Source organism: Chanodichthys erythropterus, chromosome 23 (assembly GCF_024489055.1).
Source record: "Chanodichthys erythropterus isolate Z2021 chromosome 23, ASM2448905v1, whole genome shotgun sequence".
In the NCBI taxonomy this organism is placed as follows: domain Eukaryota; kingdom Metazoa; phylum Chordata; class Actinopteri; order Cypriniformes; family Xenocyprididae; genus Chanodichthys; species Chanodichthys erythropterus.
In genome coordinates, this window is record NC_090243.1 from 18,266,612 (window position 1) to 18,324,881 (window position 58,270).

Consider the following 58,270-nt stretch of genomic DNA (forward strand, 5'->3'; position numbering starts at 1 on the left):
TCCCAATCACTGCTATTATTTGACTGACAGACGGCAGCGGTTGCAGTTAAAAATCATAATTTGCGTTCGACTGAAGAAAAAAAGTCACCTACATCTTGGATGCACTGGGGGTAAGCAGATAAACATCAAATTTTCATTTTTGGGTGAACTATCCCTTTAAACATCCAATAAACTTTGACTGATTTTGGTTTTGTGCCATTGACCTACTGCTTTAAACTTACATCTGGTGTCGGATTTACAGAAATCTTCTTATTTATGAATCCAACACCAACAAAGTAATTAGGATGTTTCTAAAAATGTTCTTAAGAAGTATGTAATTATTTTCTTAAGAATATATCAATGGCTTTGATGTTAGTGATGTCCGGTTCCTGAACAAATTGTACTGGTTATTTTTAGTGAACATGATGAACCGGTTACCAAATTGAACTGAAATGTTTAAAACATTTTGCGACTTGTGTCACACTGATCCACAAGTTAATGGATCAAAACTCAAGTCAACAATATACTATGATAGATGTACATGTGAACTGAGGACTTGAATGAGGTGGAAGTTTCTTAAATAACAAATTTAATAAAACATAAATCACACATTACACATGGCTTTATTTAAGTGTTTAGGGCATGTATATCACTCACAGGGATGATAGCGTGCATTAATGACATCATTACGTGATGACATAAAAAAACTGGTGAATCTTTTTTTTTAACTACTTCATTGAAACAAATTGTTCAAAAGATCAGGTATGTGGAAAAGAATCTGACTTCCCAACAGTATCTCAAAGGCCGCCTTTTTAAAGACAAGTTGGAGGTTATCTTAACTTAAAGGGGTTATTGATGATTATTTTTAAGAACATTCTTTTCAAGAATTCAGGGAAAAAAATTATTAAAACATTTTTAAATGATGTTCTTGGGAATACAAAATATTCTTAACATAAGAAAAAAATTAAACAATAGCAATTAAGAAGAATTTCATTTCGAAACTGGCTTGGTTGTGGACATGATATAATGTGCAATAAGGTTTCCACAACTTTTCTACAACCTTATTTCTAAAGAACGTTATTATCTTCAAACACAGGCTACAATGTTGTGGTCATCCTGACCAGGTCACCAGCGAGCATTGCTCAATAAGCGACTGTTGTTTTGTTCATGAGGTCTCAACAGTTCATGCTTTGTTTAGCTCAGGCTCTGTTTGTATGTCTGCTGCACAACAGACATTATGCAACCATTTCTCAGACACTCACACACACTCCTACACCTCACATACTCCATGTCCACTTGTATTCATGCATTCTTGCTGTCCCTTTCTTGACTGTAAAAACTATTCAAAAAGAAAAAAATGCTACAGTAAAAACATGTTAATTGTTACCTGATTGATGAAAATAATGAAAAACAATATTGGCTTTACCAATAAAATATGTTTTAATTTAAAATATTGTAGGAATAAAATATTTTTTGGTAAAAAGTATGAATTGTCTTATTTATGGCAAAAGTCTAAATTGTTTAGCCACAGATGAAACATCACATTTTACAATATATTATTTCTATATTTACAGTTCTTTTTTTATCGATTATGTACATGTGACTGTTTTATATCACATTACCAAAATACCAGTAATGCCATTGTTGTCATATCTAAATGAATTTCTGGCAACCACAGCTGCCAGAGCTTCAGTAGAGCAGCTGTACTGAGCAGCAACAGCTGTGATCATTCATTCTTCTAATTCCTCTCTCTCTCATTCACGTACTCTGTGAACCCATCCAGTGGTCAGTCAGGGCAAAACAGCTGTTATGTGTCACTCTAAGTTATGGGTCAGCAGCCCCCAGAATAGCATGAAGACAGACTCCTGCAAGACTTCTTGAGCTGTTCTATTAAGGATATAGATCATATCTGGAGCACTTTACTGAAATCCTCAAGCTTGGTTAGTATTTCATCTTCGGAGTGTGAAACTTGCATGTAGTGAGCTTGTGAACTAACACCACATGTTGTGGCTTACTTGTGATTACTTTGTTCTTAGCATGAGAATGTACAGTGATATTTGCCAAGTCTATTGCTCATACCGTTAGTGATTTGAACAAGCTCCTAACCATAAGCATTGAACTTCAGTGTATGCGTCATCCTGCAGTGTTTGTGCTTCAGACATGAATGAATCCTCAAATCATGAGTCTTGTAGGGGAGGTAAGGCAAGGTGTTTAGTTTAAGATTTCCACCTGGTGCATGATAAAACAAAATTAATTGAAGACTTGGAGGGTGGACTCTTTTGACTTATAGCAAAAGCACACACTAACAACCACTCAAAACACCCCAGCAACCGCATAGCAACACTCTCACAACCAGTCAAAACCCCTCAGCAACCGCATAACAACACACTCACAACCACTTAAAACACCCCTGCAACCACATAGCAACACACTCACAACCAGTCAAGGCCCTTAGCACCCGCATAGCAACACACTCACAACCACTCAAAACACCCAGCAACCACATAGCAACACACTCACAACCAGTCAAAACACCCCAGCAACCACATAGCAACACACTCACAACCACTCAGAACAACCCAGCAAATGCTTATCAACACACGCACAACAACCAGTCAAAACACCTCAGCAACCACATAGCAACACACTCGCAACCAGTCAAAACCCCTCAGCAACCGCATAGCAACACACTCACAACCACTCAAAACACCCAGCAACCACATAGCAACACACTCACAACCAGTCAAAACACCCCAGCAACCACATAGCAACACACTCACAAGCACTCAGAACAACCCAGCAAATGCTTAACACACGCACAACAACCAGTCAAAACACCCCAGCAACCACATACCAACACACTCACAACCACTCAAAACACCCAGCAATCACATAGCAACACTCTCACAACCAGTCAAAACCCCTCAGCAACCTCATAGCAACACTCTCACAACCAGTCAAAACACCCAGCAACCACATAGCAACACTCTCACAACCAGTCAAAACCCCTCAGCAACTGCATAGCAACACACTCACAACCACTCAAAACACCCCAGAAATCACATAGCAACACACTCACAACCAGTCAAGACACCCAGCAACCACATAGCAACAAAACCACAACCACTCAGAACAACCCAGCAAATGCTTATCAACACACGCACAACAACCACTCAAAACACCTCAGCAACCACATAGCAACACACTCGCAACCAGTCAAAACACCCCAGCAACCACATAGCAACACACTCACAAGCACTCAGAACAACCTAGCAAATGCTTAACACATGCACAACAACCAGTCAAAACACCCCAGCAACCACATAGCAACACACTCACAACCAGTCAAAACACCCCAGCAACCACATAGCAACACACTTACAACCAGTCAGAACAACCCAGCAAATGCTTATCAACACCTCAGCAACCACATAGCAACACACTCGCAACCAGTCAAAACACCCCAGTAAACACATAGCAACACAGTCACAACCAGTCAAGACACCCCAGCAACCACATAGCAACACACTCACAAGCACTCAGAACAACCCAGCAAATGCTTAACACATGCACAACAACCAGTCAAAACACCCCAGCAACCACATAGCAACACACTCACAACCAGTCAAAACACCCCAGCAACCACATAGCAACACACTCACAACCAGTCAGAACAACCCAGCAAATGCTTATCAACACACGCACAACAACCACTCAAAACACCCCAGCAACCACATACCAACACATTCACATAGCAACACTCTCACAACCAGTCAAAACACCCAGCAATCACATAGCAACACTCTCGCAACCAGTCAAAACCCCTCAGCAACTGCATAGCAACACACTCACAACCACTCAAAACACCCAGCAACCACATAGCAACACACTCACAACCAGTCAAAACACCCCAGCAATCACATAGCAACACACTCACAACCACTCAAAACACCCAGCAACCACATAGCAACACACTCACAACCAGTCAAAACACCCCAGCAATCACATAGCAACACACTCACAACCAGTCAAAACACCCAGCAACCACATAGCAACACACTCACAAGCACTCAGAACAACCCAGCAAATGCTTAACACACGCACAACAACCAGTCAAAACACCCCAGCAACCACATACCAACACACTCACAACCACTCAAAACACCCAGCAATCACATAGCAACACTCTCACAACCAGTCAAAACACCCAGCAACCACATAGCAACACTCTCACAACCAGTCAAAACCCCTCAGCAACTGCATAGCAACACACTCACAACCACTCAAAACACCCCAGAAATCACATAGCAACACACTCACAACCAGTCAAGACACCCCAGCAACCACATAGCAACAAAACCACAACCACTCAGAACAACCCAGCAAATGCTTATCAACACACGCACAACAACCACTCAAAACAACTCAGCAACCACATAGCAACACACTCGCAACCAGTCAAAACACCGCAGTAAACACATAGCAACACACTCACAACCAGTCAAGACACCCCAGCAACCACATAGCAACACACTCACAAGCACTCAGAACAACCCAGCAAATGCTTAACACATGCACAACAACCAGTCAAAACACCCCAGCAACCACATAGCAACACACTCACAACCAGTCAAAACACCCCAGCAACCACATAGCAACACACTCACAACCAGTCAGAACAACCCAGCAAATGCTTATCAACACACGCACAACAACCACTCAAAACACCCCAGCAACCACATACCAACACACTCACAACCACTCAAAACACCCAGCATTCACATAGCAACACTCTCACAACCAGTCAAAACCCCTCAGCAACTGCATAGCAACACACTCACAACCAGTCAAAACACCCCAGCAACCACATAGCAACACACTCACAACCTCTCAGAACAACCCAGCAAATGCTTATCAACACACTCACTCAGAACAACCCACCAACTACATATCAACACACACAACCACTCAAAACACCCCAGAAACCACACAGCAACACCCTTACAACCATTTAAAACACCCCAGCAACAGCACAACACACTCATAACCACTCAAAATACCCCAGCAACCACACAGCAACATACTCACAAGTCAGAACTACTCAAAATGCCCCAGCAACAGCACAGCAACACACTCACAACCACTCAAAACACCTCAGCAACCGCACAGCAACACACTCACAACCAGTCAAATCACCCCAGCAACCGCATAGCAACACATTCACAAGCATTCAGAATACCCAAGGAACAGCATAGCGACACACTTAAAAACACTTATTGGACCCCAGCAGTGAGTTTTGCACAGGAAAGCACTGCTCACATTTACTTCAAATGTTAAAATCTAGTTTGCATCAGTACAATAGTTCTGTTATTCTGAAAAATGACTAAGAAATGTCAGTGGGAATAAAGGAATTGAATGGACAATCACTGTACAGTGCTGTCAGCAGTAGTTTTCAGAGACAGAGGCTGTATGTATGAGGTCTATACACACTACAGCAGATAGACCACCTTTTTCCTGAGTAAACGATGAATGCCGTCATTATGAATTCTAACTTTTGATTGGATGCTCTCCTTTTCCGGTCTTCGGAACCCATTCTATGAGTTCCCATTTGTTTTCAACGTAGCTTGGCAGCTTTGTGTCATCTACACACTCACTAAACTTTGATGGGTGAGGCACTTACAAAAGACGGCCATTGCAACACTTAAAGTGATGCCGCCATGGAGCCATGCAAGAAATCTAAAGCATCATTCCGGTTACAAGATGAAACCCCTGCTATAGAGTGTCAGACTGTGAGATTATGCACGTTTCACAAAACTGATTGAGCAACTGTGGCTCAACGTGGTCAAATATGGCTTGAGATCTACTTAAACATTATGAAATAAGGTAACTGATTAGCAGAAGTGTGTGTTTGTAAATGATGATTGACCTTGATGAACCACAGTTGCTCAATAAATAACTTAAGACCAATATTTTCAAAAAAAAAAATTCCCTTTGAATTCATCAGCTAACCTGATGATTATTGATGATTCATTGTGTCCATCACTCTTGTCTCTCTAGGATGGAGGATCAGGACAGAGTCAGTCAGGCCTCCAGCAGCGCCACAGTGTCCTTTCTGCCCATCAGAGACAAGGTGAATCATATACACATATGGAGAAACACAAGTACATGTTTCAAACCCACTGACACAGTTTGTGTGATTATGTATGTGCAGAGTCATGAAAGAGTACAGACATTTGGAAAGAGATGTCAGGCGGCAAAGAGAGACCCCAACTGCCCTGTGGTGATCAGAGGATGGCTGTACAAGAGGGTAACGTTTAGAGCACAATACTGACCATATGTGTGAGATCATGACAAATAAAGATCTTCGAGGAATACTTTACAAGTACCTAGTTTAAAATTATAAAGACAAAATACTCCAAGGCACTGCCTTTAACTATGCTAAATCATTAAAACAAAATGTGTGTTCTGGCTACTTAGCCTTCTTCAGAATACATATCAATGATACAAACAAGTCTTAGGCCCGGTTTCACAGACAGGGCTTAGATTAAACCAGAAGTAGGCATTAGTTCAATTAGGGCATTTAAGTAGCTTTCATAAATGTACCCTAGAAAAAAACATTACTGGTGTGCTTTTTGAGACAAAACAATTACACTGACACATTTTAAGATGATATGTCAGTGCAAGTTGCTTTCAGTTAAAACAGCTCAAACATGCATTTTAGTCTAGCTTAAGCCTTGTCTGTCAAGTCAAGTCAAGTCAAATTTATTTATATAGCGCTTTTACAATTGGTAATTGTTTCAAAGCAGCTTTACATATTAGAAGCACAGAAAAAAAGGGAAGTGGTTAAAACTGTACAAACAAGCGTGGTAATATGTAACATATACAAGATGGTGCTACATTAAGCCAATGTCGGCTGACTTCCAGGGGTGGAAAAAACCCCCTAGGAGAAAAACCCAGCGTGCTAGCACTGGGAAAAAAGTCCTAGGAGGGAAAAAACCCCTTGGAAGATATATATATGTAAATGTATATGGAGATCAAAATCTGAATTGTACATTTTTATTATAAAGATTAAAAATCGATTATATATAAATATATGTAAGCGGATACGGGGATCCTGGGCTACGTTGTAGTCAGGTCCAGACGCAGGTTCTCCATCTGACCTGGATACGGCCTGGATCCAGCACCCGGCAAACCTCAGGATAAGCAGAGAGACAGATATTAGCCTAGATGCCATTCTTGTTCTGATGTACAGGTATATCTAGTGTTATAGGAAATGTTCTCGGTTCCGGCCGACCTAATTATTGCAGCGTAACAATCCTTTAACGGATTTGAAAAATGTTAATGTATTGATAATGTGTTATGTGTATGCAAGAGCAAAGAGATGTGTTTTTAGTCTAGATTTAAACTGACAGAGTGTGTCTGCTTCCCGAACAATGCTAGGAAGATTGTTCCAGAGTTTAGGTGCTAAATAGGAAAATGATCTGCCGCCTTCAGTGAAACCAAGGCTTAAACTATTAGCAATTAGTGCATCAAAGACAGCTGGTTGATCTGTGGAAGTGGCTATGACTAGTCTCTTAGTACAAAACATAAAAATATGAAATTCCTAGTTTAAAAATTTTCATCTTTCTACTTTAAATACCATCTTTGTATTCATGTTGGTTTGGCATATATTATGAAAGACATGTACTCCTTTTTTCAAATATTTTTGATATAATGGCTGATAATATAATGACTCTGATATATTTTCCTTAAACCTTGAAGACAAGTGAGTGTAAATATAACATTAACCTTTTAAATATTTTACATATCTTCAAGTTAAAGGTATTTTAGACAATGTTATTGTAAACTAAATGTTTTATAAATAGTTTTTGGTAAAAAAAAATAGTATAAACATTAGATGAAAAAAACTTTAGAATTTCGAAATAAGTTGAAGTACTAAAATAAAATTTTATTTTATTATAATATTTTATCAAATATTAATTTTTAAAGCATAAAAATTATCTGATATTTTAAGAGATTTACTGACCTTTGTGATGACATTTCCTGTTTTATGCCTCAACACCTACACATTTTTTGACTTTAGCCCCACCAATATACAGTGTATAATATATATTATATATATATATATATATATATATATATATATATATATATATATATATATATATATATATATATGTGTGTGTGTGTGTGTGTGTGTGTGTGTGTAAAGAGATTTGTATGTGATCATATCTATCTTTTTCTATAGGACAGCACTGGACTGAAATTGTGGAAGAGAAGATGGTTTGTTCTCTCTAATTACTGCCTGTATTATTATAAAGGTAAACCCATTCCTATGTGATTTTCTTATATATACACAATCTTAAATTAAATGTTTAAAAGTGCAGTAACTTTCCATTTAAAAAGAATGAAATTACAAGTTTTCTCTTCAGATGCTTGTCTTATTCCCAGAAACTCTTAAATCTCTTTCTCCAGACAGCCGTGAGGAGTCTGTTCTGGGCAGTATTCCTCTTCCCAGCTACAGGATTCTGTACTGCTCACCTAGAGAGTGCAGGAACCGCAAATACGCATTCAAGGTGAGAGCGAACGTTATTTGAGCGCCTTAAACTAATGCACATTCTTTATAGTCTTATTGTACACTTGTGCATTTAGGTTGTGCATCAGGGGATGCGGCCGTACATCATGAGCGCTGAGACGCAGGAGGACATGTTGGGCTGGGTCAGGGCTCTCAGCCAATCAGCAAGCATGGAGGCTGATGACATCATCAACAGGTGAACTTCAGCTCTCAAACTAAAATTGTATTTTTCTAAAATTCTACAATTTACTTTAATGTCTCTTCTTGTTCTTTAGACGCTGTGCCAGTTTTCAGGACTTCACTCAGATGGGAGATAATGCTGAAATGATGGAGCTTCAGCACATGACCACGTTTCCCGAAAGAAACGCCCAGACTGGAACAAAACTGACAAGGGTGCAGACAGAACCTTCTCTAATAGATCAAGATATGACAGGAATTAAAATGAAGACACCAGAACTGAGAGGAAGACATGAGAGCAGACCGATGTAAATGATCTGAGATGCTTCACAATAATTAAAGTGTCTCGATGAACCTTTTCAAATGTCTCTCTTTTTCTCTCTGTCAGTGCATCTGAAGCTACTGAGCATTCTCCAAGTTTGGCAAATGCAGATGAGGAACCTCTTTCCTTCCTACATCCAAGAACAGCCTTCAGGCAGCCTCCATTTCCCAGAGATCAGTATGGGTCAGTGTGTCACGGTCCTATGGGCAGAGCGGATGTTTGGCCTATGGATAACTGCTCCAGTGCTCCAATGTCACCATGCATCTACACAGAGAGAGGACATCTGCCCGACAAAGTGAGAATCAAGAACAGATGCTAATATTCTGATATGATCATATTCATAATCCACACTTTCTTAAACTGTCTAATATCTGTATTTCAGCCTTTTCCACCTGAGTTTCCATGTTCTGTGTGCTACTCTTCCAACTACCACACGGCTGAACACACAGCAATGTGCAAGGTAAGATGAATCCGTGATAATAACTTCATGAAATGAATCTTTTGAAAGAAAGAGTTCATTTCAATGAACCAGTTCAAAAAAAGAATTCTCTAACATTAACACATGGTCTCTGACATCCGTGTGGCATATTGCATGCCAGCCATTTTGTAAGCTCATATTATAGTTTATTATCTTTTTTTCAAGCCACTTAAAAGTGTTTTTACTGCGACTTCATGCATCTTTCCATCCATTTATACAGCCATGATTCTGCACATAAAAGTAAATTAGAACCTAAATATAACTTGCATTTACATAAACACTCAAAGACATTGTTATCTTTTGGTCAGAATGGCTCTCATTGGAGAGCATTTTGCATTTTAAGTTTGCATATTGATGATGTAATTATGACAATTCGGGTTTAATTTTATTTTGCTCTAGGCAGGAAAATCAGACATCCTCATGGAGAGAGAAATACAGCCAATCAGAGATCTGGAAAACGATACAGATGTGAGTGCACAGTGTGTTTGTGAGAATTCATGCCTTGCAGTGTTGAGAAAACAAAACATTTTTAAGAATGAAATTCTTCTTAACTGCTATTTTGCATGCTTATGATTATTATAAAGGCCGATTCACACCATACCAACACATGGCAACAGTCACCAGATTACAGCACATCACTTCTCAGATGTTCTTATTCCAATTCATCATGTTCAGTCTGCGAAAACAAGCTTCGACAAATGCCAACAGACTCCGACAGGGGTAACACTGATCTGACAAAACCTGATGAGTGTGTCTGTTGCCGTCTGTCGATGATGCAGTGTGAACTGGCATTAACAGCATCTACAGGTAGCGCAGAAAGACGGTTGTTGAGGTGTTTTACATTGGTGATGGGAAGTCTGATTCTTTTCTGCAAACCAGGGTCTGGATTCACAAAAATCTAAAAATAAAAGTGCAATTCTTGAAATATTTTCATAAAGGTACACTATGTAACTTTTGGCCCCCTAGTGGTTAAACAAACAAAAGAAAACTGCATGCACTTTGCAGAAGAACATTGTACTGGTTGTGCTCTTAATAAAAGCACTCAGGAACCTCTAAGAAACCTCTTAACTTCTTAAGAATATTTTCTTGAATCCGGCCCCTTGAGCTTCCGTCAGTCATTGTCCTTCTCTTTGTGTCTCAGGTGGTTCTCACTCGTCTGTGCGGCTGTGATAAACTGCTGCAGTCCGTCTCTATGCAGCTGGCTCAGTTACAAGCAGATAAGGTCTGTCACACAAACAGATCACACTGAAATAATGGATGCATAAAAACACGTCAAAATATTCCTGCCTGCTCTCTCCCTTTCTTTAGAAAAGCGTGGAGTATGCTTTAGAAATAAAATGGCTGGGGATGGAAGATGGACTTCCAGGAAATCAAGAAGTATCCCAGAAGACTTTGCTTCAGGAGGAGCTGGTTACACTCAGAGCCAGAATATGCGATTTGTCATTGGTACAGTACTGTGTGCTATGGTTGCACAATTAATCACCTGCGATTTAATTAAAAAAACAATATATGCGCTGCAAGTTTCAGAGTGAAGCATGGCACAGATTCTCGGTTCACAGTAAATTAACTGCATCTGCTCTGAGTTTGGAGCACTTAAATGTGCATTGGTAAAACGTAAAATGTACCAACCATCTTCACATACTTTTAATGAGAAGCACTAATCAATGAAAACTGCATTAATAATGCATTAATCCTCTCTTCATCAGGAGATGGACAGATTGTGGAGTGATTATGAACGGATGGAGAGCGAGCTGTCCGTTTTCCATTCTCATCTCCAACACATCCTCCATTTCGGAACGCCGCAGGTAATGCAACGCTTGAGCGGATCACCTGATGCTCTGCTCCTAATAACGTTCCTGTGGGTGTCACCATCAGCATACAGAAATATCTATACTATAAACTTTCAGATTTCTTTACTGTAACAGTTTGACATAATAGTTAAGGATCTTGTTATGCTAAATGACTACTTACACATTGCAAATGGTTAAAACAATGTTTAAATCCAAATAACCACAGGAGCAGATTCAGGCACAGAGGCAGCTCTGGATGATGGAGGATATCTTGTGTGGTTTGAGGGTGAACAAGAACCGCTTTATGGCCTTACTGGGTCTACAGACACAGGGGGGTGAGTATATGTGTCAGTCTGTGTCAATTTCCATTCATTTAAGTATGTATATGTAAATCGTTTTCTCCTTCTGTCCTTCAGTTCCTCAGTCAAAACCAGTTTCCTACTTTGAGGGCGAGTTAGGAGGCCTCAACATGGTAATATGATGCACTATACTCCATTCTCAGGAAGTTAAACACAACTTTGTCATATGTGCCTTGTGACGTTTATGCATGCTCCCGAGAGCCTCTCTTCCGCACAATGAAGGATAATGGCGAAAGAGCCATTCTGTACTGTAATGTCAATGTGTCATGCAAAGAAAAAGGGATTAGCTCTATATAGTCTATAGTCTCAAATACAGTCCTGAGCATTAAGAAGTTTGATTTAAGAGACATGTGGTTGGCTAGACATTCTGCTGTGTCAATTTAAAGATGATATCCTTCTCTTTCTCTCGTGTCAAAGGAGTGTGTGACCGAAGCAGAGCAGCAGGACTACATGAAGATTCATCAGAGTTATAAGAGATGGACCCAAGAGAGCCCTGCCAACGACAGCAGGTCGAGTGCTGAACACGAAGCCCCACACGAACCTCTGCGCCTGACCCGTGTCGTGACATCTACCCTTCCGACGTCGCTAATCGCCGAGCGCATTTTTGTAGACGACCCCTATCCTGAGCTGCCCGAGCAAATCACCCTGCAGTCAGGACTGAGGTACAGCCAGAGGAGCGCCGAGAAGAAACCCAGCAGAACGATGCATGAGACGGCTGACAAGAACAGACACTTACACTGGGCCGACAGACCTGAAGAGATGTTGCAAAAGAAACCGCCTCAAACTCCCAGAGAAAAGGCACTGGCTGACAGAAAGGTCTGGACACACCATCAGCAGGAGGTGAAATTATTTATATTATATTAAAATGTGCTGTTCGCTTTCCTGTTGCAGAGTGACTACAGATGCACCAATACTAAATTTCTCCAATAGCCGATTATTCAGAGTGAGATAGTTTGGGTTAATTTAATGAATTTATTAAAGTAGTTTTTAATCATGTAACATTTATCATGCGTTCTCTTAAGTAATACCATTCAATAGTTTAGAGTAAGTTTGTTTTGTGAAAGAAATTAATACTTTTATTTATTAAGGATGCATTAAATTGATCAAAAGTAACAGTAAGGACTTTTATAATGTACAAAATTTATATTTCAAATAAATGATCTTTTTAACTTTCTATTCATCAAAAATCCTGGAAAAATGTATCACTGCTTCCACAAAAATATGTAGCAGCACAACTGTTTTAAACATTGATAATAATCTGAAATGTTCCTTGAGCAGCAGATCAGCATATTAGAATGATTTCTGAAGGATCATGTGACACTGAAGACTGGAGTAATGATGCTAAAAATTCAGCTTTGATCACAGGAATAAATGATATTTTCAAATAGAGAACAGTTGTTTTAAATTGCAATAATATTTCACAACATTACTGTTGTTACTGCATTTCTGAACAAATAAACGTGGACCTCATGAGCAATTTGAACCTTTAAAAATAACCTTAAAAAAAAATAAGTCATTGAATTGTTGCTGCATTGACCATCATGTGGAAAGAGATGTAGTAACCCAGAGCCTGCTGGGAAATGTAATTAAACTGAAAAACAAAATGACCCAGAGTGCAATCATTATAATATGGATGATTATGTGCATGTGTGCATGAATGCATGTTACAGCTCGAGCCTGAAGCCTTGTGCCTTACAAACTCTGAGTCTGACTGCGACGCTGCCATGATCTCTCAGAAACGCCAGACTAAACTCAGACAAACGGATAAAAGAGACAAAAGTATGAGGTATGGATATTTAAACCATCTACACCAGTGAACAATTCTGTCAATATGGAAAAAAGAGTTAAATTGACAGTGATGAAAAAGATATATTTGCATGAATACAAATACATGCTATGCATGGTTTCAAAATTGCACTTAATCTTTAATTTCTCTGAACACTGTTGCGTTGTGCACGTATTAGGTTGTGCATGTCTTTAAATATCGAGCTTTATGCCATGTTTATGCCATTTATATTCAGTCTGATTTGTTAACTTTTTCAGTCTCATCCTTGCTGACACTATTCTTCTGAAAAATATTCTCAACGCTCTGTCTCTTTTATTTTTCTTTTGCTTTCAGTGCAGCCAGAGAGCACTTCATAGACGACATTCATCCCTTGAAACTCATTACAGCCAGTGAAAAAGAGACAGATGTCCAGAAATACACAGCAGGTTACATGCAGCATCTGTTTAGCATTCCCTCTATATGCAGTCATGCATGCTCATATGCATTTTACTATGGTATAAAATATTTAGATAGAATTTTCAAGAACAATTAGTGCTAATTAAACCACAAAACTCTAAATAATACACATGCATAACCTTTAAACTTTATTTACCATCACCAAATGCAGTTGCACAATCACAATTTGTAAAGAATACAATAATTTAATTTTAATGCATATATTATGTAAAATAATAATCTAATAATCTTTCTCTTCTTTTCCAGATTCTGCTGTTGTACATTTGAGCAACGGCTACAGCAGTGATAGACGCAAATTTAAAAGCCGCAGCAGAGAGCCAGCCAACCCAATAATGCCACAAAGTGATGACGCAAATGTGCGCAATGAAATAAAGGACAAAACAGCACAACAATCATCTTGCAATGACATCATTGTCATAGAAAGCCACTCCATCAATCATATTTCAACTCTAACGGTGTTTAAGGGACATCAGGGAAACAATCAAACACACAAACCTCATAAAAAGAACAGAAGTTCTGACCGACAAAAGCTGTCAGTCTCGGCTAACGTCAAATCTGAGTGCTTTCTGTCAAATAACCGACGGTGCGAGTTAGTCCCGGTCTATGTGCACGACGCAAAACCTCAAGCATCCATTACTCCATTGGAAAATAAACAACCAGACCAGGGAACCAATCAAACGCTTGATAAACCAGTGGGAGGAGACTGTGGGCGGAGCCAATGTCCCAAAACTACATTCGAAATGGAACATATTGGCCAAACAAATGGAAAAAGTTGCACTGACCTCAAAGAAATGCCTGATCAACCACTAAACGCTCAGCCAACAACAACATCTGTCAATCAACTGACGTCCAACTCTGACCAATCCAAACCCGAGCTGTGCATCTATGAGGAAATCCAGTTTTGCTCACCCAGATCAGGAGATGATGGCGAGAATCAGAGGGATCAAACCAGTGGAGATGAAACACGACCATCAAACCTCACTGTAAACGAGTCTAGACCGTCTCACACTGAGGTCAACGGGGAGAACAGTACAAAAAATACAAGTCGAACAGGAAGTGATGTCACGTGCAAGAGAGGGAAAGAGCAGAAAGTTTACAGCTCTGTCATGAAGAGCTCAGTAATAAATCATCATGTCCAGGACTGCAGGCCGCGGATAACCGTGGTCAGCACCAGCCTGTAGATATGAGTGAGGCTGAAGAAAGTGTAAGGGAAATCAGAGGCAATCAGACACAAATGAGTAGGAATATCAGAAGTGAATGGATAGTAAAGGGACTGAATAGGAGATTAAATTACCGTTGCCTTCAGAACAGCTTCAATCCTTCATGAAATATAATCATATCATGCTGATCTGTGTGTGTGCCACTGCACCAAGAAAAGCATGGAGTGTAGTTTTAGTTGAGAATAGGTCATTTTGTGTTATTTTTATATGTAACGTGTTTATGTCCTTGTTAGAGTGCCTGACTCCCATGCCGGCGGACCTGGGTTCGAGTCCGGCTTAAAGCGGGCGGTTCGAAACTTGGGTAAAGTTGGTTTTATATTCGCACATTCAGACTTCTGATAAATTCAGACTTTGCAATAAATGTGCAATAAATTAATGTTTGCGAATTTTAAGCAGCGACATGATATTGACAACCAACGATTGTCAACTTACAACATTTTTCACAGTCGATCAAAATAGGCAAGTATTGTTTTAATGGCATATTTACTTGTGAATGTCCACTGAATGTAGTGTGATTAACAAGGCTATTGAATACGGATGTCCGAATGTGCGAATATAAAACCAAATTTACCCAAGTCAGTTCGAACAGGAGGGGTTACATACACTCTAAAAAATGCTGGGTTAAATATGGACAAACCCAGGGATTGGGTTGTTTTCACCCAGCCACTTTTTTCAATCAATTTTGGATTGATTTTGTTAGCCAGCAATATAGTAATATAGTAAAAGGCATGTTTTTGCTCACCCCAAATAGGGGCAAATTTGTGGGGTATTTTAAGCTGAAACTTGACCAGACCAGAGACTTATATTACATCTTGTGAAAGAGGGCATAATAGGTGTCCTTTAACCCAACCTGCTGGGATTGTCCATATTTAACCCAACTTAGGTTGTTTTTAACCCAGCATTTTTTAGAGTGTATACATGCACATTAAATCTCCTGACTTCTAAGATAATACCTCTAAATGCATACAAACTCTTGACGTTTTTAAAATGAACTGGATTACTTACATTTCTACATGAGCATTAATCAGTTATCAACTTTGTGATTTGTGAGACCAATTATAGTCTAATATGGTAAACACATCTGTGGCTTATTAATTTAGTTGCTTTCTGTGGTTTTGCCAAGTAGGACATGTTCTTGGATCAACATCATTGTTTGTATATTAGATCTTTGTTATAAACAGTTAGATTTTATGGTTAGGGTTATCATAATTGATTTTTTTATGTTAGAATTTTGACTTAGTATGTCATAATTATGACTTTGAATTTCATAATTCCAACTTTTAGAATTATATAAGCATGTTTTTTTTTTTTTTTTCTTATGTGGCGAGTTTCCATACTTTCCTCTTGTTAAGGGACAAAAATGTTTGTCTGACAGGAAATTTGGCCCAGAAGCAAATAAAAGATTTTGATCCAGGATGTTCTGCTTGTCTAAAGTCATATTCATCGTGCTTAAAGGTGCTAAAGAGGATGTTTTGTTTTATACATTTTTGCAATATTACTTGAAACTGTCTTTACTAACTGATAAAAGACTATTTATTAGGTGCACTGAAAGGAATAATATCAATATACATCATCTGTGCACGAGGTAGGGCCTTAAAAACATCAGCCAACGATTGGCCCTCTGGCTTGTCAATCACTGCCAATACGTTCCTTGTGAAAGACATGCGCAGATGCGCTCTCCAGTAACTTTCCACACTCCACAGGCACTGCATGCAATGTTTTTGTCAGGAGACAGGAGTAACAACTGCAGATTATGAGTTACCTGTGGTGAGTCCGACATAATGAATCCACTAACACGACACAGCGAATGCCGGTGGTAAACACTCGTGTTCCAATACTCGTGCACGAGTTTTGGGAGGCGTTCCCTCAAAATGAGCTGTGAAGGAGGGGGGTTGTTCTTACGCATGCGCTCATTTCAAAAACTCACTAACAGTCTTTGGTTTCTCAGTCGACGAAAAGATCCTCTTTAGCACCTTTAATGAACATGTTAGAAGTTTAGTGATTTTAATAAAGCACTTTGTACATTCATTGCAGTGTTATGTGATGCTATTTTTGTTGTTATCTAATTAAACCATCATATTTGAACCTACAAAACAAAGCTTCCTACCACCTTTACTTCCTTTTTTATTTAATTTAATTTAACAACAGTAAATCAGAGAGCACTATGTTCATGTGTAAATCTAAAACTGATCTCAATATAACCGAGCGAGGAGAGATAGTTCACCCAATTGGAAAAATTAAAATTTTGTCAGCATTTACTCACCCTCATGTTGCTGCAAACACATGTGATTTACTTTCTTCTGTGGGACACAAAATTTGATCTTTAATTAGCACTACTTTTGCTCATTTTCCACACAACGTGATTGTTGTCAGCTGTAATTCTTCAAAAGTGAATAAAGTAAAATATCATAACAGTGAGTCCACACGACCTGTGCGGTACATTACAAGTCTTCTAAAGCCGTTTAAAGGATTAGTCCACTTTTAAATAAACTTCCTGATAATTTACTCACCCCCATGTCATCCAAGATGTTTGCCTTTCTTTCTTCAGTCGAAAAGAAATGAAGGTTTTTGATGAAAACATTCCAAGATTTTTTTCCATATAGTAGACTTCAATGGGCACCAAACAGTTGAAGGTCAAAATTAGTTTCACTGCAGCTTCAAAGTGTTCTACACGATCCCAGATGAGGAATAAGGGTCTTATCTAGTGAAACCATCACTCATTTTCTAAAAAAAAATTGAAAATTTTATATGTTTTAACCATAAATGCTCATCTTGAACTAGCTCTCTTCTTCTTCTCTATTAGAATTCCAGAAGTGTAGACACTGCTAAGTGTATTACTGCCCTCCACAGGTCAAAGTTTGAACTGATTGTTATATACTAGCATATTGCATATAAAAATTAGTTCAAAACTTTGACCTGTGGAGGGCAGTAATACACTTAGCAGTGTCTACACTTCTGGAATTCTAATAGAGGAGAAGAAGAAGAGAACTAGTTCAAGATGAGCATTTATGGTTAAAACTTATATAATTTTCCATTTTTTTCAGAAAATGAGCGATGGTTTCACTAGATAAGACCCTTATTTCTCGTCTGGGATTGTGTAGAACACTTTGAAGCATCAATGAAACTGTAATTTTGACCTTCAACCGTTCCCATTGAAGTCTACTATATGGAGAATAATCTTGGAATGTTTTCATCAAAAACTTTAATTTCTTTTCGACTGAAGAAAGAAAGGCATGGACATCTTGGATGACATGGGGGTGAGTAAATTATCAGGAAAAGTCGTGAAATCACATTCTAAATCTGCAAGCGATGTGCATTTGTGGTGGTTCTAAACAGATATTGACAAGCTTTATAATTATGGGAGTTTTGTTTTATCTCAGACAGTGAGTGTTTTTTTTATTAAACTCAGCCACTCGAATCTTTTTAATCTGGTAAACAAGCAATTTGGTCATATTTATTCACTGACACTTGTTGTTCATTTGGTTCACCGGTCCGTGTTCACATAAAAAAAAAACCCTGACTCGTCAGTGAAGGAGGCATGTTTGTTCAGGAGGCCAACCAATGAAATTATCCTTCACAGCCGCACTTAAATGTTATTGGTTCGCTCATATAATTTTATTTTATAAATCTGTATGCACTCAGCAGTCTCATTTCACAGTATAACAAGTCAAACAGTGAAACTGTTAGTTAAACTCATTTGCATCACATTTGTGATTGTGTTCCTCTGAGAATTGAGCAGATCTCGTTTCATCATGTATCTGCAGGTGTTTTCATGCTCCATTGAGTGAAGTTTATTTATAAAATATGAGCTAAAGCCCTGATCCAATGAAAGAGCCGAAACAAAAATGACACAAAGAAGGAGACAAAGACATAATGTTACAATTATGTTTTATTGACTGAATTTTAATCAAATCATGAGATGAATGATAAAGCACACATATAGTCTTGTATATAGACTACTTGATTGGACTTGATTCATTTGATCAGCATGATAAAACTTTATATCATGTGTGACGCGACTCACGATCAAACTGATTGATTCAGTGATTGACAGAGACTCGTGTGTGATGATCCTCATGTCTGTTCAGAAACTGCAGGAACACACATGGATTTGGTGTCAAATTTGGGGATTAAAGGATGAGTTTACTTCTGAATGAAAATTACCTGATAATTTACTTTCCTGAAAAATTGATATACTTTTTAACCACAAATGCTCTTCTTGCACTGCTCTGTGATGCGCCACGCATTACGTTGAAAGGTCACGTGTGAAGTAGGCGGAAATACTGCGGTAGGGTGAAAAACTACATCTAATTTTCTCCTCCAACTTCAAAATCATCCAATATCACTGTTTTACATTTTTTTGTAAAGGCCGTTTGCTTTAGTCTTTGCACGTTCACTTTGTAAATGCTTGCTCGGTACTTTCGCATACATCACGCATGATCTTTCCAACGTGATTGCGTAATGCGTGGCGCATCACAGAGCAGTGCAAGATGAGAACTTGTGCTTAAAAAGTATATAAATTACGACAATGACTGATTTTTGTGCTAGATAAGACCCTTATTCTTCGTCTGGGATCGTGTAGAGTCCCTTGAAGCTGCACTGAAACTACAATTTGGACCTTCAACCCGTTGAACCCCAGTGAAGTCCACTATATGGAGAAAAATCCTGGAATGTTTTCCTCAAAATCCTTAATTTCTTTTCGACCAAAGAAAGAAAGACATGAACATCTTGGATAACATGGGGGTGAGTAAATTATCAGGAAATTTTAATTCTGAAGTGAACTAATGCTTTAAAAGTGACATTTCAAGTCTGTTAATGAGTGACTGTCTTCAGGTAAATGATCTGGAGTTCATTTGCATATTGATCAGATGCTTCAGTGCTCTGAGAGTGTTTATAGTGCTGTGAGTTTAACACTTCATCACTGACACACACAACAATCTTCATCAACATGACCTTCATCATCATCTTCATCTGGACTCTCACAGCGTTTGCTCAAGGTTTGTGGAGCACAAGTTTGATATCAATTCATTTCTTCAAGTATATTGTCAAAGTTTTGAGTTGATTTTCTTCTTGTTGTGTGTTTCAGAGTGTAGAGGACAGATCACCGTCACTCAGAGTCCCTCAATGACAGCAGCTCAACCAGGACAAACAGTGAACATCAACTGTAAAACCAGCAGAGATGTGTATTATTATAGTTCTGATGGACATTATTTAGCCTGGTACTTACAGAAACCTGGAGAAGCTCCTAAACTCCTGATTAGATATGCAAAAAAACTCCAGTCAGGAACTCCATCTAGATTCAGTGGCAGTGAATCTAACAGTGATTTCACTCTGACCATCAGTGGAGTCCAGACTGAAGATGCTGGACATTATTACTGTCTGAGTGCACACTGTCCTAGTAGCTGTGTGTTCACACAGTGATAAAGAGTCGTACAAAAACCTCCGTCAGTCAGAGTCACAGTGACTGAACTGATACTGCAGCTGCTCACACACTTTCACACACACTCAACAGTGAGAATTTTCTTGGATATTAACAAAAATATAAAGAATTCAGTTTTTCACGTTAAGTATTTTAACACTTTATCTTATTAAATGAATCTAACACTATGTCTGTGAGGTTCATAATTTGGCCGCATGTTCTTGTTTCATCATGTATCTGCAGGTGTTTTCATTCTCCACTGAGTGAAGTTTATTTATAAAATATGAGCTAAAGCCCTGATCCAATGAAAGACCCGAAACAAAAATGACACAAAAAAGAGCTTAAAGACACAATTATATTTTATATAATGACCGAAGTTTAATAAAGGTGTCTCCTGACACCTGCTGCTCCCGTCCACCTTCAGCTCAGGCTCCAGTCTGACGGGAAGCCCTTGTTGGCCACACACACCAGTGTCGCTGTGTTCAGAGAGGAGATCTCTGCGCTGACGCTCACAGAGAAATCACACTGACCAGCGGCTTTCCTTTAGGATTCAAGAGAAAACTGGGAGAAATTCTCCAACAGCGAGAGAAACAACATGAAGAAAACAGTCAAAGAAATGTAAATCTTTATTCCATTAACACATTAACAATTCCTACACTAAATATTTCACATTCTGGTAAATATGCTGATTAATTATGAAATAAATAAAGTAAATATAAATTTTTTAAGATTTGGACTAAGAAAAAAAACTCAAAGTCATGGTGCATCAGTTTTACAAACAATCATCCACAGAAAAAAAACAATATATTTATCTTGGACTATGGGCTATTTTAGACTATTTAACTTTTTTGGACTACAGATAAAATTATAGTTCAAATGAAATATTGCATTCAAGCCTGTTTCCATCTCAGAGTAAAAAAACCTAAATGTGTGAAAAACTTAAAAACAAACTTAATACATTTAGGGATACAAAAAGTAAATTTCTTTTAAAATGATTATTTGATGATTTACTTACTGTTTGGTGTCGCTGCCAATTTTGTACCACAGTGAAACAAACTAATAGAGCAGCTGAACAAAAACCTCCTGAACGTTCATGCAGCACATGATTTTCTTTTATTTTATGGTTATTTACCGCTCATGATAAAAATCAAACTGAATTTCAAAAAGGGAAATTGTATAACATATGATCCAAGTTCACACTCAAACTCAGCTGATTAAGAAATGCTCTATGATAAACAACTGAACACTTATGAGATATTCGACTATTCAAGGAAATACATGAGAATATCTGCTGAGTGATGTGATGAGGGAAAATTAAATACAATTTTTAATTGTAATATTTCTCATTTCTGCTCTGCTGTCAGTGTCTGAAACACATTTGAGAGGAAACGCTTTGAATTTGTGTCCCACCCCTGTGATTGGAGCTCAATATCAGAGCGTCTGTAAATCCAACATCACTGTCCTTCAGTTTCACTCATTCCCAGTAAAGATGAGGACACACGCTCTGATCATCTGCTCTCTGCTGCTGCTGCTCAACGGTGACACTCACTTTACTGCATTTACTACATTTACTACAGTACATGAACTTGTTCTGCTAAAGATCATTAATGTCTTCTGCTGATTTTCTTCTTGTTGTGTGTTTCAGAGTGTAGAGGACAGATCACCGTCACTCAGAGTCCCTCAATGACAGCAGCTCAACCAGGACAAACTGTGAACATCAACTGTAGAACCAGCAGTGATGTGTATTATAGTAGTCCTTACGATTGTTTAGCCTGGTACTTACAGAAACCTGGAGAAGCTCCTAAACTCCTGATTTATTATACAAACCTTCTCCAGTCAGGAACTCCATCTAGATTCAGTGGCAGTGGATCTAACAGTGATTTCACTCTGACCATCAGTGGAGTCCAGACTGAAGATGCTGGACATTATTACTGTCAGAGTTTCCACTATCCAAACAGTCAACGTGTGTTCACACAGTGATAAAGAGTCGTACAAAAACCTCCGTCAGTCAGAGTCACAGTGACTGAACTGATACTGCAGCTGCTCACACACTTTCACACACTTTCACACACACTCAACAGCAGAAACACAAATATGATCTTAATATCAGCTTTGTTGAGCTTCATCAGTATTTCTTCAGATAATTAGAATTTTTTTTGATGTTATCATAATTTTAATTTATGGTTTATTTAATAATGGCGCCATATGTTGTTTTGTTTTTGTACATTAAACTACACTAAAGTCATGGTGTATCAGTAACATGCAGATGTTTTTCAAGCAGCTCCTTCATCTAAAGCTGTTTCTAAATGTATTACTCATAACTCATTTCTCATGAGCAGAAGTGAAAGTGTTCCAGTTGAGAGCGTTGAACCAATCAAAGAGTGTAACTGTGAGTTTGAGGTGAAAATCACATTTGCATTGGCAGGTTTAGTCATGGGCGTAGGTTTAGGGGGGGACACTAGGTACTAGTCCCTACCAATATTTTGAGATGACAAATTTGTCCCCGCCAATATTTAGCAAGCTTTATTACAAAGACATGTAATAAAATAAATTTATAAAAAAAAAAAAAAAAGGAAAGAAAGACGTCTATTGCTTCAGCCTTATTCAAAGGCCGCGGAAACATGTCTTCATACGCACTTCAATCCATTCCACACCCGACGTTCTTGGTTTTCTTCCCATTTATTAAATATAGGCAATTGGTTGATGAAACATTGATTGAAATTAAGATACAATTTCTACAAAATGAAATTCACTTTAAAGAAAGACTTACTATAAAACAAAACTTAATGAAGTGGTCAAACTCAAGTCTGACCCGCTACATGTCTCCCAACATTGCGCATCCATCATGCTATTCAATTATCATAATCATCGAGATGAAATTAAATAATAATAATAATAATAATAATAATAATAATAATAGGCTATAACCCACTATAAATATTAAACTAAATTAGATAAATTTTATCCCTCTGGCCGGTGCTTTCTGATGGATTTTTTCCTCATGACAGAAACAACTGAAAACCGGCCTTCCCTCATTTTTGGCGATAGCCTATAGACTAGTGCAAGACTACAAATGGTCTACTTTTATTTGTGTACGCTCACAATAACAACAAACCATTGTACTTTTGTAAAATAAAATAAATAAATGAAAGAACTGTGTGCGCTTTCAGCTGTCTCTCTGCGAGAATTTTTCTGGAACGTCTCAGAAATTTTACTTAAACTCAGAGAATAATTGTGCCTAAAAGAAAAAAAAAAAAGCACAAAACAAAATGCACACAACATGTCCTTGCTCTTGATGTACAATCACTGATGAACACATTTGGTTTTAATGAGTAAATTAGCATATAGTTAATCCTGCCTGCCGGTATTTAGTCTGCGATATCAAATAACTAAACATTATAGCATATATAGGCCTACTAGCCTAATATTATTCAATAATAACATCAAATGTTATTAACCTTTATTTTTCTAATCAAACCAGTTTCAGAACGTTTATAATACAGAAGGAACGCTGGAACAGAAACGTTAAAATACCGATTCTGCTCGGAGTGGAGTGATTTAATTTTAGTTTTTAAGCCCTGGTACAAACTTTAGTAAAATGTTGATAAATTGTGCAGTCTTATACTGGTATCCCAGATTTCAGTATTTGGTGGTTTAAATGCCTGCTTGAGGTTTCTGTGAAAGTTTTAAAGCAGTTTTAAAGCAGCCTTATGTGCCGCTTTTAGACTGGTCACATCCGTAATGGAAAACTGTCACATCCGTAACAATGTTTTGCCACCAAAGCTGAGACCAAACCTACGCCCATGGGTTTAGTGATTGTGATCCTCTCAGAATAGAGCAGCTCCGTCTCCAGTGACCATGTTCAAACCCCAAGAGCTTCATTTGACATTTCCTGCTAAATGCAGCTGTTCTCAACTATTACAATCAATCAAAAGCAGCTGAAACTTTAGTGCAGGACTTTGAATGAACGACACACTGATCAATGATGCAGTCGGACACAAATGTAACGCGTTCAGAAGCTTTATTGAATGAACAGCAATGGCAGCACATTGAAAGACTGCTTCAGTATTGAGCTGTAAATCACGTGACTGCTGCGAATCCTGCCGGACGCTCAGATACGGCTCGTCTGGACCGGAGAAACATCAGCACTGGGAGCTCTTGAGGAACGAGGCCTCGTGATCAGCTCCGTCATGTCTTACTCTGCAGACGAAGCGATCCGCGCCTTCCCAGCGTGCTTTGCTGAGGCTCAGGACGCTGCTGCGGCTGTAGCGTCCGTCCCGCTCGCTCTCTGCGCTGGTCTGAACCCCCTCGGTGACCTCTGACCCGTCCAGCGTCCAGCTCACCGTCGCCCCCTGTGGAGAGTAAGAGCTGAGCAGGCAGAGCAGTGCGGCTGAGTCTCCAGAGATCTGCAGAGAAGAGGGCGGCAGCAGAGACACGGAGGGCTTCACTGCGGGACCAGCTGCACAAACACACACAAACACACATGAACAACTGTAGAAATTATGATTTGACTTCAAATATAAGTTAAATTTTAAAATGATCACCAGAATGATTTTTAAAAACATTGTCGAAGTAAATTGATTATATTGTGATGTCATTATAAGAAAACAAATTTAAAAGATCATTTCAACATTAATTATTAAAATATTCTGCTATTCAGACGATCACAATCATAAACATCAGATTCAAATTTGATATTTTAAATAGTTTAAAAGACAAATTTTCAAAATGATCTAAGTTTCTTTTTGCCTGATGAAGCCAACAAAACTATATTTTGTCCATATTATAAAACATTTGTTTCATGCATTAAAAAAACTCTTAATTGTTAAATTTACCAAGAATTATATAAAACAATTATGTATATATCAAGAAATAATTGAATAGATTTTAAAGTACTGCAGTGAATACATGAAATGATTGAAATTTTAGCAATAATAAGATTTTTTCATATAAAATTAAAAATTATATTTAAAAAATATATAAAATTTAAATAATGAAATGAATGAAAAAATACATTCATATGATTTTTTTCAGAAGTTACAGAACTTTTTAATCTAAATCAATTTTTTTTTATATATATATAAATTTATATATATATATATATATATATATATATATATATATATATATATATATATATATATATATATATATATTTTTTTTTTTTTTTTAATTCTTCATATTTTTATTTCATTATTTAATTCATTATTTAATTCTGTTAAGACACACAACCATAATCATCATTAAACTTAATAGTTTAAAATATTGATTTTTAAAATGCTCATTAACTAAATTTGTCTTTGTCTGATGATGACACACAATTAGATTTATTTGGTCTGTTTTATTAAACTTTGGTTTCATGACTTTAAAAACACTTTAATTGTTAAATTTACCATTAATTATAGACATAATTACATATATCAAGAAATAATTGATTATATCATAAAATACTGCCATCCACACATTAAAATACAATCAAATGTCACCAATAAGTTAAATTATTCATGTAAAATGAAAAATAACGTAAATTAATTATTAAGGAAACTTTTCAAAAACCAATTTTTTTTCTAATAAATGAATAAACTTTTTAACAAATGTTTTCTGAAATAATAATAAAAAAAATAAATAAAAATAAAACTAATTAATTAAAATATATTTTTTTTAGATAATTTAAGAAAGACTTACTTCTGATCACCAGTTCAGTTCCTCCACCGAAAGTGTACCACAGTGCTTCATTCTAGTGAAAGCGTCGTACAAAAACCTCCGTCACACTCAAATGAACACAAACTCCAGCAGAGAAAGAGACGAACGACACTCACACACACTGATATGAGACTCAACAGCAGCTCTTCTCAACATTAAATAATGATTATTGGACTGAAGTGACTTTCACAGAAACAGCCTCATCATCTCTAAATGTCTCTTGATGCATGAAAACTATTAAATCTGAATAAATAATATAATCAGAAAGACTCTGTACTGATCATCACACATCTGAACTGTGAGTTTCTAAATGATCATGTATTTCTCAAAGCATTTTAATAAATTTTGATGACCTGTGACCTCTGGAATGACCTTTGACCTCTCATGGAGTTCACAGTGAAATACTTGTTTCTTTTAGAGATTCAACTCTGTCATTTGATTCATCAGAAACCTGTAGTCTGAACCAGAGACTGAATGAAAAAGAAATGATTTATGAAAACACTCGTCTGTTGGATCATGAGAATAAAACACATTTAAAGCCTCAAAACTGATCAGTTTCATCTGCATGTGCTCATTTTCACGTGTGTTTTACTCCAGCAGGGTTTTTGCTCAGAGAGTCACTTTGCATCGGCTCATGCTTCAGCGCTCCGAGTGTTTATAGCGTTCAGACTCAAACACTTTATAACACACTGCTGTTTACCACGGTACAAACCCAACAAACACCATGAATCTCTTCAGCAGCTTCATCTGGATTCTGGCAGCTTTTATTCCAGGTAACAGACGTGAAAGCTCGTCATTTCTGAGTCTTTAATGTTCATTTCATCTGATTAAACACATTAATGTTGTTGTCGACAGCATCCAGAGGAATCACTGTGACTCAGCCTGAAGCTGTGACTGTTTCTGAAGGACAAAACGCCAGAATAGAGTGTAAAACTGATCCTGGGATATTTAGCTGGAGTCTATATTGGTATCAGCAGAAACATGGAGAAGCTCCTAAACTCATTATTTATCTGGTAAATAGTCGTTATGATAGCAGTTTCAGTCGATTCAGTGGGAATGGAAGATATGAAGGAACTGACCATCAGTGGAGTCCAGACTGAAGATGCTGGACATTATTACTGTCAGAGTTTCCATTGCAGAACAGATTCTGATGGTGATTGTGAGGGTGATCAAACATTCACACAGTGATAAAGAGTCGTACAAAAACCTCCGTCAGAACTGATACTGCAGCTGCTCACACACTTTCACACACTTTCACACACACTCAACAGTGAATATTTTCATTAGTATTAAATTAAATATGAAGCTTTCATTAAGTTTTTTCACAAGGTAAATACTTAAACTATAAAACTCTTTATCTTATTAAATGAATCTAACACTGTATCTGTGAGGTTCATAATTTGGCCGCATGTTCTCATTTCATCATGTATCTGCAGGTGTTTTAATGCTCCACTCAGTGAAGTTTATTTATGAAATCTGATCTAAAGCCCTGATCCAATGAAAGACCCGAAACAAAAATGACACAAAAAAGGACACACTGACATAAAGCTACATTTGTATTTTATTTATTTACTGAATATAACAGTGACTGAATTATAAAGCACTGACGAATGCGAATGGACCACGCCGATCGAGCCAGTTGTTAAAGGCATGGAGATGTGAGGATATGTGGAGATTTGAAGGTAACAGTGAATCTGGGCCTTTGTGTTGAACGTTACCCGATTCCACGCATAGAGGATTTATTCACATCATTGGCAGAGGGACAACGCTTCACCAAACTGTAGCGAAAATTAACTCAAAGGGGAAATATTAATAATTATTCATAACTCATTATGATTATTAATTATTATTAATTATGAATATGCAAATCCGTTAATCAGATTAACTGGACGTAGCTACATTAAAATTAACATTACAATCAGTTAACCTGTTTGTCCAGTGAACGCTCAGTGTTGATTGTTTATTAATTCTAAGAAATGTCAATTTCCAAGTTATGGAAAAATAATATTTCTTATTGTACTGTACTACTCACGTAGTCCGGATCTATCACTTAAGAGGCAATTCATTAGCAGACGGAGTCAGAACCAAACGTGTATTGTGCACAATCTTTATTAACTAACTCACAAACAAACACATAACTAAACTAACAAATACATAACATAACATAACATACATAAAGGGTCACACACACACACACACGCAAGTCAGAATGAGTAATGATAGTGTTGAACCGGAAGAGATGCTGTTACTAGAGCTACATGAAATGTCAAAGGCAATCTGGAAAGGAATCATCAGTTTCTTCAGCAATAGCAAGGTAAGTCTTACAAATTAATACTAACTTGCTGTTCAGTGTTAAAATGTACGATACTTGCAAGATGCCCTTAGGCTGAGGAGCATCGGCTCTGCCATCTGAGGAGAGATCTTGGGTGATTCAGTCTGAAGTTGTTGCCAGTCTTTTCCATGTGGGATGAGGAGCACATGGCTCGTTTGTGGGCCGAGGCCTACAGGCCTTGCAGGCCTGGCCTAGGCCGGCCGCAAGGAGATCGATTCGGTCGTTCAGAAGCAAGGAGAAAAAGATAGGGAGTGGCACTGTTCGCTGGTTTTTAACCTCTGGTCAAAGTCACACCTCTCAGTTGTTGACCGGACCAATGAAGATGTTGTAATTCTGGCTGGCAACACCCCTCCTGTCAGGGCTTTTACAACCCAGAAAGATTAACAAGCTGAGTTCTTGAATCAGAACTATTAAATATTCTTTTAATACTGATGTGTTGCACAGGTATGGATGTACCGCATACACAAGCATTTAAATCTTCCCGCTACGAACGTATAGACACTAAACATGGCATGATTGAAGTTACCGTGCAGGTCATAACATTTAACAATCATCAAACATGTAAATACAATGAGTACAATACAACATCAGTAATAATGGATACCATTTCCTGAGAAGGAATCATTTATAGCACAGTCTGTCTATACATTAATGCCATAGAGTCTGTGTTCTGTGTGGAAAATGCAGGGAAGATGCAGATTTTCTGTGTCTCTACTCTGTTCTCCATGCGACAACCACATTCCTCAGCGCAATAAACTTGTAACTGAAAACTTCCCGGGGGATGGGGACAGACTCCAGAGTGAGCTTAAAACTATTGGTTAACTAACCAATAATTGTGTCTGATTTGCCTCAGTCATTACATAATTCCCCCCCTTTCGCTCGTTGTTGTCTCTCTTATGACAACAGTGAGTGACGTTGACGGTGCCGGAAGATCAGAAACATCACTGGCACACAAGGCTGGAAGGCTGTGATGGGCCCTGGTTGTGTGTGTCTCCTGGAGTAGTGGTCGTTTCATGGCGGCTGATGCAGACAGTCTGTAAACTCAGGTCTCTGAGCTGGTGCTGCAGGAATCAAAGCATCCAGTGCCTTGACAGTGTGTCACCTGTCAGTTAGTGTTGGTACCGTTAATGCGGGCAAGATGTTCGCTGGTGGCAAGGTTCAGGTCTCTGAGCTTGCTCAGCAGGTGTTGAAGTAGCAGGTGCCTTGACAGTGTCACCTGTCGTCTGGACGCCTGTGAAGCAGGTGGTTGTAAAAGGAGGTTACAGGAGTTGTAGTGTGAAGAGGGTTTCAGACTCACCTAGGTCTGATGGCAGAGGAGCAACCGGTGATTGTAGCCTCTGCTCTCAGTCAGAAGCAGCCTGAAGTTTGCAGTGTCACTCTGCTCTTGTGGCGTGGCTGGCTTGAGCAAGTCTGAGTGGTCTTGTGTGAGTGGTCAGAAGCTTGTGCTTCTGAGTACTTCTCAAGTAAGTACTGTTCAAGGGGCTCCTTACTAGCGTTAGAAGCTCCTGCAGGTTCGATGCAGGCATGTTCAGTCGCCCTTGTGCTACCTGACGTTGGAGATCATGCGGTGTCTGCAGGAAGAGGATGTTTCCATCCATGGCTTCTCCCTGTAGTAGGTCTGGTGCCTGGGTCTGTCTGAATTAATCCTTCTCCTTCTGTAGCTTTAGAGGATTTCAGGCAATTAGCTGATAAGGTGTCAAGCAGAAGGCTTTGGCTCCCCCCTCTGTACCTCTGTGCTTGGCTGGGGGAGGTTCTTCTGCTGCAGGCAAGAGAGTCTTAGTTCTCTTTGGGCCATGTCAAGTTCATCTTTGGTGTTGTCCAGCTGCTGGGTCAGAGCTTCAGTCCCAGATCTGGACACATCCAGAGGACGTTCACAGGTCCTGATTGTGTCATCTTTGACCTAGAGTTCAGAATTTGCTATTTTTAACAGTGACTATTTGTCCAAGCGTTCTTTTACCACGTCTTCTCTGGCTGCCTTTTCCAGCTGCTCTCGTTGCGGAGCAGCTGTCAGAGCCGTTTGCAGTTTGTGGCTTCTCTTCTGTGTCTCTATTCTGTCAGGGTCCTTGTGTCTGTCCCGAGCCTCCAGCTCTAACTGGTCTATGTGGCTTTTAGCATGCATCAGTTCCTTGTGAGTCTCTGTGATCTGGAGTTTGAGGTTGTTCACCTCCTGTTTCAAAACAGTGAGGATGTGGGCCAGGAAGAAGTTGACTTCAGTCAGATCATTGTGACCATACCTCTGGTTTGAGTCATCTGCCTTTACTTCTCTTCCATCTTTGTCCAGTTGCTTTTGGCTCTGTTGCTGTGATTGATCAGCAGCACTGGTTAGGAGGGTGTTCCTCACGACACCTAGCCAGTCCTTTCGGTCTGCCATCTGGGCAGTTAGGCTGAGCATCTGCAACATTTAGGCACGCTTGTGGTGAGAGTAAGGGCAAGAGACTACTGCAAGATCAAACAGAATTTAGGGCTAAAGGCACAGTGAGCAGCCAGGTGTATAAAATACAGCTAGGTTTAATAAATGACTTAAGATGGTTCTTGTGGTCAAATTATTTCTTAGTATTTCTTACTGATGGCTCACAACAGGCTTGACCTCTGAACAAATGGAAAAGAGAAAGGGAGAGGAAGAGGAGAGCTTTCCTATTAGATTGTGCTTATTAGTGGTGCTCAAAATTATGCCATAGCAATCATTCAGATTCCTTTGTAACTGGCTCATAAAATTGAAGCAACTGTTGTAAATAAACAAAATCAGGAAGGAGAGTATGTCTAGTTGCTTGTGGTTATATTGGGAAATTAAACCACACAAGACTAAAAAGGAAGATGTAAATAAATCACAAAGATGAAAGAAATAATACTAGTAAAAATTAATAGCTGACTGCTATTATAATTAAAATCAATAAAAAGATTTAAAGAAGTGACTAAAACAGCAGAATGGGTTTAGATCAGTTCACACTGCACACACACAAGCTGTAGTTAAAGGTTTCACATAAATGATGCTAACCGCTAACTGTAGAAGCTATTAGTTAGCTTAGCCTGAGCAGAAGGGTTGCTAGGTGGGGTTAGCTTAGCCACCTAGCCTGGTTTGTTTACACCATGGCATCACAAGTTGATGAGTTAGCACTTCCTGTGACAAGTCGTTGTCATGGGAACCAATGCACACCACAGCAATTCAAACAGTTCATGAAGACGGTCTGCTCATTTCAAACTAGTTACGTACAGAGTTAAAATGTGACGCTTATACTTTCAGATTTTCAAAACTTGATATTACATTTAGTAAAATGCAAATATGTTTTGGCATTTGCAAATTTTACTCATGTAAACTCTTCTCTCTACTTTAAACAACGTCTTGTACTTGTTTAAAGGGGTAATTACACAGTTTGCTGTAAGTCCAAGATTGTTTAAGCATATATAGTTAAGTCCGTCTTGTGCAGGTATACTGATATTCCTTTCAGCGAGTGAAACACAGTTTTGGTCAAGAGGTAGCTATGCTTGTAGATGCAGCCAAAGTTTAGATGAATGACATCAATCTTAACTATAAAAGGGGAGCATTACCCAAATCTACATTTATATAACGCTGTACTGAGATTCATTCATCAGAAACAGGTTAAGCAATACTGCAATTGGTATTTCTCCAACCAAAGCAGAATAATCAATTCTGGTACAGTTTACATGCCGCTGAGTTGAGATTCCTTCGTCAACACAGGCTTATGCTCTAATACTGAGATTAGGATTTCTTCGCTAAAATCAGATTAACTTTACACTGATACCATTTGAACATATGCTAAAATGTCTTAAGACTCTTTCTGTTACGGCAGAGGTGTCACTTCAAGCTATAGTTTTATCTGCATCTAACAAGCCAGCACCATCGATCTACATGCGAATCAAACGTTGTCAAACGTCATGTCGGAATTATCAATTATTAAACACACTTTTAGTTGGACGATGGTTTAAGCAAGTGGCGTTAGGCCATGCTGGCTTAACCGGCTCAATCTAGTGTCATATTTCAAAATAGCTCGTCGTGGATAGTCATGAGCATTTGAGATTTACACATTCACACAAAGTTTCCTTCCACTCCTACTGCAGACTCCTGCATTTCTGCGAACACACATTTTCATCTACTTTAAAAGCTTTATGCCCTATGCTGCCTAGGAACCTTTGTAGAAGCTATGGGTAAAGCACTGCGTTGGCAGTTCAAAGTCATTGGGGCCTTGAGAACCCCCTGCTGAGGGGCCTTGTGTGTTACAGGCCTTCTGTGTCAGGTCACATGAGTGGCACTGTGTGAGGGCAGGTGGTGCTGTCCAAAGGGGTGACTAGCTGTTGTAGGAGGCAAAGGTCCTGTTGGTGTCCTCCATTCATTCCAGGTTTGTCTGAGTCGGTGGCAGTAACCTTGGGACTTTCAGATCTGCCCTGCTTGGTGTCGGGGGCAGCACTCAATCTGCATTCAGGCTTCTGGGTCTGAGAAATCCTTTATGCAGACTGGCTTCAGCTGCTGATAGTCTAATTGGAGTTTTTCTGGCTGTTAAGTCAAAACTCATAGTGAATCTGGTGGGGTGTGATCCAGAACAGAGAGCCTGTCTTGGTGGATCACACCAGTCAGGGACTTTGGAACAAAAGAGAATGTCTATTATGTCGGCATTGGTGCTGTGGTCTCCTAAGCTGCAGGCTCTGGCCCCTCCCCCCTTTGTGAAGGGTTGGGGGAGCTCTCGCCGCTGCTGCTGCAAAGTCCATCAGGTTGCAAGTTCCTTGTGTGGTCCATTCTTAGTTGTTCGGGCTGTTTTTCAGTTCTTTTCGGACCACAATGTGTTTGTTTCTCATGCTGCTGAATTGTGGAGTCAGTGTTTGACTTTCAGTTCTGCATGCGGGTGGCCTTCAAGGGCCTTAGCTTTAGTGTCTCTTTAAATTCAAACCTTACGTTCCTTACGTTCTTTAACTGGCAAAGTTCAACAGCTGTCAGAGCCTCCTGAAGACTGGTGACCTCCCTCAATTGCTCTGCTCTGTCATGGTTCTTGCATCTGTCCTGTGCCTTCTCATGCTGAGTGGGTTGGTTCTCTGTGGAACTCAGTGACTTGCAGCGTTCGTTCAATTACCTCCTGTTGGAAGCCCGTATGAGCATGGGCTAAGGAGAAATTGAAGCTCCTTTTGGCTCAGGTCAGGTGTCAAGTGTCTGCTGGTGCTGCCGATCTCGCTGTCCCTTACTCTGCTGTTGCAGGTTGTTGACTGCTTTAGCTGAAGGGCAACCATCACATTGTTCCGCTGGGTCTCCAGGGGGTCCTGGATGGCAGGGCTGGATGTACTGGGCAGACAGGCACACTTATGGGGACATGAGAGAAAGGGATAGCACAGGCAAATGCAAGTTCGTACAGCTATGTGGGCCATATAGGAAGTGGCTAGCTGAAGTGGGGGAAGCCAGCATGAGACTAAGGTGTTTAACTATCTTGGATGACAGCTGTAAGCTGTGTTGACTGATGACGGGGCTGGTACACGTCATTAAACTATTACTCAGAGTACAGATGATTCCTTTCCAGAAATTATCACCATAAGGCAAATGAATAGAACAAACTGGTAGAGAGAGAGAGAGAAAAAAAATGAAATAAGAAAAGGGAAAGGAAGGAAAGAGGTTTTTTACCCATTTAGTCTTGCTAGGAGATATGGTTAAGCAGGTGTCACTGGTTCAAGTGATGACCTAATCTCTAGACTAACAGAGAAAGACCAGATGCCTTGAGGTCGAAAGGAGAAGAAACAACGGGAAGAGTTTCTAGTCCTTTCCGGAGCCCCAAGTGCACTGGACGGTGGCCGTACTTCATGTACTCAGCACTAAGGAGTGAGGAGGGGGAGCTGAGAGATAGGTGTTAGCGTAGTAATAACCTATAACTCATTATGCCTCATTAAGGAAACAACAGTTTCTAGAACTACTGTAATCCTATAGAAAAAGGGAAGAGGGTGATAGTAGAATAACACAAAAAAAATAAATAAAATAAAATAAAAATAAAAACAGAAGGTCCCTTTAGACCTAGGGAATGTGAATACCCAGGTTGATTTAATTAAATGCTAAGTTTGATTAAATCCAACTTGACCGAACAGAGATATAGAAAGAAAGTGAAGGAAATAAAATGACACGTAGAGGAGGAATGAAGTTGAACAAAATAAAATTAGAATTTCCTAGTAGATTTAGAAATCTAAAAGGAAACTTAAACAGACAAAATTGATTTAATTAAATTTTCAAATTTAACCAAATTCAACTTGGCTGCATAGGGATAGTCAGGTGAACAAAGTATTAGCATGAAGTAGAGATAGGAAACTAAACAAATTGATTTAATTAAATTTTAAATTTAATTTAGATTCAACTTGACTGAATAGAGGTACTCAGACTTGACAACATGAGTGACGCCACATACGCACACACACGCACACACATACAAATGGTTTAAACCAGAGATGGGTGCCTTTTGAGGCGTGCCTTGTGAAGCTTTGGAACTCAAATGAATCGTTTGTGTTGCATCAGTGATTCGGAGCGTGTGTCAAACTGCCACAGTCACGTGATTTCAGTAAACGAGGCTTTGTGATGCGTCCTAGCAGTTTCAGAGTGTTTCAATAAGCGCTACAGTTTACTGAAATATCATGTCTTGACAGAAACCTCAGGTTTAAGGATATTAGATGATTCATTGATCACATTTAATTGATAACAACTTAATAATAACCATTTGTGAATGGCTTATTAAAGATGTCTCGTATTCATATATCTCTAGTATTCACTACGCTTACTGTTCTGGCTCGCAAAGGGGCGCTTTGAGCGGTTCGAACAGTGAATCATTTGGGATGCAATTGATTCATTTGATTCGGAGCTTCACAACGCATTGTGTTCCCATCAGCGGTTCAAATCAAAATCCCTCCTAAAGGGAATCCCAAAGTCTATAAAGTCTTTGGCTTGAATGCTTCACGCTTGCACATGTCTAGGTGCTAGCAGGGTGCTAGCAGCTTTTAGTCGAGGTAAAGGGTTTTAACTCGTAGGGTATACGCGTAGGGTTTCTATAGAGCTAGATTCGGCTACGCGTGATTCGTTGTTTGCACAACAGTCTGTGATGTGGGTGTGCTGCTATCAGACTTTCAGAGGTGTCTGCTCTACACGCTCTGTTGTCATGCGTTGCCAGGAGGCCAATGCCAGCCCGCAACACGATCAGAATGGAGCAGAATTCTAACCGCGTTGCAAGCCCGCATTAAGAACTCCAGTGTGGTCACGCATAACTCACAAATCACAACAGCACATCACTTCACAGACAGTGGTGATTGCTAGTTAGCTACGCTAGAATTTACACCACAGGTTCGTTGCGTGTGTTTCATATGTGCGGTCCCGCGCATGAATATGAATACAGTGACGGAACGAACAGTAAAAAGGCCTTTAATCGGTGACTGGGGAGTCTCGCCCAGAACACCATTACAAACGCTGTAGTGAGATTTCTTCGTCACACAGGTAAATTTATGCTGCTTAATCTGGAATTCCGTCATCAGAAAAAGGCTTATGCATTTACAGCTGAAAGTGGGGATTTCTTCGCCCAGATTCAGGTTAGTTTATTTGTTCGTGCTGCTAATCTGAGATTCCATCGTCAGAAAGACTTATGCATTTAAAGCTGAAAGTGGGGGTTTCTACGCCCAAGTTCAGGTTCATTACTTTCGATACCCTTTTGTACGTGCTACTAATCTGCGATTCCGTCGTCAGAAAAGTTTTACGCTCATTTAGCAACTGAAATTATGATTTCTTCGATAATTTCAGGTTAGCTTCTTCATACAATTTAAACATGCATTATAGCATCGAGGAACGTTCTGCCGTTCAAGAGAATGTGCATTGAAGCCCCAGTTTGTGCATGTATAAGATGTTAACAAAAATTATGCCAAAACACATGATTGATTACTGGTCCATCTGCAAACAATTGCTTAAAATGATGCCCGCATTCTCCACCAAATATGTAGCGAAAATTAACTCAAAGGGGAAATATTAATAATTATTCATAACTCATTATGATTATTAATTATTATTAATTATGAATATGCAAATCCGTTAATCAGATTAACTGGACGTAGCTACATTAAAATTAACATTACAATCAGTTAACCTGTTTGTCCAGTGAACGCTCAGTGTTGATTGTTTATTAATTCTAAGAAATGTCAATTTCCAAGTTATGGAAAAATAATATTTCTTATTGTACTGTACTACTCATGTAGTCCGGATCTATCACTTAAGAGGCAATTCATTAGCAGACGGAGTCAGAACCAAACGTGTATTGTGCACAATCTTTATTAACTAACTCACAAACAAACACATAACTAAACTAACAAACACATAACATAACATAACATACATAAAGGGTCACACACACACACACACGCAAGTCAGAATGAGTAATGATAGTGTTGAACCGGAAGAGATGCTGTTACTAGAGCTACATGAAATGTCAAAGGCAATCTGGAAAGGAATCATCAGTTTCTTCAGCAATAGCAAGGTAAGTCTTACAAATTAATACTAACTTGCTGTTTAGTGTTAAAATGTACGATACTTGCAAGATGCCCTTAGGCTGAGGAGCATCGGCTCTGCCATCTGAGGAGAGATCTTGGGTGATTCAGTCCGAAGTTGTTGCCAGTCTTTTCCATGTGGGATGAGGAGCACATGGCTCGTTTGTAGGCCGAGGCCTACAGGCCTTGCAGGCCTGGCCTAGGCCGGCCGCAAGGAGATCGATTCGGTCGTTCAGAAGCAAGGAGAAAAAGAGAGGGAGTGGCACTGTTCGCTGGTTTTTAACCTCTGGTCAAAGTCACACCTCTCAGTTGTTGACCGGACCAATGAAGATGTTGTAATTCTGGCTGGCAACACCCCTCCTGTCAGGGCTTTTACAACCCAGAAAGATTAACAAGCTGAGTTCTTGAATCAGAACTATTAAATATTCTTTTAATACTGATGTGTTGCACAGGTATGGATGTACCGCATACACAAGCATTTAAATCTTCCCGCTACGAACGTATAGACACTAAACATGGCATGATTGAAGTTACCGTGCAGGTCATAACATTTAACAATCATCAAACATGTAAATACAATGAGTACAATACAACATCAGTAATAATGGATACCATTTCCTGAGAAGGAATCATTTATAGCACAGTCTGTCTATACATTAATGCCATAGAGTCTGTGTTCTGTGTGGAAAATGCAGGGAAGATGCAGATTTTCTGTGTCTCTACTCTGTTCTCCATGCGACAACCACATTCCTCAGCGCAATAAACTTGTAACTGAAAACTTCCCGGGGGATGGGGACAGACTCCAGAGTGAGCTTAAAACTATTGGTTAACTAACCAATAATTGTGTCTGATTTGCCTCAGTCATTACAAAACTGAACCTCTCCAGTGCATACTTACAAGTGCCTGTTACAAACAATCACCATTTCACGAGTTCACACTTACAAATAATCAGATAGTAAATAGTATGCATATTTGGCATGCTGTCCGAGGAGAGGGCTCCAAGCTCTGTATTTTGGCCCAAACCCAGAGTACTCCCCCCCTATTCTGGTTAGGAAATCAGGCAGATGTGAGGAGACGGGGTGGTGGAGGGATGCTGCAAACTGTCAGGTGATATGGGTGAGTCGACCGTGTCTTATATATATGCTTTCACTCATGCTGATTGGGTAGATATGTTGATTACTGTTTGCTGACAGCTGGACGAAATGACGTAATGATTAGTCAGATTATTTGAATGTTGCTCCTCATGAATTTTGATAACAAAACATCATTTGGTATTGCTTCGGCTCCTGCAACTTTTCAAAGGGCCATGGATCAGATTTTACAAGGCCTTCCCAGTGTTCATTGCTATCTAGACGATATATTAGTGACTGGATCAAATGATGAGCAACATCTCAAGAATGTAGATGCAGTCCTCAGTCGTTTAGATGAGTTTGGGCTGTGTGTCCAACATGAGAAATTAATTCTTTAAAGATTTGCTGATTTGGAGCACATCATTCATGATCAGGGTCTTCATAAGTCAGCAGAAAAGGTCAGGGCGATCGTGGATGCGTCTGCACCGAATAACGTCAGTCAACTTTGTTAATTTCTTGGACTATTACAGTCGATTTATCACTAACCTTGCATCAGTGTAAGCAAGAAATAACACAAGAAAGTACTGAATTTCTACCAATATCTGTACGGGTGAAAGTTTAAAACGCTTACAGACCACCGTCTGCTGACAACAATCTTTAGTCCAACAAAAGCTGCGGCTCGGATGCACAGAAAGACAAATACATAATTCACCTGATAAAGTCACCATGAAATCAAAATTGACAATTATTGTTTTTTTTCTCTCTTTTTTTTATTGAATATTGCAGTATTTATTATAAAAGGCTTATCAATGTACATCATTATTTTTTAATATTCAGCTAAGTTTTTAATGTTCACACTTATATTTGATTGTGTGAATGACAGGATGAGATGAACGAGCTCCTCCTGAACCTTCATTTAGAGCCTCATTTAAATACAGAATGAATTCATTTGCATATTGATCAGATGCTTCAGTGCTCTGAGAGTGTTTATAGTGCTGTGAGTTTAACACTTCATCACTGACACACACAACAATCTTCATCAACATGACCTTCATCATCATCTTCATCTGGACTCTCACAGCGTTTGCTCAAGGTTTGTGGAGCACAAGTTTGATATCAATTCATTTCTTCAAGTATATTGTCAAAGTTTTGAGTTGATTTTCTTCTTGTTGTGTGTTTCAGAGTGTAGAGGACAGATCACCGTCACTCAGAGTCCCTCAATGACAGCAGCTCAACCAGGACAAACTGTGAACATCAACTGTAAAACCAGCACAGATGTGTACAGATGGAGTGCGGATGATCGTTTAGCCTGGCACTTACAGAAACCTGGAGAAGCTCCTAAACTCCTGATTTATAATACAAACACCCTCCAGTCAGGAACTCCATCTAGATTCAGTGGCAGTGGATCTAACAGTGATTTCACTCTGACCATCAGTGGAGTCCAGACTGAAGATGCTGGACATTATTACTGTCAGAGTTTCCACTGTCCAAACAGTCAATATGTGTTCACACAGTGATAAAGAGTCGTACAAAAACCTCCGTCAGTCAGAGTCACAGTGACTGAACTGATACTGCAGCCGCTCACACACTTTCACACACTTTCACACACTACTGACACACAGAGGACAAACACAGGAACTACACATGTGCTCAAAACTGACTTATGACTGAAATCAGCTCTATAAGACTGTGATCTGTCCTGTGACAGACGGGTTTGACTCAAATATGCTCAGAATCAGAGAAAACAGAGTGTGTAAATTAATATGTATATTCATATGTTGTTTTGTTTTTGTACATTAAACTACACTAAAGTCATGGTGTATCAGTAACATGCCGATGTTTTTCAAGCAGCTCCTTCATCTAAAGCTGTTTCTAAATGTATTACTCATAACTCATTTCTCATGAGCAGAAGTGAAAGTGTTCCAGTTGAGAGCGTTGAACCAATCAAAGAGTGAAACTGTGAGTTTGAGGTGAAAATCACATTTGCATTGGCAGGTTTAGTGATTGTGATCCTCTCAGAATAGAGCAGCTCCGTCTCCAGTGACCATGTTCAAACCCCAAGAGCTTCATTTGACATTTCCTGCTAAATGCAGCTGTTCTCAACTATTACAATCAATCAAAAGCAGCTGAAACTTTAGTGCAGGACTTTGAATGAACGACACACTGATCAATGATGCAGTCGGACACAAATGTAACGCGTTCAGAAGCTTTATTGAATGAACAGCAATGGCAGCACATTGAAAGACTGCTTCAGTATTGAGCTGTAAATCACGTGACTGCTGCGAATCCTGCCGGACGCTCAGATACGGCTCGTCTGGACCGGAGAAACATCAGCACTGGGAGCTCTTGAGGAACGAGGCCTCGTGATCAGCTCCGTCATGTCTTACTCTGCAGACGAAGCGATCCGCGCCTTCCCAGCGTGCTTTGCTGAGGCTCAGGACGCTGCTGCGGCTGTAGCGTCCGTCCCGCTCGCTCTCTGCGCTGGTCTGAACCCCCTCGGTGACCTCTGACCCGTCCAGCGTCCAGCTCACCGTCGCCCCCTGTGGAGAGTAAGAGCTGAGCAGGCAGAGCAGTGCGGCTGAGTCTCCAGAGATCTGCAGAGAAGAGGGCGGCAGCAGAGACACGGAGGGCTTCACTGCGGGACCAGCTGCACAAACACACACAAACACACATGAACTTTTAGTCTTTTAGATCATAGTTTCTCAATTAGATTTCAGACGTGGTAATGTAGTAAAAATCACAATATCATATTTACAGAAATTCCACATCACTGCTTTCATTCATAAACCATATCCTGAATTCATTTTAGAGATATTCTACATTAAAATAACATATTCACTGCTACTAAATATATCATGTATAAGATATATGTATAAATGTAAATCAGTTCTCTGAAGCAGACATTATATATTGTGAAATTTATGCTAATTTGTTTTTTTTATGAATTTAGTAATCGATAGTTTTTGATAGTTTTATTACAAGATATAGGACACAATTTTAAATGATCAGTTCAATATATTATTTATATTTTGAAAATAATCACCATTCAGGACACTTAGATAATATATTGATCATTGTTAGTTCCTGTTAGTTAATAATGAACAAATGATACTTTATTTTAAAGTGTCACCAATTAAATATATTAAGAAATAATTTAAAATATCATAAAATATTGCATTTAATTAAAATACAATGACATGTTTGCATACATTCGATTTGAAATTACTAATGTAAAACATTAAATATGAAAATAAAATATGCCTTGAAACATCAAATACATAAAATATCACCAAATTTGACATATTTATAATATAGCAGACAAAATCAAATATTTAAATACTTTGAATGGTGGAATCAATCAGTAAAATAGAATAAAATGTGACGATAAATAAGATTTGAAATGTAAGTAAAGCTTTTCAAGAATACATTTTTTTTTTGTAAAAAAAAATAGTGTTGCCAAATGTTCTTAAATAACCTTAAACCTGCTTTTAAAAACACAAACATCATGTTTTTAATAAAATAATTTAAGAAAGACTTCTGATCACCAGTTCAGTTCCTCCATGGAAAGTCCACCACAGTGCTTCCTTCTAGTGAAAGCGTCGTACAAAAACCTCTGTCACACTCAAATGAACACAAACTCCAGCAGAGAAAGAGACGAACGACACTCACACACACTGATATGAGACTCAACAGCAGCTCTTCTCAACATCAACATGATTGAGCTGAAAACACACACTAAATATTCATCTTTTTAAAAAAACCTTGTTGCATGAAGGCTTAAATCTTTGTTTCATAATCGATCCTAAAATGCATTGATCACATTTACAAAACTCTGCAAATTCTAATGACCTGCTTTATAATGAAATCTTTAGCCAGATTGAGATGGTCATTCTCTATTGGATGACCTTTGACCTGTTCTACAGTATCATGATGATATCAAATCTGCAGCACAGGTATTAAATGCTCTCAGCATCAAAGTCTGAATGAAACTGATCATTAAAACAGTGTTTAGAGGGAGAAGATCCACCCAAAATAACATGAAGTCAATCAGGAGTGTCTGTTTCTGAAAATGATCAATAGAAATTTATTAGCAAAGATACTAAATGACAAAACAGTGTTTCTGCTGTCTTCAGGTAAATGATCTGGAGTGTGTTTGCATATTGATCAGATGCTTCAGTGCTCTGAGAGTGTTTATAGTGCTGTGAGTTTAACACTTCATCACTCAGAGCTTTTCTTCATTCAAACTGAAATTAAACCACCAACAAGCAGAATGATGATCATCAGCGTCTGTTTCTGGACTCTCATTCTTTCTGTTCAAGGTTCATTTACTCTATTAACTAAAAATGTGATTTATATGCATGTTTTTGATGTTCAGTATAGATTTTATATGGACACTTTGACTTTAATAACTGTTATAATTATATGATCTGATGAAATATCATTCACAGAAATTACAGGACAAGTTTCTGTGACTCAGACTCCCTCAGCAGCAGCTGTTCAACCAGGAGAAACAGTTACTATAAACTGTAAAACTAGCAGAGGAATTGGAGATCCTTCTTGGGGTTGTGGAGACTGTCTCGCCTGGTATCTGCAGAAACCTGGAGAAGCTCCTAAACGCCTCATTTATGACATTAGATCACGACAGTCAGGAACTCCATCTAGATTCACTGGCAATGGAGCAAATTATGGAACAGATTTCACTCTGACCATCAGTGGAGTCCAGACTGAAGATGCTGGACATTATTACTGTCAGAGTGTACACAGGATCAACAGTAAAGCAGTGTTCACACAGTGATAAAGAGTCGTACAAAAACCTCCGTCAGTCAGAGTCACAGTGACTGAACTGATACTGCAGCTGCTCACACACTTTCACACACACTCAACAACACACTCAAAATACAATTATAAAGAGATTTTCTAAGAAAGGTTTCTGTAGATCACTGCCAAGAAAAACATGATCACAAAACTTTTATAGTTGTAGCTGTAAACTGAACAGAAAGCATGTTCATCTGAACCTGTCAATCATTACGCAAGAGCTTCATATATAAACATCTGCTTACATCACTCCAATGAGAATATTCCTCCAGCATCCTCATTCTCCAACTTTATCTCCATTTTAATCCAGTAGAGAAGTCTTGATGTACTCAAGATCTCAAGTCTCGTGACAGAAGCAGTTATCATCACGTGTTTACCTGCAGCATCATTGTTGGATTTTACAGCTCTTTCCGCAAGTTACATCGTTACGCCAGTAGATGGAGACAAGAGACTGATTTGAGCGAGTCAATGAATCTTTACCTGAACTCATTTGTTCAAAACACTGATTCATTCAGAATAGAACAACTTACTGCAGAACGATGCTGAGAAGTGCTGCACGTGATTAAGTTAGTCGTTACGCTTTCTCCAATGGAGACCCTCGATCTTATTTCCCTATAATAATACAATCTCTGGCTTCAGTGCCATTCATGTCTTCTCCCGTGGCCTCAAGGGATAGTAAAATGTCCATTGTATGTCCACATATTTTTCACCTACTGTTTTTCAAATGAATTGGGGCATACTATGTTGGCATACTGTTTTTCACATGGCCTACAATCAGGCAAGTGCACACATAGACATAAAAGGGGCTTGAGTGCCCTTTTTCTTCCTCAAGAGAAAGTGCCCAGCAAAAATTTTACCGACATAGCCTGATAACATCTCATCTGACCGCAGTTCACTGTTGTTCAACTGAAGCTCACTCGTCGTCACCTGCACCTTTTCCGCGCTCGTTTGACGCGCCTGGCGCTGAGGCGAAGTCGGAATGCGCGTTTGGGAGGTTTCCCGTTTGTTGTGGTGGTAAAAAAACAGTTTTATATAAATGCAGCGTTTTACTTGGCAATGTTAAAAAAAAAAAAAACGATTTTTATATGCTCTGTTGGTGGTTTGTGGAGTAGCATCACCCGAGGGATATTATTTTTATCCCAGGTGGGGATAAAAAATAATTCAGCAGAGGCAGGGATACATAAACCAGACCATAAACCATTTATAAATTAATTTTAAACAATAAAATATTTTGTCAGAAACTAAAGTAAATTATCCCTACATATTGTTTTGTTTGATTGTGTAATTTGCTTTTTGAATCGTGGAAAAACCGTTATTTCTATTCTAAAAAAATACAGATCCAGACTCATGACCATGTTGATTACACTCATGCTGATCTTGTACTATTTGATGATCAGTAGTGGTTCGCTAAATATAATAATTCAATAAGCATTTAGGCTACAATAAAGCACAACTTTTAATATATAACTTTAAAAATATATATATTAAATAGATAATAAAAATATCTAGATAGCTGTCCGACTAAAGTAGTCTAGGTTTGAAAATGATATCATTTGTGTTATGATATAAAAAGATACTTAATTTCTTTACAATTTATTTGTGTTGTTTTAACAGTCAGTTATGTAAGTTTGATGGTTAATAGCTTCTGCAACATTAAATCCAGGAGAGAAGACAATTCCAGAGAAAAAGCATGTTTGATTTACATATAACAAAGTTTGAGCGCGCACGGCCGTGCACGCAATATCTGAGCGAGAGCAAATAACGCCACGGTGACGGAAACTGCCTCAAATTAACTATAATGACGAGAAGAAAGCTGTGTGCGCTGCATTCAGAGGTTCTTGATTCTCTAACGACTTTTTATTGGTTAAAACGAATGGAGAGTTAGGAGCCCGAGCACCCACCGGATTTCACTGCATTGAGATGCGCGTCCTGGAAACAGGAAGCCTCGGGTGCCGCTTCACTGTCACTCACCGCATAATAACGGACTCTCACGCGCAAAGATAATAACAGCAGAAGCTACGCGCAACACATGAAATAATCAAACCAATAAGTCTAAAGACAGCTGTTGCATTTTACCGCGCAGTATATGCATCAGTGTAACAAATCAACATAAAAAATAAAAAAATCGCTCAGAAATCTGGGGAGGCCTGCATAATAATGAGGGGGCCTAGGCCCCCTCAGGCCCCCCCATGGCTACGCCACTGTTTGATACTAATCTAATTTATGTCATATTATAATTTCAATTATTTTAATGTGCTATGCAATGTGTTTTTTGAACCATGTTAAAGATATCTAGACTGTGGGGCTGTCAATACCAGAAGAGGCGCATCCATGAACCGCATTATTAGACAGTTTTCTAAGGATGCATGGTTTATTAAAACTATTTAAAAATCATAATACATCATTACATAATGCTACTCTTAAATCTACGCTTACACAGGAGAATACATCAATAAAAGTGGCTGTAGCATTTCTATCAAAAAAAAAAGAAAGAAAAAAAAGTGGCCAAATATTTAACTAATACGCTAATATATTTTTTAATTAAGGTGGTTGGTTTTAATCGTGGATTTGATCGTGCTGCGCTTTGTAACCACAAAAATCAGCAGGCTTTTGGCGCCCTCTGCAGGCATTTGTTATAATATATAATGTATTTATAACATTTCAGGGGGGGGGGGGGGACTCTTGTTTTGGTTAATTTAGAAGAAATCTACAGATGCAAACAGATGGATGTATAGGCTTAAAACAAACACAATTTAAATGTGTAGGGTTAGGGTTAAGTTTTCTTTCCATTAGAGTAAAAGACATGGAAGCAAAAATGGACCAAAATCTTAAAATTGTCCACTACATGAAAAAAGTATTTCAATAACACCAAAAGAATTAAAACAATTGACTGATTTGTGCAAAATAAACAAATTATTAGTGAACTATGTCCCTCTCCTTGGTGCAGTCATTTATTCTAAATATATAGCTACTTGAAAATAGTATTGAAGAAAACACGCACATTGTGGCATAGTGTCCTTTGCTGTTGACTTCTCTTGTGATAAACCTAGTGAATACTAAAGAAGAACATGGTCTCTGTGTGAACTGATTATTCTGTTGTAACGAAATGTAGCGGTTATTAATCAATTTATGGATGAAATATGAATATAATAATTCATAAGGTTATGAATAAATTATGATTCATATATCGACCCAACGAGGAATTAAACATATATCGTGAATCAATTACAACGAATTATAATCAATTACATATATGATTAGTTCTGGTTTAATAATTATTTAGAGAAACTGTTCGTTTGTCCAGCAAACTAAGTCCCTCACAGAATATTATAAACAGAGTTATTATCTGGCCATGAAAACAACCTGCTATTATAACATCAAAGCATAAAGCGATCGAAAAACGTTAAAGTGACTTGGTTTTCAGCTGAAAGAACAAACAGAACAATCGAGCATGAATAACGTTTTAATATATGCAAACTACGAATACAGAGGTTATACATCTAAATATATATACAAGAAAATACACACCTATGTACAAGAATAGAAGTAGAGAAGGAAAGAGAGAAGGCAAGTAGCAAACTCACAACCAGTCCTAAGCCAGCACGGAAATCAGTTTCATCATCTAAGATTGAGAAACGGCAGTATACTTGCATTGGTTGTGTGTCTCGAATTTCAGGTTAGCGCTGGTGCAGTTCGTTGGCTTCCTCCGTTCAGCGGGAAGGTTTGAACTGAGGACGAGAGTGAGTTTCGCTGGAAGATGGCGATCCCGAAGCTGAGCGCGATGGCAGCGCGTGGTCACCGGAGAGGTCCGGGAAAAACGTGCACGAGATGGTCGTGAGACAATCGGGAGAGAACACACAAGAAATTGTGCGTCTTTGCTTTTATGACAGATAAGCCGACACACCTCCTTGAGGTGGGGTAGCCAATAACATGGGTGCAAAGTTGGCGGGAAAGCTTTCCCTTTGTTTGGCCTCACGACTTAATCCAATGATTTATGACTACCAGATCAGATCTCCAAAAGGAGTGTGTTCTTCACAGTATCATTAAACACATAGGAAAATGCATTTGTCCGTTTGGTGACATGTCTCAATGAATAGCTCGAGTCCGGAGCTTTGAAACGAGATCAAACTCGATAGGTCAGAAAGGCATAGGAGAGAAGTTATGGTTTACAGACAAAATTATATCATTAAAATGCACACTAGCACAAATACACTCATTTAAACACTAGGAAACATGCATAGGCCCTAAAATATATGAAATATATATTTCAGCATAGTGGTAGTATATATATATACAGTTAAAAGTGTATGTTTGTGTGTTTCTGTATGTGTGTCTGTGTGTGTGTTTTTTGTGTGTGCCAGTGTGTGTGGGTGCTGGAATGTGGATCTGGCCCGTAGTCCACATGAGGGGCCCCTTTGATGTCCTAAGAGCAAGGAAATTGGGCCTGCTGTGTTACCTCGGAGGGCCACAAAGGTGTCAAGTGGGCTCATCTTTAGTAGACAGTGAAAACTGAAAACTCCAAAGTTTATTGATTATCCTGATACGTGTGCATACGCTACAGATTCCCCCTTTCGGCCAACGAAGTTCCTGTGCGGACTTCGTTGGACGGTAACCAAGTTCGATGGCACATGGATCCGGATGGTCACGCAGCAGGTGGTTCCTACTGGTCCTTGAGGGAGAGCAGATAAGCACCTGTCCATGGATTCTTGCATCCCTTTGATCCCTTGGGATAGGATGAAGGCCAGGCCCAGGGCGAGTGAGTACTTGATTGCCATGGAGAGGCAATGGATTGTGTTGGCAGCAGTCCAAGCTCGGGCTCTAGGTGAGCTGGTCAGGACAGGCAGTCGTGAGAGTGCTTGGAGGGCTGCATCAATAGGAGTACTGTCACTTAGCTGGGACCCCCCTTTGTCAATCCTCAGTTCCATTCCTGGATCTAAGGTGTGATGGTGATCCCTGGGGGAAGATGGGATTTCCAGTTCTGACTGGTCCTCTTTGCTTGAGAGACAGTGCACCGCCAGATGGCTGCGGTGAAGGATGGAACCCAGGGGTACCTGGATCCACTTACTTGGATTGGGCAGGCTGACACGAGTGGCGGTGTTGTGCTGATTGTAGGTTAGGGTGGCAGCATGAGTGGGGGTGTGGATAAGCAGTCGATCACCCACAATCTCGGCTTGAGTTCCGATGACTGGGGTGTGAGGCTTGGCCTCGGCAGGGCAGCGTGTGTCGCTGGTCATAAGCTGCAACCGGCCCATTCCTTCAGTGTGGTTTCTGAGGAAGAGCTGGTTTGGGCAGAAGGACTGAAGGTCTTTGGTGAAACTACACCTGTGAAAGTGGGGAGCCGGGCACAGCCGTGGGTTGCTGTTGTGATAGGCTACCGCAACTGAGGTGTGTTTCTTGGCATGGGTGTTACGTTGCCGCCACATGACATTGACCGTGTCTTTGGGTCTGCCCGTAGCAAAGTCCAGCACAGTTTGTGTAGGATACTGAGGAATCCTATTCATAGCCACTCTGTCCATAGAGAAGCTAATTTCTCGCAGCAGGTCTGTCAACAGAGCTATAACCAGCTGATTTTGGGCAAAGTCATTCTGGAGGACTGTAAACAGTTGCTTCCTTGAGTTCGCAGTTTGGATCAGCAGGAAACTGTGAGTGCGGAGAACCACCGCAATACCTTTCCAGAATTTGCAGGTGGTTTGCAGGGTTTGGCTCTGTGTTGCGAGTTGCTTTCTCAGTTGTAGGCGGAGCTTGTTGTGATGCTGATGAGGGGAGCAGGCTGTGATGAGACTCAAGTCTCCTGGTTGGTACAGGTGCAAAGGCAGTGGCACCTGCCATTCCATCAGTAGCTCTGTGGGGAACACCTGAGTTGACTCCTGTATGGTGTCTGTGATGGCCATGAGCATCAGATGAGGTTTTACAGTCCAGTCTTTCTGGTCGACTGACCGTGGAAACGTGACTCCTCTGCGTTGCAGTGGAGCTCTGTAGTTTGGGTTTACAGTTTGGACTTGACAGCAAACCTGACATTCTCTGACATACTCTGCCACATCTTTCTGCATGCTGGGCCAGTACGCCACTTGTTCCAAAGTCTCATAAATAGTTCTGGTGCCATGGTGTTTGGCACATGGTGTGTCGTGGGTGTATATTAGTTTACCCCCCTTTTGGCCCTGTGGCAGTACAAGCTTTGGCGCTGTGAAGACATCAGGGACATATTTTAGAAAGTTCACTCCCACACGCAGCATGTGGTCGGTCATGGGACCAGGTGCCGTGAACGGGAGGTTGGAGGGGTATGAGTGGTGGTACAAAACATTTTGCATGGAAGTGTTGGCAAGTTTGGTTGTCAGTGGCAGTGGCAGTGAGGAGGAAAATGTTGCAGGAACAGTCCGCTGGCTGCGGGTTGTTGTTGCCACACTAAGGGTGGGTGAATGGGGTGGGTGTGACCATAGCTTGTCATGCAGGGTGCCAGTCTTGGCAAGGGCATTAATTTGGCACAATTTTGTCACGCCCTGGTTGCTTTAAGCATCTTTTCACCTTTTCCCAGTAAACGATCATGTCGTGTGCTTGGGTGAGGTGATCATGTGTCTGGAACATGTGTTGATGTTTCACCTGCTTGTTGCATTCAGTCTTGAAACCAGTTTGTTTTCAGCCCAGAAGATGGCATGTGAAACAAGGTCTGGCAAAGTGTGAGTCTGTGCACATGAGTTCTCTGATGTTATGGACAGAGGAGACTTGAAGGGTTTTGAGGGTCGCTGCTGCTTCACCATACTGACATGACTGGCAGCTGTGAACTACGTAGGGTGACACTTCAGTTAGCGGTGTGGCTTTTAGAGCAAGTCCAAGTTCCACGCCTTCAGGTGACAGTGTGAAGGAGCCCAGCATGTGGCTTAGGGTTTGACCACATTGCCTGTTGAGCCAACCAGCACCCCCTTTGGTGTAAGGTGGTACTACCGTTTCCTGTGCGTGGAGCCAAACAGCACCCCCTTTGGTGTAAGGTGGTACTACAATTTCCTGTATGTTGATCCAAACAGCACCCCCTTTGGTGTAAGGTGGTACTACAGGTTCCTGTATGTTGATCAGGATGCAGACCTGTTGGATAGTCTGGCCTGACAGGAAGTTGGCAGTGTCGACAGGAACAACAGGAAGCTGTACAGTCATCGGGGCCCACAACAACTCATTTGCACTGTCCGTATGAGCATTAGAGTGCATCAGGAGGTCTGGAAGGACCAAGAAGTGATGGGTTAAATGCCGGTTGTTCCATTTGAAGTTCAAAAAGCAGATGTCCTTGACAGTCATCATGGTTGGCAGACGAAAGTCTAGTGGAAAGTGTGTTTGCTGGTTGACAAATGGGAGGTCCGGTGTTCCTTCACTGAGAGCACTTAACAGCGTGTGGCTGAAGGCTGAGTTGTCTGCCCATAGTGTGAGAATAATGTCTGTTGTAGTTACATCATTCAGCTGTGAGTCTGTCGTGACCTTGGAGCAGAGAGAGTTACAGTCTATGGTGAGTTGAAGTACGCCGGGTGGCGACCTTGAACTGTGCTCTGAGCCGGGATTCCCACGGTTAGCTGGGAGATTTCCCGCGACCTCTGTGACCTGACCGTCTGGCTCAGGTGGTCTGGGTGACTGGGAAGGCAGAAGTTCACACACTTGAGCCCAGATTTTCAGCGGTCTGGCATTAAACAAGGGCTCAAAACAGTCTAGCAGGTCTTTATGGATGAAACAGGGAAACGTGTCCATTAGCGCTACACACACCGGAGGTACCAGGCTCACTCGGCCAATGGTGTGGTGCGTGGGAGCTGTGTGTTCAAGGTGGACCTCATTTGGACTGTGCGACTGCACATTCAGCTCCCATCTTTGTGACTTGAGAGTCTGATTTTGTCTTTCAGCTTCATTCCTCAATCTTTCAAAAAGGTAAGGACAGGTTTCTGGGCAGTGGTCGGAGACTGTGTAACTGGTTTGATTTTCTACAGTCTTTTCAGGAGCAGTGTTCTGCTTGGAGTGAGCTTCGTCAACCAAGTTTTGCAGCTGCTGAGTAGACATACTGCGTGAGCAGGCCAAGGCTTCCAGGTTATCACTCAGCGCAGGGTGCAGCTCTCGGAGAAGCAGAGTGTTGAAGATGAAATCTTCCTCCATCGCTGGTTGACCACATGCTCTGAAGTAGGCCATTTGCAGTCGGCTGTAGCAAGTGTATGGGTTTTTCAGTCTGCCCCGTTTTAGGTCCATGGCAGCAGGGAGCCCTTGATCTGATGCAGGGTCAGAAAGCTTTTGGATCAGAACCTGTCGCAGGTGCTGGCAGTTGGATGTGACAGCTGCTGGCGAAGGTTCTTAGCCGCTGGACATTTTGGGCAGTGGACTTTCAACCCCATTTGGAATTAGGGCTTCTTGACTGGTTAGGGGAAACTCGGTGATGTGTGTTTCCCCTCCCATGCCACTTTTCAGTACTCTGTAACCAGTGTCAAGTTCATTCACATAGTCTCTTTGTTGTTTCGGAGCCATAACTCCTTTCTGGGCCTGTTTGAGATGATTTTCACAGGTCAGGGCTTTAGTGTGTCTGTCTTTCAGCTTAGTCTCTGCTTTGGCTAGGGGAGCTTCGCTGTGTTGGAGTTTTCCAGTCAGTTTTCTACGCTCCACCTCCAGGTGGAGCTCTGCAAGGGCTTTTTGAAGTCTTTGCAGCTCCTCCTGCAGCTCGGGTTTGGATTCGTCCACTGTCCAACGCTGGTCCTGGGTCTCGACGAGTCGCTGATCGTGGTGACGATGAATCTGGGCCTGATTCCTCCGGGCGTCCTCCGCCTGGAGCTTGAGGGTGTGGGCGATGGCTCGGATGACTCTCGCCCACTCTTTGTAGCTCGGCATTGGATCGTGGGCCATTAGTCGATTCAGGTTGTCGTCCAGCTGCTCGTTGCTTAGGTGCTGGGGATCCACAGCGTCATTGGGCAGGATCGTGCTGGTCAGGGAGCCCAACCCGGTCTTGAGTCCGTCCCCATGGGTGCTGGGGCTGGCTGCTCTGAACACGTTAGCTTGCTGTTGGCGAGAGAAAGACAGCACAAACAGAACCAATGCAAGCACGCGCAGAGCTAACGACTTATAATAATGCATGATTATATAATTCTTTGGTTTGGTTCCAGTTAACTGGTGCAGACAGTTAGTGGAATGTAGGCTAGACACTTAATTGTCGATAGCCAAAAGGACCACGCGGGTCAATTTGTGTGGGTGAGTGCCGGATTTGAATAAAGATTTTGACAGGCGGTAGCCCTAAGAGTCCTTTGATGACTCTCGCTGCTCGGTCGTCTATCTATTACTCAGTTTTCCATGATGGCTCTCACAGGCTCTGCTTTTACATGAACTGAAAGAAACAAACACAGTAGAGAAGCAAAACAGAACAGGGTGGCTGCAATTAAATGAGAAATAGAGCAGTAAACAAATAGAAAGGAATAAAAATAGAATAGCAATAAACTAAAACAGAAGGGCTAGATGTCAGGTTTGGTGGGTAATGGAAGGAGCGAGGACTCAATTGCAGGAAACGAAGGGCTTTTATTAATAATGAAATAAAACAAAAACACAACAAAAACAACCCCGAGGGGGAAAACAGAATAACTTAAACTTGACTTGACTTGACAGGGACTTGACTTGACTAGGCTTGATGACACACAAGGAGAAATACGACATAATAAACGATAACGAACCAGCCCAGGACTGCAAACACAAGAAGAATAAATAGGAGAGCAAACAAGGCAGGTAATGAGGGAGGACAGGTGGGGCAAATCAACCAATAATGAGGTAACAAGGTGGGCGGGGTCAAGACAATAGACATGCGAGCACATGGCACAAAGAAACACATGACAAGCCATGTGCTCACATCAAACAAAACAAAGACATAAGCACATGGCCAATGAAGACAAATCACAAGCCATGTGCTTACACAAGACGAGACATGAACACGTGACTATGAAAACTCATAAGCCACGTGTTCACACAAAACAAGACAACATGAGAGCACGCAGCCCGTGAAACACAGACTGCGTGCTACACAACACAAGACAAAAACATGAAAGCACGCGGCAGGTGGAAATAACCGCGTGCTACAAAAAACATGAGACAAGAGCGCACGGCAAGTGAAAGTACACACAAACCGTGCGCTCACAATAAAGACAGGACTGGGAGCGCGAGTGTCCGAATCCCGACACGAAACCAAACTAGACACGAGTGCCGGGATCCGAACGCCATGCTCCCAACATGAAACAAGGCACGCAGACAAGAGAGCGCACAGCCCCGAGAACACTCGAGACCGTACACTCACACAAAAACACGACAAGAACGGGAGTGTCAGAGCTCTGTCACAAAACCAAGAAATAAACAAGACTGAAGTGACAGAACCCTGACACTACCCCCCCTCTAAAGGGACGCCACCTGGCATCCCTACGAGGGACACAAGACAAACATGACAACATACACGACACAAGACAAACATGACAACATACACGACACAAGACAAAAAACACCAACAAGACAACATGACAGAACATCAGAACACAAAGACAAAGAGGGGAGGGAGGGAGGGGAGCCAAGTCAGTCAGCAAAAAACAAAACAGGATCACAATAGAAAGTCTCTAAGGAAACCAGGGAGGGATGGGAGGGTTGAGCCAGGGAGGCTCAGGCCGATATGGGGTCCCGGCTAAGAGCCAGTGCGGCACCGGCGGGACAGACCAGGGCGGCACCGGCGGGACAGACCAGGGCGGCACCGGCGGGACAGACCAGGGCGGGATAGACCAGGGCGGCTTCAGCTGGTCTGGGGTCCTGGCTGAGGACCAGAGCGGTACTGGAGGGACCATCCAGGCAGGCTCCGGCAGGGCAGACAGCTTGGTGACGGCCTCCGTGGCCGCACCAGGGAGAGCGGGCAGCTCGGCGACGGCAGCGGGCTCAGGCTGTGGCTGCTCCGGGACGGCAGCGGGCTCAGGCTGGGGCTGCTCCGGGACGGCAGCGGGCTCAGGCTGGGGCTGCTCCGAGACGGCAGCGGGCTCAGGCTGGGGCTGCTCCGGGACGGCAGCGGGCTCAGGCTGGGGCTGCTCCGGGACGGAAGCGGGCTCAGGAGTGGCCTCCTGGCCTCGAAGGATGGAGGCTGGCTTCTTCCTCTTCCTCCGTTTGCTAGGGTGAGGCGGTGGCACTAAGCTTTCCGCCTCTGTGTGCGTTGCAGCATCTTCAGCAGCCTCTTGGGGTGCTGCAACGTCTTCGGCCGCCTCTACTGGCACTGCAACAACTTCGGCTGTCTCGAAGGCTGCAAATAAGAGTGAGGCGGGGCCGTTCTTCCTCCTCCGTCTCCGCGAACGGGTCATCGGAGGGCTGGGGCCTCCACTGACTGCAGGTGGAAGTGGAAAACAGTCAGTGGAGTGGGACTCTGCTTGAGGTGGGGGGTCAGGCTCCCCACGCTCAAAGATGTGGTACACAAAGTCCCAGAAACCAATATTCCCCAGCTTCTCCATCTCCCACTGGCTGAGGGGCTGATCGAGGCAGATGTTGAAAACATACTTGATATCAGCCTCACTATAATCCAAATGGTCAACTTCAATGAGTAGATCACGGGCAAAGTCCCTCACTTCAGCCCCCTGCTGACGAAAGTACCGAGAGTTGACATGCTGGATCAACAACTGCCGGGTGGAAAGTCTTGTGGTGGGAGATGGAAAAAGGAAGATGCCCATTCTCTGCTGAGTCCTCTTGTGGCTGGTTCGTTCTGTCAGGTTTGGTGGGTGGTGGAAGGAGCGAGGACTCAATTGCAGGAAACGAAGGGCTTTTATTAATAATGAAATAAAACAAAAACACAACAAAAACAACCCAGAGGGGGAAAACAGACTAACTTAAACTTGACTTGACTTGACAGGGACTTGACTTGACTAGGCTAGGCTTGATGACACACAAGGAGAAATACGACATAATAAACGACAACGAACCAGCCCAGGACTGCAAACACAAGGAGAATAAATAGGAGAGCAAACAAGGCAGGTAATGAGGGAGGACAGGTGGGGCAAATCAACCAATAATGAGGTAACAAGGTGGGCGGGGTCAAGACAATAGACATGAGAGCACATGGCACAAAGAAACACATGACAAGCCATGTGCTCACATCAAACAAGACAAAGACACAAGCACATGGCCAATGAAGACAAATCACAAGCCATGTGCTTACACAAGACGAGACATGAACACGTGACTATGAAAACTCATAAGCCACGTGTTCACACAAAACAAGACAACATGAGAGCACGCAGCCCGTGAAACACAGACTGCGTGCTACACAACACAAGACAAAAACCAGAGGTGGAGATTCCAGGGGTCAGAAAGTAAAAGTCCTGCCATATTTTTATTCCACCCACTGAAGCATTAATGAGATAAATAAGTGATTAATTGAGTGATGATTGAGCATTATTGAAGACACCTGATGATAACAAGCAGAATCACCAAAGGAGAAAATCACAATTTTTAAGTTACCATCATCGAGGTCAGGGTTTGTTTTAGTTGAGCTCTTGATCCTTGACTTTTTAATATTAGATTTTGATTAGGCATTTTTAACTGCATTAAAACCAAACAGACAAGCAAAGTTAAAAGATGATCAGGTTTTGTTGGTTGTGTTTTTACGTAAACATTATTTGATCTGATTCACTGAACTCATTTAGAGCCCAATCTCTGAGTTAGATTTACATTATTGATTACAGCAGAACTGTGACTCTACAGCACAAGATCAGCTTTTACAATACATTTTTTTAAGAATTCTGATTAAAAAAAAGTAGAGCTCATTTAAACACACAAACATCAAGAATCATCCTGTGAATCTCAACAGTGGTGGCCATCATAAAGCATGTTGCAGTGCATTCTGGGAGCCACCAATCAAAATTCATCCATGGCTCCCATCATGCATTGCTGCATGAATAAATTATGAGCTTAATTGTCTTAGTAATTTCATTTATTCTCACTATTAAAATTTAGCTGTTTTTCTGTGACTTTTTAGTAGCTTGTTTTCTGATGTTCAGAGTTGATCAGTTTATCAGACTATGTTGCTTGTCACCGTTGTTGAGATTCACAGGCTGATACTTGATGTTTGTGTGTGCCTAAAAGAATTTTTTTTTTTTTTTTTTGTGATAAGGACTTTTTTTTAAAAAAAAAAATTGTATTGTATAAGCTGATCTTCTGCAGAATCACAGTGCTGCTGTAATCAATAATGTAAATCTAACTCAGAGACTGGGCTCTAAATGAGCTCAGTGATTCAGATCAAATAATGATTTCGAGAAAACATAACCAACACCACCTGATCATCTTTTAACTTTGCTTGTCTGGTTGGTTTAAATGCAGTTTAAACTGCCCAAAGAAAATCTAATACTAAAAAGGCAAGGGTCAAGAGCTCAACTAAAACAAACCCTGACCTCGATGATGGTGACTTAAAAATTGTGATTTTCTCCTTTGGTGATTCTGCTTGTTATCATCAGGTGTCTTCAATAATGGTCAATTATCACTCAATTAATCACTTATTTATCTCATTAATGCTTCAGTGGGTGGAATATAAATATGGCAGGACTTTTACTTTCTGACCCCTGGAATCTCCACCTCTGGTTCTGGTTTAATAATTATTTAGAGAAACTGTCCGTTTGTCCAGCAAACTAAGTCCCTCACAGAATATTATAAACAGAGTTATTATCTGGCCATGAAAACAACCTGCTATTATAACATCAAAGCATAAAGCGATCGAAAAACGTTAAAGTGACCTGGTTTTCAGCTGAAAGAACAAACAGAACAATCGAGCATGAATAACGTTTTAATATATGCAAACTACGAATACAGAGGTTATACATCTAAATATATATACAATAAAATACACACCTATGTACAAGAATAGAAGTAGAGAAGGAAAGAGAGAAGGCAAGTAGCAAACTCACAACCAGTCCTAAGCCAGCACGGAAATCAGTTTCATCATCTAAGATTGAGAAACGGCAGTATACTTGCATTGGTTGCGTGTGTCGAATTTCAGGTTAGCGCTGGTGCAGTTCGTTGGCTTCCTCCGTTCAGCGGGAAGGTTTGAACTGAGGACGAAAGTGAGTTTCGCTGGAAGATGGCGATCCCGAAGCTGAGCGCGATGGCAGCGCGTGGTCACCGGAGAGGTCCGGGAAAAACGTGCACGAGATGCTCGTGAGACAATCGGGAGAGAACACACAAGAAATTGTGCGTCTTTGCTTTTATGACAGATAAGCCGACACACCTCCTTGAGGTGGGGTAGCCAATAACATGGGTGCAAAGTTGGCGGGAAAGCTTTCCTTTTGTTTGGCCTCACGACTTAATCCAATGATTTATGACTACCAGATCAGATCTCCAAAAGGAGTGTGTTCTTCACAGTATCATTAAACACATAGAAAAATGCATTTGTCCGTTTGGTGACATGTCTCAATGAATAACTCGAGTCCGGAGCTTTGAAACGAGATCAAACTCGATAGGTCAGAAAGGCATAGGAGAGAAGTTATGGTTTACAGACAAAATTATATCATTAAAATGCACACTAGCACAAATACACTCATTTAAACACTAGGAAACATGCATAGGCCCTAAAATATATGAAATATATATTTCAGCATAGTGGTAGTATATATATATATACAGTTAAAAGTGTATGTTTGTGTGTTTCTGTATGTGTGTCTGTGTGTGTGTTTTTTGTGTGTGCCAGTGTGTGTGGGTGCTGGAATGTGGATCTGGCCCGTAGTCCACATGAGGGGCCCCTTTGATGTCCTAAGAGCAAGGAAATTGGGCCTGCTGTGTTACCTCGGAGGGCCACAAAGGTGTCAAGTGGGCTCATCTTTAGTAGACAGTTCGGAGCCGATTTAGTGATTAAGAAACAAAGTTCATCAGGTTAAAAGCGTTCTGAAAACTCCAAAGTTTATTGATTATCCTGATACGTGTGCATACGCTACATGTAGAAATCTGTGGAGTATGAAACAACTGCATGAGGGAATTAAAATAAATTGGTAAGTCAGAGTTGTCTTAATATATTTAAGAGTTCATTATTTTTTTAAATAAATAATTATGAGAAGTGCCCTTTTTCCACTTGAGCCCCTGCCCCCCAAAATGTCTGTGCATGTCCCTGCCTACAATATAGTAAAGAAGTATTTGTAGTGACAGTCTTCATGAATGAATCATTGAATCATTCCCTCAAATGATTCTGTTACAATAGAGACACGGAGGCAGACGTAAAAGCAACACAGGTAGGTTTATTGTAGAAACAGCAGAGCAAATGGTTATGGAGAGATGACAAAGCAGTTCTTGAATGATGA

General features: G+C 40.4%; 1 protein-coding gene and 3 gene segments (V, D, J or C); 3 read left to right on the forward strand and 1 right to left on the reverse strand.

The window, feature by feature from the left end:
- Positions 1–6,037: 6,037 nt before the first annotated feature.
- On the forward strand, positions 6,038–16,154 carry si:ch211-234p6.5 (pleckstrin homology domain-containing family A member 5). Its single transcript, XM_067377658.1, has 18 exons — positions 6,038–6,109; positions 6,191–6,286; positions 8,228–8,300; positions 8,455–8,555; positions 8,632–8,750; positions 8,830–9,039; positions 9,120–9,348; positions 9,436–9,513; positions 9,931–9,999; positions 10,673–10,753; positions 10,840–10,977; positions 11,238–11,336; positions 11,548–11,656; positions 11,738–11,793; positions 12,098–12,520; positions 13,351–13,466; positions 13,800–13,891; positions 14,169–16,154. Exons 1-18 carry the CDS (start codon positions 6,038–6,040, stop codon positions 15,101–15,103), a joined length of 3,096 nt encoding a protein of 1,031 aa, XP_067233759.1. The 3' UTR covers positions 15,104–16,154.
- Positions 16,155–20,086: 3,932 nt separating this feature from the next.
- Positions 20,087–22,676, forward strand: LOC137014283 (Ig kappa chain V region 3547-like). The segment is given in 2 exon segments: positions 20,087–20,139; positions 22,207–22,676. Coding segments are annotated over 2 exon segments (384 nt in total).
- Positions 22,677–24,574: 1,898 nt separating this feature from the next.
- LOC137013680 (Ig lambda-3 chain C region-like) lies at positions 24,575–26,892 on the reverse strand. The segment is given in 3 exon segments: positions 24,575–25,020; positions 26,247–26,298; positions 26,857–26,892. Coding segments are annotated over 3 exon segments (405 nt in total).
- A 12,317-nt stretch (positions 26,893–39,209) lies between these two features.
- Positions 39,210–39,682, forward strand: LOC137013681 (Ig kappa chain V region S211-like). The segment is given in 2 exon segments: positions 39,210–39,258; positions 39,348–39,682. Coding segments are annotated over 2 exon segments (384 nt in total).
- The last annotated feature ends 18,588 nt before the right edge of the window (positions 39,683–58,270 follow it).

Coding starts and splice junctions, on each gene's coding strand:
- si:ch211-234p6.5 (XM_067377658.1), top strand. CDS start 6,038: ATGGAGGATCAGGACAGAGTCAGTCAGGCCTCCAGCAGCGCCACAGTG. Junction 6,110..6,190: donor TTCTGCCCATCAGAGACAAG/GTGAATCATATA, acceptor ATGTATGTGCAG/AGTCATGAAAGAGTACAGAC. Junction 6,287..8,227: donor GAGGATGGCTGTACAAGAGG/GTAACGTTTAGA, acceptor CTTTTTCTATAG/GACAGCACTGGACTGAAATT.